This window comes from Chlamydotis macqueenii, chromosome 1, assembly GCF_036417535.1.
Source record: "Chlamydotis macqueenii isolate bChlMac1 chromosome 1, bChlMac1.mat, whole genome shotgun sequence".
Taxonomy (NCBI): Eukaryota; Metazoa; Chordata; class Aves; order Otidiformes; family Otididae; genus Chlamydotis; species Chlamydotis macqueenii.
In genome coordinates, this window is record NC_141556.1 from 12,049,214 (window position 1) to 12,121,302 (window position 72,089).

Consider the following 72,089-nt stretch of genomic DNA (forward strand, 5'->3'; position numbering starts at 1 on the left):
AGGCAGTTGCTTAGGAAAGCAGATATAAAAAAAAAAAATCCAGCTGTCTTTCTCCCCTACCCCTGTGTATCACACCGGAGCCTTGCAAAGATGGTTTGTTGTTCTGTGGCGAGTGGGCTGGTGCATAGTGCTGTGGAGAGGAGGAAGAGGAGCTCCTCCCAGGCACCAGGCACCATCCTTTATTTCCCTGTCTCCTGGGAGGTAGCAGAAGCAGCAAGCCCAGCTCCCACACATTTTCCCACCAACTTCCTCTTCCCACCTTGTAGTGGGAGTTGCTCAGCCCCAGCCAAACTCACCCATTCCCCAGGTCTATTTCTCAGGGTAGCAAAATTCAGTGTTTGTTCCAAGGTTTGACCTGTTTCTGTTGCATGTATTCAAGGTGCAGAATTGCTGTGCCAGGTAAGTCTGGGTTCTAGGAGGTCATTGTGAGACAACCCTAAGGAAAAAATATTTGTGCCTCTAGAATAAAGAAAGATCAATCCTGTGATTTAAGGTTTAATATCAGAGCTCTTCCTATGAAATGCTTTATATAGCATATAAAAGGGAAGATGCAGCACAACGTGAGGTGGGGAACAATGTAACCTGCTTTTCTCTGAAACCTTCCCTAGAGGACTACATTACCCTTGACTCTTTAAGAGTAGCTTCAGACTTTTCATTTAATTCCATATTTCCATTAGAGGACATAGCTCTTCTCTTCATTAGAACACTACTTCTAAAACTCACCTTAACAGAAAACTTTCTTTATAAATGTGTTTAATATAGATGTGTTTGTGTGTCTAACTCTGTTTCAGTACTTTTCCAGACAAGTGAAAGAACTAGGCTTGGGGATTTCAAAACCTCTTCTGTCTGCATACAGAAATTGCTTCCCCATCTCTTTCTTTCTTACTATGAAGTGTATGGTTTTAATTTAACAGTATTTTTATTTTAGAGCAATGATGTATTTCATTTTTCCTTTAAACTTCTAGCTTCATTCAGCTATGTTATAAAATCTAGTGAAATTCAGATTTCAGTGTTAAAAAAATTTTGTTTTGTTTTGTTTTGTTTTCTATCTTATGTCTAAGCAAAAACCTCAGAGGCAAAATGGGGGAAGAAAAACATTTTGTAGCCTCCAGAGAGAGAGAGAAAGACAACTTTCATCAGCTTGAGGCTGAGAGGTATGGTGGTGGGGGTTATGGCTTGAGGTATGGACATACATACTCTTCATATTCTTCAAACAAACTCTGGAAGGTCTTAGGAGGACCTGCACAGTGTATTGTCCCAAGAATTTAGTCATATATAACCTTTGTCCTCATCATTGTCCCTGACTGGGAGGGCCCCATACTGAGTTCATCTGAACAGGTCACTAAGGAGGATGTGGAGAGCCCATAACCAAGATGACGATAGCAACCCAAATTCTGCTACTGCATTGGAGCTCTCTAGTGCAATACATGCTGCAGAGCAGCATCCTTCTATTTTGACTGCCTAACAAAATACACCAAAATATTGGGCTTGATTGTTATTCTGAGTCCCCGTGGAGATAACTGATGTACAACAAAAGTTGGCATGATGTTCCACAGCATTTTCTTTTTTGATATCTGTTATGACTTTAGCCTAGCTCCCCTCAAGCCCTCAACAGCATAATCTGGCAGACAAGCAAGACGAAAAGGTTTCTGCTGGGATTGAAGGCAGGGCTTCTAGATGGCCAGCACATCATATAATTTAACTTATATTTTTAGAATTTGGTCTAGCTGGCCACAGATATACATCAAATCCAGAGGATCAAACTGAGCTTGATGAAGATTCAGAATTCACTGGTTTTCACATTTTTTTGTTGATTACTTCAATGTTAGCATTATTTGAATGGGCACCACTAATGGTCCAGACAGAAGTGAGATGGGACTGCTGTGGTTTGGGTAACTGAGATAAACAGGAGGTGGTCTGCACTCTCCGTCAGGCACAGAGGGGTACTGTAGGATAAAACTCTTCTATCTTTCCTGCTGCCCCTTCTTCATAATAAGAGCAGCTCAATTAAGTGGGGCTGCTGAGGGAGCCACAGCCCAGAGAGGGTAGACTGACTGATTCTCCATCTTAGTCCCTTTTTCCACTGCTGTTTGGCCACACCAGAGGCTCTAACATAGATCTACCTGCAAAGTAGTAGCAGCAGTCAGTGTTAGCTGGATGTTCATAAATGCCAGGTCTCACATTTCAGATCCACTATCAGTTTAGGGCTTCAGAAAGTTCTTTGTCCAGGTTTAGCTTTGGATCCCTCCACTTCCTGCATGTAATGCCATGAAATTAAGGGACAGAAGCTGAGGAAAAGATATAGGAAAGGAAGTAATACATAAAAAATTGGAACAAAGTGATAAGTGCATTTCTACTGCACCTATACACTTGTGAAAAAACAAGACAGCAAAAGATTCTGATACATGAGACCAGGCTGCGAGGCTGGAGAGATGTACAGCAATATGTTTCATAAGCACTGTCGGTAGAATTTCTGAAAGCTTTTTTTTGGAAGAAAAGCATGTATTTATGTTTTATAATTTCTTGCTAATCAGCTAGTTGCTGTCAATGTAAGGAACCAGCTTCTGCTTTCTGTGAGCTGTTAGTGACCCTGTCATACATCACTAATGATCGTTTTATGCCTCGTGCTACTGTAGCACTTAAATGCACTAAGTGGCTATCACGTCTTTTCTGTTCAGAGCTGAGCAGAAATGCAATACAAACCAGTCCATAATTGACAAAGCTAGTGCCGCACTGTGATTGTCTTTTCTGACTGCATAACATGAGACAAAGGCCTTCCCTGAAATCTTGTTTGAACAGCTCCATTCTTGTAGAACATTCTCTTCAGGCCCTTAGAAATTGTCATAAATTAATGAAACAATTAGAGTTGGGAGGGAAGGAAAATTAGGAGCTATAAAATGAGGACATTGCCATAAATGCAAGGAGGTTTCAGCCCACCACCTGTGTTTCATATTACTACCTAAGCAATGTTCTAGTTTTTTATTAAAGACTCAACAAAAGAAGGAAACAGTCAAAAAATAGCTAAACAATTTCCTTACGTTAATAGCTGGTTTTAAGTCTTAGAGACATCCTTAAAAAGAAAAAACATCTTAGGAATTTCTGAAGTAAAGTTCCATTCATAGGTAATAAGGTAATAAGGCTCACCCAAATTTATTTGCTCCTATTGTGAAAAACACACAGAGTAAGATTCAGGTCACCTGCTTTGGTGCTAGTGATAAACCTGAACAGCAATTAAGCTTGAGATGAATAAAGAGAATCCTAATGTTCACTCTCCAGCATGATGTAACCCTGAACCCCAGGTTCAGATGACATTTATATTTTATGCCATAAGGTCATCCAAATTATCTTCATCAGAGCAGCCATGGAGGTTCCCATCCAAATCTCATCACAATTCAAACCTCAAAAGGTGAGCTTAACTTTTAAAAAAAAAGGGAGAAAACCTTCTGCTGTTTTTACAGTTGTTAAGTGCTGGATAAAAAGGAAAAAAAATAATATATGGTCTTGAGTGCCTATTCACTACTCAGAACCCAACCACTGACTTACAGAGCCACCTTACTTTATGATCTCCTTCTTACCATCTTCCGTTCTGGGTGGAGAAGTCTAAGCTAAGTTTCACACTCAGCACCTCTTTGGAGAGTTCAGCATCTCTCCTGGAGGTGACAGCATCCTACAGTTGACTGTACCACAAACCTTGATGCCCAACTTCAGTGTGCTGACTCACCTCACAGGTCCAGGCAAGCCCTCCTAAGCGCTAGGATGCCTAATTGAGATGGTCAGAGTCTGGATTTTGAATATGGATCAGATCAACAACTGCATACTGTGGTAACTAGGCACTCGGTTATTCTGGATGAATTTCATACACAACTTTCTATGTCTTTGGTATTGTTTTGTTCACTCTGGTCTCCTCTTCGAGTCCTGGAGATCTGTTAAAAGCAGTGTATGATCACATGATTGGAGGCTGTAGGAAAAATCCTCAACTCAAAAAAAGTTTGTGAAATCCTGGTCATTTTCTTTAAAGTAAGTAAAAGCTACATTTTAATCCGGTATACATCACTAAGGCATGTGGTATATTTCAGTGTGACATTCAGGAACGAAAAGGAAACTATTGTGAGGATCTATGCAAGTAGACAGAAAGACTATTTGAGGAGGAAGAGGCCATTGACTAAGCTAAATATGTGCAAAGGCACAATAGGATTCAAATGAACGAGGACAGAAATCATGTTGTTGAAAAAAGATCTTCAATTTTGGCCTAATTCTTATAAAGATATAACAAGTAATGAAATTTAGGAGTACATAGGACATTAAAAGCAGTTTCACTGTGTCTCTCTGAGTTAAATACAACTGGATTCAGTGTGCCATAACAGTCTCTGGTAGAAATTAATTTGTTCCTCTAAAACAAAGGCATTTCCATAACCTTCATATATAGATTGTCCCAGTGCTTAACTAGTAGCACAGTTAGAAGGCTTTCATAAGATCTAATAGAAACATTCTTTGTAAAAAAATTATGACTACCTTTTTCTTTTTCCTGACCTGAACATATGATCTCCATTCTCCACAAAACCCAGGTTTGGTATTTTTAGGCTATCATGATCACTTCCACACTTCATTTCCTTGTTAGTCTATTTTCCGAACTTAAAAAGAAATATATTTTTTTTTCTCTATGACCACTATTTCCATAAGCTCATTTTTTCCTAGTGCTTCATACAACTTATCTTTGCTTTGTTATTTACTTTTAAACACCATAACTCCTTTATATACTCTTTATTAATTAATAATGGAAAAACAGATGTAAGCTGTCAAACCCATTACAAACAAAAGAATTTTCATGGTCGTACTTCCAGATTGCACATATTACATTAGACAAATACATCAGAAAAATTTGGCTGTATATTTCTTGTAAAAATAAGGGCATAGTGGAGGTCTGTTGCCCATTACATTCACCTAGTGTTTACTTACAAGGTGGTAAGGTGAATGTATACAGTGTTTTGGTCCAGAATGTCCCTGACACTTTCAATCAGAAAATGTGTAATAAGGAGAAAGAAGGCTATTTCTAGACTTTTGCTTCTATCATGAGCTTCTGCACTTGGCTCTAAAAGGCTTCTCTAAGGAGATGATGGAACCGAGCACTATCTCTTATGAAACTCCTCTTGTATTTCAGCAGTGTAATGTTATCTCTGGGAAGAACTCTCCTTGACTATGTTGACTTGGATATTGTCAGCTACAGTTCCTTTCAGGTATGGCTGTTATGAAAATCTGCAACTCTAAGATGGGTATCATATTCAGAAGACGTCTGTATATCCACTTTCTTCTTTCCCTTACTATATATGGCGAACTGAGGTTTTCAACATTTTCTTGCCTCTAGAGCTATATCTCAATTTTTTTTTCCATATAATTGCCATGTACACCCACACAGACTCAAAACAATTCAGTACTTGGCCTGTAGTAAAACAGAAGGGTTTTTTTATAGTGGACTATAAGTTTACGTAGTCAGACACATAGTAGTCAATTTTATTTGGCTGTAAACTTCATTTATCTTTCTTTTTCTGCTAGAGAAAACAGTTCTGTATTATTTCTATTGTTTTGGTTTGTTTTTTCTTTCCATTTTGAAGGCTGTGAATTCTGAACAAATGTTTTAATATTCAAACTATAGGCCAATGAAGCAGGTAGGAATTATTCCAGATATGGATTTTGTTCTTAGTTATTAATCAGATATAATCTCTGACACAAAAATGTCCTTTCAAAAGTGAGACTCAGATGGGTGGTTAGGCTATACAATTAATCTACTAAAGTGAAATTAAATATGTTATCTTGCATGCAGAATAGGGAAAAGAAAAAAAACCACAACAAACACCCCCACACAAAAGAGCTCTTGTCAACACAAAGATGTGTGTGGTTATCATCACAGGGACACTCCCTGTCTCCCATTGCTCTTGATCACCATTTCCTCATTTTCTGTTCATAGATCAACCACTGGACTATTTCAAAGAAATATGTGTTTCTGTCAATAAAATTATTTCATCTTGTCACTCCTATGAATGTTTCCTCCTGGAAATTATCACTAGCTTTGGCCATTTTCCAACTTTCTATCAGTTTTCCAAACTTTTTGGTGCCACTCATGAGATTCATGTGGACCTTTTGCCCAGGAGTTTATCAGGATGTCTCCAGAGTGACTGGCACTAACCACTGCAAGGAACATCCAGCAACGGGTCAAACATGTTCATGCACTGAAGTCTGGAAAGGCTCCTAAATTCAACATCTTTACACAGTGTTTTCTTAAAATGATAAATTGAACTTTGACTCTTGGAGTCTCTCTGGACATTGATGACATTGTCATTTGTCCAATGACTTAGAGAAAAACAGCTCATCCCCAGCTTCTGTGGTAAAGAACTCCCACCAGATCCTTGCATGGGAGAGAGACTTGCATTCAGATTCTCCCTGGAGAACTGCTGAATTTGGAGCAGTGAAAAAAAAAGAGGGTTCTGATGCAAATGATACGCTTCTGATGAGAAACATGCTTAGAAGAACCTTTGTGAGAGAAATAGTGAGAGCACTGCAGACGGAGATAAAAAAGATTTTATCGTTCTTACTGAAGATTCTTAGTAGTAAAAGATGAGGTCCCTGTACTACACGCTGCAAGTGTGAAAGAGGAAACAGAGCTCTGCAAATAACTGTTATTTTTCATTGCCTATAAAAAGAAAAGGAGACCAGTCCAGATGTAGACTTGTACATAGTAGGCATCTGCAGAGAGTTGCAACTCGTGTCAACAGATATGTTTCAACACTATAACAGCAGTGTTATAGTCATGACAGAATGTAACTTTATATGTAACAACAGACAGAATGTAGCTTTATTAAGCATTCATGATTCTAATAATTATCAATAAAGAACACACAACATAGAAGTGAACAATAAATTATTATTTTTATATACTCATATTTATTTTTGTTGCCTCTATGCAAATGTGAACTTTAAAAAGAACATGATATAATGCACAAACATAGTTTTGTTTTCATAGATACAAACTTGTGCAAACAGGACACTCAAAATGGCATCTCGGGCTATCAACTGGTGATAAAGTAAGAGGATCTTTCAGTTCTTTTTTGCATAGTGTCACATAATCAGAAATGCCCCTGGAGAATGTGATGAGCATTTCCCGAAGTACACACATATCAGAGAAATATCTTCTGGTTTTGGTTATGTCTCTTGGGAATTTTTTAATAGTTACATCTCTTCCTCCTACTCTTACAGTTCTCACACAACTCATGACATTTTTCCCTTTGGCTACTGTTGCATTTCTGATACACCAAAAAAAAAAGAGAGGAGAAGGACAGTATTGTCCACACCATAGGTCTCTATTCACAATGATTTATCATCTATTTTCCTTTGTTATTTGCTGTTCTTTTCCCAAAAACTCTCTTACTTTCTGAATATTTTGAAGTGGTAAGACATTTTCACAATTTACCCTTATTATATAGGATCATGTGTTCCAAGAGGATGATATGGGGAGGATGTTGAGCAGGTGGTCGATCAGCACCTTGACCAGAAAATGCTAGTTGTGGATACTGATGCAATCACAGACCAGAGTAATTTCAACAGAGTAGCAGGGAGCTCACCATTGCTTGCTCACTTCTGGAGGCAGCACTTTTCCAAATGTTAACCTCAAGCATTCCCCACAGATCAGAGAAGGATATTACGAAAAAAACTGGTGGGCAAACCAAGAAAATAGGCTGCTCCGTTTGTCGCTTCATAGCGCTTTGGGTTGCGACAGGAGTGGAAGGGAGCTGCAAGATGCCTGGGCAGCACTGAAAGGACCACTTTGCTAAATAGTCTTTGTGTTCCTATGGGACACAGGTATTGGCTTCTTCACGCACAGGGATCAGCATAGATTGTTCTGTAAAATAAGTAGAATACTGCAGCCACCTGAAGAGAAGTGCATTCTTGAAAGTATTTGTCTGACATTTATGGACTAATTTGCTTTAACAGTTGAAGATATTAATGAAGCCACAAGACAAATAATGCTTCTACTGACCTTTTGTTTTCTGAGTCTATTACTATGCTAAAGGTACTCTTAATTCAAGGGATTTCAGCAGATGAGGAGAAAGAAGAGACGGCTTTAATAAAGGTTAAAACATCCAGGAAGCTAAAGCATCTTGGCAGCCAGCATTCTGACAAAAAAAAAAAAAACACTGAACTAAGTAATACAATATTATGTTAGTATCACATAACATGCTGAAAAGACTTCTGCTAAAGTTTGGATCGTACATGTGATCTAACAGGTTCCTCAGCTCTAAGTGAAACTCCTATCTCTGATGTTACAGATTTGTGCATTCTGTGGGCATAGAAACCACCTCAGCCTGTTCTCATGCTCTAATGCTAACTTAGGAAGCACAGGAAAGTGTAAAGCCGAATAAGGCTTGTGAGTCAAGAACTAGAAAGGCTGATCATGAGATAGCTTGCAAACACTTTGTCCTTTGCATCATGTCAGCTTCAGAGTATATGGCTTACACCTACCATAACCAAGAACAATTATCACAGTCCACCTCAAGTCTGTATTAATAAATTGTCTGAGCCTTCAAACCAAAAAGGTTGTAAGTAATCTGCCTTTAGTTATGTTAATTTTCTCTGGCAAGTCAAGTCTATGAATTGTCCAGGGGATGTCATAAACACACCAAATTCTTCATTGGGACTGTCCTAACAATTTACAAGCACAGACAGTCCAGTTCCAGGATAATTGCCAGGCATTCTTGAATTTACTGTTATAGCTGCTGCCTATAAATTCAACAGATAACTGAGTGTAGGGGGCAAATAGTGAGGAGACATTTCCTTCTGTCACATGCCACAAGACAATCCAGGAGATTTGGTCATCTGGAAAAGTAACCTGCATTGCTAACCTACATGTATAGGGAATGATTTAACCATGAAATGAAAATCTGAACAGAATATGGGGTTGAATGTATAGAAGGAGTTTGATCACAACTGCTTGGAGTCCAGCCCTGCAGTGTTTGCAGTTCGGAGGGACTTAAAAACTGGGTAGGTGCAAATGAAATCTAAGACCCAAGCAGAGCACCACAGTGAAGCACGAGGCGTGACTGCTCAGGCAGCAGGACCGTGACAGGTATGTGACTCCCCACTCCATGAAGCTGGAATCACACAGGGCAATGCATGGCGTCCGGCCAACACTTCAACCCAGAGATGACTTTCCATCAGGGTGACCCTGGGGCAGCAGTGGGCATGCAGATAAATAAAGAGCCTGACAGTGTTGTGTGAAATATCCGTAACAGCTTGCCAGCTGCGCAACAGGCTAAAATAAGGGATGGGCACTACAATGACTTCTGCAGGAAATTTCACCCTGCACCCCACAAAAGTACTGTCACAACTGAATTAATAACAAATATGAAATACATTAAATAATAAATATGAAAACACAAAACCAATTCCCAGAACAAACAAAACATTTGGGACACAGGACACAGATAACATGGGATAACCCAAATATCTTAAATAGTTGCAGCCCTACCTTGCAGAATCTTTAATGAGAAAAATACTCAAGTGAGCAAATGGGAAAACACAGTCACTTCAGTTAGTGACAGACTCAGATAAAGCCAGCTTTGAGACATGGTAAGTGCTGGGAAAGGAATAAATTAAGGAGAGAGACATTTGCACAAAGTGTCTGTAGACACCAAGAGAACAAGACCTCAGGAGACTAGAACGTAATTCTACTTAAAGTTACTACTTTCAGAATAAAACTGGAAGGAAAATATTTAGTTCTGGAAATGTGGTTTTGAGTACCAAAAACATCACTCTTGAAGTCACAATCTAATGTGCTGCCTGAAGGTACAGAGGCATTCCCCATCTCAACATGTTCTTCTGTAATTACCAAATGAGGTTCACACTTCCTTTTAGGTAGTAGAATTTGGACACCATTGAAGACGGAGACCCACCCCCAGCTGTGACCTGTTATGGAATAACACTTAAGATACTACTAGCATTCACAAATGTTTGGCTAGTCTTGTAGGCCCTTCCATTTCCTTTGCACCCAAGTCCTAACCTCATTTCTTACGAGACTTGAGGTTTACTTTTTTCCCCATCGACTTATTGTATGTGGGTGGAGTTCTTAACATATGTGCTTAGAATCTCCTTTCCCAGATACCCTGGGGAGTCTGATCTGTGCTCATTCAATTCAGGACAGTGGTAAAAACAATTTGTTTTTGTTTTTCCTTCCCTCTCTAAGAACAGAACATTTTTTGGGCGGAGGTTGGCCCAGCTCAGGAAGAAATGCTCAACTTTAAGTTCCTTTTTAAGGGGAGTGGGAGCTTAGAAGAATGAGATAATTTCCATTTTCCCTTGAATTCTTCCCAGGACAATACATATTTTTCTAGGGGAAGTGTCAGCTAGAGTTGTATTAATTAGAACACTGCTTAATAAGCAGAATGGAAGAATAGTGAAGACATCATTAATTCTTAAAATCCCCAATGAGTGAAAAATCCCTGCACTTCCTCCACATGTTGCTATCTCACAGTGTTTCAGGATACCATCAAGACAGAAATTACTTTAGGCATCTTGGTTGAAGACATTTGAAGGTTAAGCAGGTCTGACCACAGAAGACGACAATGTATAGGGCTCAGTTGGAGCCTAAATAGTTACAAGCTACAAAGAAAATGAAAGACAACTTTTCACCTCTGGAGAAATAACATTCCTTACAGAAGTTATAATGAGCAGGAGACAGAGTTTTCCCAGGATTATATGAGAATATATCTCTCTCTCTTTTGCCTTACCACATTTTACTGCTGTGCTTCATTTTTTGAATTAATCAGATCTAACACAGAGTTACAGTGAAATGCACCTTTAAAAAATTTAACACCACCATCCTCTCTAAAAAGCTACTGAAATAAGGATCTTATTTAGTTTTTATTATAGCCTGGAGTGTGAATGAAAAAACAAATATCATAGAATCATAGAATAGTTTGACTTAGAAGGGACCTTTAAAGGCCATCTAGTCCAACCCCCCTGCAGTGAGCAGGGACATCTCCAGAGCCTCATCCAACCTGGCCTTGAATGTTTCCAGGGATGGGGCATCCACCACCTCTCTGGGCAACTTGTTCCAGTGTTTCACCACCCTCATTGTAAAAATTTTTTCCCTTACATCTACACTAAATCTACCTTCCTTTAGTTTAAAATTATTACCCCTTGTCCTATCACTACAGACCCTGCTAAAAAGTTTGTCCTCATCTTTCCTATAAGTCCCCTTTAGGTATTGGAAGGCTGCTATAAGGTCTCCCCCGAGCCTTCTCTTCTCCAGGCTGAACAGCCTCAACTCTTTCAGCCTGTCCTCACAGGAGAGATGCTCAGGAGAGTTGCACCAGCCCTCTGATAATCTTCATGACCCTCCTCTGGACTCTTTCCAACAGATCCAGGTCTTTCTTGTGCTGAGGGCTCCAGAACTAGAGGCAGTACTCCAGGCAGGGTCTCGTGAAAGCAGAATAGAGAAGGAGAATCACCTCCCTCGACCTGCTGGCCATGCTCCTTTTGATGCAGCCCAGGATGCAGTTGGTTTTCTGGTCTGTGATTACACATTGCCAGCTCACATCCAGGTTATCATCCACCAGTACCCTCAAGTCCTTCTCAGCAGGGCTGCACTCAACCCCTTCATCCCCCAGCCTGTATTGATACCAGGACCTTGCACTGGGTCTTACTGAACCTCACAGTGTTCGCATGGGCACACTTCTCAAGCTTGTCCAGGTCCCTCTGGATGAATCAGGCAGCAGATGTTAGCCAGCTTCCACAAGTATGTAGTATAAGAATCCAGGTAGAATAAAAGAGATCTCTTCAGATGCAGTGCATTATCTGAGCAGCAGATCAATCTCTCCTACAATCTTTTCTATAAGGATTATTACAACACGGCAACAGCTCTTATGGAAAATAATTTTTTTGGACACACTCTTCACGTAGCATAGTTCAATTCAGCTGACATCCTGGAAATCATTCCAAGCTCTGAAGCTACCTACTTATGTTCACTTCGGCATTCAGAAACCAAATTTTTTTCCAGCCACTACACAGCGATGTTACAGTACAGAGCTGCTCGTGTTCTGATGGAGGGACTGCAGTCACAGGTTGGCTTAGCTGGAACAAATCTGCCAGATAAAATGGAAGGAATGTTAGTCTGCTGGGAAAAATGTCTTTTCATCTTTTCCATATTTTCCCCCGCATATTAGTTTGACACCAAAAGGAAAGGTTAAAATGTTAGTTATTCAAGGAGTTCTACAAGTCAAATCAGAATTGCATTTGCTTTTACTCTTTGTTCATTTCTGGCTGTGCAAGGCACTGTGGGACTTGGCAGGTCTTAATATATGAGTCTACTATGAGTCTCCTGGGAATTTTAAATGTTCAGAGTGGGATGTTGACAAAATATTCCCCATTGTTTTCAGCTTTTTTTGTAACGTACTATGTTGATTGTTCACCTTGTACTAGAAACTAAATCCTTTTAGCAGAGATATAGCAGGCATCATCCATTTTCCTGATAAAATTACCTTTTGCTTTTTTTTTCTTCCTCCTCGTCCTCCAAAAAAAAAAAATAATATATATATATATATATATGAGATGCATTCCTTGCGGAAGTGAGCTGGAGTGAGTGTCAGACACTCCAGTGGGAAATACACATGAACCAGTTCAAAGACCTCAAATCGTTTATTCATTATAATGCATTACATTCTGACTGTTCCTTTTAATTTTCTCGAGTGGATCACCAATAAGCCAGGAGAAAATTTAAACTCACCATAGCAGAAAGATCATTTGTTCAGGAGAGACTGAAAGGGTTTGGACTTCTTTTACAGCTTTACACTGAATGTTTCTTTTTCACTGGTGAGCCAAATCTATATGTCGAATTTCAAACTTTTGGAACAATCAGTTCCTGAACTGAAGGTAGTAGCTCAGCCACACATCTGCTGTCACAAAATTAGCATAAGCTAATGGAGAACACAGCCTGTGTTCAGCTGAAGTATTTGTAAACATGCCAAAATTATGTGAGTCTTATCTGGACCAGTAGTCAGCCAGCAAGCCCCCACCCACTGCTCAATAATCTTTGCTCACATAATGTCACATATTCCATTGCATCAGCATGTGTTGCAAATATAGAACTGAGGATAATGGGTGTACTGAAGCTAGTACAGTTCAGGTATCTCATAGAGAGCCTGACATTGTCACAAAAAGGGAAAAGAGTTATTGGATATGTCAGTATTTTGGGAAAAAAAAATCAGTTTGACAGGGTTGAAAATGTAACAACTCTATTATTTTAAAAATACTTTCTCTTGACATTTGTAATGTTTTTTCTTTCCTTCTAGTTCCTTTTTTTTTCACCTCTGTAAGCAGTGAAAATGAGCTGCTACACCATTTCTTTTCCCTTCCCTGTATAACTAAACGGCTTTGTGAATGTTACAGTGTCATTACTGTGATACTACTATAGAGCTAAGGGGCAAGATTTTCTTTTTTCTTCTGCTATTTGGTAAAGTTTCCTAGATAGAAGATGATAAACTGGACACCAGGGGGGACACCAGAAAATTTAGACTGAATTAACTTATTTTATCCAGTGCAGAAAAAAAAAAAAAAAGAATCTGAAAGCTCAGGCAGGAGTACAGGAAATAAAAGAATACAAATTTTATTTTATTTAATATTTTGAGAAAAAAAAGGCAAAATTTTCAGCTGAAGTAAGCTACAGATGTATTTTTTACATTTCAAAGTTTTTCATAGAAATAATATTTTCTTCCCCATGAAAAACGTGGAGGTTTTTTTTTTTTATTTCAGTTGCAAAATTTCAGGGACCTGCAGCTTAAGAATAGTGCCTATAAAGGAAGTCACAGAGTTGAAGACCTGGCAATCACATCTTTTTTCCACATGAATACAGTTAACATGGACATTAAATCCGCAAAATATTCTTCCTTTGTCAAAATGCGGAGATATTATGAAAAAAAAAAGAGCACAAAAATTTGAAGTATTGATGAATACGCATATCACTGTCTCAGTTTATATTAACCACATCATTTTTTTTCTTACCAGTTATCAGGATATTAGTTATTCTTACTTTAACAAGGATTTTTTCCATACCATGGAAAATACAGACAATAGCTCACAACACAAACATCCAGGCTGATATCTAGAGTGGTAAGTTTAATTATGTGACCCTACTGAAAAATCTATGCTAGAGTTATTTTAGTTTCTGAAAAATCATGAAGAGAGCTATGTAGATGTTTTTTTTTTTTTTAATTGAAGCAAGAGGATAAACAGCAGGATTCATCCATAAATGGAATCTGAAGTAAACATGGATGATTAGAGGCACCAGGACTACAGGAGGCTTACTTTTTATATAATATAGTACTTAAATCACTGTGGAATCACATGGTGCATACAGAAAAAGCTTTACAAGGGGTACATAATAGAAACAATATTAAGGAATTGCTAGACCATATACTTGAGCTGCTCTGAGTTTAATACTTGTCTGTTTTTACGAGGAAATACTTTCAATTGTGCTTGAAAAGACTCAAGTAACTTGTTAACTTTTTCTAGAAACAAATAGTGCTGCTGCCCAAACACTGCATTTCAAGTGTGCTTGCATCCTGCTCCGGGTTAACCTACTTAGCATGAACTTTGGACAGTGCTTACTAGTGGTTGGGGTGCTACAGGGCAGGGCTGCCATTCAGACAGACCTCAGTAAGCTAGAGCAATGGGCCAACATGAACCTGACGGAGCACAAGGGCAAATGCAAACTCCTGCATCTGGAGCAGAATAACTCCATGAAACATTATGAGCTGGGAACTGATTAGAAAGAAAGTGAATTTGCAGAAAGGACCTGAATGGTGAACAGTAAGTTGAGTACGAAAAGCAACATGTCCTTCAGCCAGGCCAGCCACATGCTGGTCTGCCTTAAGAATATAGCTATCAAGTCAAGGGGATTCCTCCACTGGGATCTCTTGAAGGCACATCCAGATAAATGTTTCTAGAAGAATTCCCCACACCAAAATCAAAATAATATCATCATAACACCAAACAAAAGTGGACAATTTACACACAATCCACACCTCGTCCCTTCACCACAATTAGAACAACATAAATTCCCCACAATCATTTAATACTCTAGCTGAGTTCAGTTCGTGTTTTGCCTGTTGCTGCTCCCAAGTAATATCCTGATCTCAAATTCCTCAAGCCACACATTGGGCGTCAAAATAACTGTTGTAGTTTAGCCCGGCTCAGGACCAAGCTACGCAGTCTTGCTCTCACTCCCCTCACCCTCTAAGGGAACAGGGAGAGCTAATATAAGAAAAAAGGCTCAAGGTTTGAGATAAGGACAGGGAGAGATCCTTAAAATTACTGTTATGGGCAAAACAGACTCAACTCGGGGAAGACTATTTATTTATTATTATTAAAATCAAAGCAGAATAATGAGAAAGAGAATAAAGTAACTTGCCCCCACCCCTCCCTCTTTTTATGTTCAATTTTTTCTACCTCCTTCCTCCCCGAGCAGCACACAGGGAGGGTCTTTTTCCATGAGGTGCAGTCCCTCAGGAACCAGCTGCCCCAGCATCGGGTCCTCCACGGGCTGCAGGGGAATCTCTGCTCCTCCATGGACCTCCATGGGCTGCAGGGGCACAGCCGGCCTCACCATGGGCTGCACCAGGGCTGCAGGGGAATCTCTGTCAGGAGCAGCATTACTCCTCCCCTTGCTTCTTCACTGACCTTCGTGTCTGCAGCTGTTCTTCTCACAAAAAAAAAAAATTCTTCACAATCAGCTCAGGCAGACACCTCTCAGGTTCTCCTCACATCTCATCTCCTCTCCACCTTTTGCAGCCAGGCCGGGCCAAGTCAGGCCCAGACGGCTGCCCGGCAGGAGGCCAGAGGGTGAGGGCTGCAAGGCCCACAAGGCTCGTGCCTCCCCCTCTCTGCCTCCACTTCAGCTTCTTTGCATCTTCTCCTTTTTTTTTTTTTATTTTTTCCCCCTTTTAAAATACATTATCACAGAGGTGTTATCAGGGAACATTCCATCACCAATTGGTTCGGCCCTGGCCAGTGTTGGGTGTGCCCTAGGCCCGGTCCAGTCCACCGGCCAAAGGGGAAACTTCTAGCAGCTTCTTACAGAAGCTGCCACCATAGCCCCCCCTCATTAAATAAAACCAACACAGGACCACTAATAAAAAAAGAAAGAGATTGCCGTGAGCCAATGAAGATGACTAGCACATGGCTAAGGCTGAAGCACATGGGGAATAGGGTGCTGGGTTTGTTCAGCCTGGCTAAGGAGAGGATCTGATCTAGCTGTAGTCTTCCTTTAAGAAGGAGGGGAGCTGACAGAGCCAAACTCTCCTGAGACAAAAAAAGCAACAGTCATGTGCTACAGCAAAGGAAATTCCAACCAGAGAAATGGAAAAAATTCTTCACATTGAGTGTTTAACTGCTGGAACAGGCTACCTGGAGAGGCTGTGAAATTTTTGTCTTTGGATACTTCATAATTTAACAATGCAACGCCCTTTGAAACTTCAACTTTGAACTTACCTTCAAAGCTTTGAGCTGAGGGTTGGACCAGAGACCCCTGGAGGTCCCTTCCAACATAAACTGTTCTATTATTTTATTAGAGAAATCTCAGCTGGTTTTACCTTAACTTATGAAGCTGCTCTATGAGTTCCTAAGGCCTCAAGGAGTTTGGCACAACACTCTGCAATGCTTCTTTCTTAAGGAACTTCTATGATTTAATATAAAATAATTTCCATACAAGACCACTTACCTGTGTGTCTGGAGAAGGGGGGGTTAGGAAATGATGAGCCATCCTCGCTGGTGACTGATATATCTCAGGTATCACCTGACTTTCATGTCAGTGTTTTCTGTTTTGATTCCACCAGCACAGGTATCTAAAGTATAAACAGACCATAACAAATGGACCATAATCAATCCCATAACATCTCAACCTTCTCTGTCAATAAATTCACTGTATAACACTTTACAATGTTGCAACTTCACAAACAGAACTGCTGTTCCTCCATAAAGGAACACAGGAGATCAACCTGTGAACTTGATCTGCAACCATGAATTCCCTCTGCTGAGAGGACAGACGGTCCAGAGTGGGTTTTCAGATTAAGTCACCTTATCTTACAGAGGGCAGTAGCATGGTAAGATCTAAATGCTCATCTCTCCATCGGATCTTGTGGCCAAATTCTTAAAGGTGTGTGCCCAAAGGTGTGTGTATGGACTCCCCAGGAGGAAATGGAGGAATTCTGAGCTCTGACTACCCTTGAGTCAACAAGATGGATCATGTCACATATATGCAGTGGCAGAACAACTGGCAGTAATGCTGCAGGGAAAACCAGAGAACCTGGAGAACCTACTGCCAGTGACACTGGAAGGTCTCCTTCCATCATGGAGATAGAATCATGACTAACAAAAGTAAATCAGTCTCCTACTGTAATTCCTATAAACATTTACAGTAGTATGAAGGTGGCTGGTAAGACCAGTTTGATGATTGTCACATTTGCTTGCTCTGTGTCAGGTATCTCAGTGCCATAGTACAGTTGGTGTTGCGATTGATACATTTTCCCTTTGGCTTGAGATGTATAGATACGATTGTTAAGAGGAGCTAGACTTCTCTGGACAATTTTTTGTGGGCTTCAGGTCACACTCAAGCTTCAACAGTTTCAGTTTATGACTGAGTCACAATATCTTGCAAGAGGATCAGAGTGGCAAGAGGAGACAGCTTGAGAAGACCTCCATGTCCAATCTACCACACAAAGATTCTCCAGCCGTTACACTTTACTGCTGGGCTAGACAGTCAGTTCTGAAGTCAACCCCAGCAGCTTCTTCCAGGTCCATCTTACATTCTTGCAAGTCTGAGAGACAAAAAGCTTACGGAAGGATTAACATCCATCTGGTATATCACATACAGCAGTCAAGCAACACAGGTATACCTACACAGTACAAGGCAGATGACAATCAAACTGTAAACATCACATAGTGAAATACAGCCCTGTGTGGAGATAGTACCTCAGATCCACGGCCGTTTCAGCCCCATGACTGTGTCCAAGTGCCAGAGGTGATAAACCTTAACAGGCTTCAAAAGCTCTGGCTTTGTGCCATGTTAGTGCAGCTTGCCATGGATCCAAGCTAATACCAGTGCTGGCTGGGAGCATATAAGGAGTCTCTGTACCCGCTGCGTTACGTCTCTAGAATATCTGTCATTCAGCAGATATCTCTGCACTTCAGTAGTTACAAAAGTCTAGATGGGCTTTTCAAAGTCCAGGGTGTAAGGAGAACTTTTTCTTCCACTAAAATGTTGCCAATGCACAACAGAGTAATTTGGAGCTCATCAACCCGTGAACTTGATCTGCAACCATGAATTCCCTCTGCTGAGAGGACAGACAGTCCAGAGTGGGTTTTCAGATTAAGTCACCTTATCTTATACATATAAGATAACTGAACAGAGGGCAATAGCATGGTAAGATCTGAACAGTTTGTAAATGCAAAGACTTAGAAAGAAGAGAGAAAATTTTAGAAGGTGTGAATTTCCTAAGCTATCTCTCTTTCTTTGATTGGGAAGAGTATAGTACTTTCAGAAGAAACTGAAAATAAAAACCTAAATTAATTTAAATACTCTGTTAACAGAACAGTCTATATTATTTGCTAAACAAAAATCCCAAACCAGTACACCTTTAATGTAAGTTTCAAAATAAAAATTTGGCATGGCAATCCAGAATCACAAGTCCATGAATTCTGAGCATACGGATTGAAAGAGCCTTTCAGAAAGTTTCTTATAACACTTACTAGCTACAGAATGCCTTTAGTGTACACTATATTATCAGCACCACCTACAGCGCATCACTAGAAACAACTCCAAAAACAGTAAGTTAATATTATTTAGAAAGTGTGACTGTACTCCAGAGGAACATTTTCCAAACTTACTGTCTTTCAAAGACTTGCATATCAAATATACATGGCTGACACAATAGAACAGAGGCAGGGAGAAGCAATATTTTTATTATTACCCCTAGAAAAGGTGGAGAAAAAGATACTAAAAAACATTTTAGATTCAATTGAACCCTGTAAGTGTCTATTGCATCTGGATTGATCATTATCAGTAAGTTCCTCGGTCAGAATAGAGTTAGCGATGATTATGATGACGAAGATGTCCGAAGCAGAACAGAATCCTGTTCATTGTCTTAAATTTGCTTTGGCTCTGCAGAGAAATAGAAACAGATTGTTGTTTTTTTCAGTAAGCTATTTAGTTAAGAGCTTGAAGGCAGAAGTGAGCAAATCAAATGGATAAGGTGTTATAGATGTTGCATGTCTATGAAGTAATTGTTTGTATCTTTATTTCTTTATTCTGTTTACAGCCTGCTTGTATCAGACATCAACTTATTTAAAACCAATTCCTGTATGTATTCGTAACAGCAACAGAGGATGTTAGGAAACCTATGCTATGGGATGCACACTTGAGTTTTCATTGCTCTCCATCTAGAAAAAAACTATGTAAAGCTTTCCATCTTGATTAATTTACATTCATTTTCTTCTGGTATAACTGAATAGAACGTAGTTTACCATTACACTATTCCAGTTCGATACTGTAAAAATAAATATGAGTAGACTTATACTAGTATATGCCTGGAACATCTCAGTAGTGAAATGAACCCTTAATCTGGAGAGGATATTCTTCTCCATGATTTGTGACTGCATCAGTTAATTTGTAAATTCAGTTAGTGTTCATAAATGCTCAAACAGACTTACTTTTCAAACCCACTGCAATCCATAGGAGCACTATACTTGCCTACAGTTCTGATAAACAGCCACCTGACACCGATATCACTCTTCTGAAGCTGCTTATTTTCATTTTTTAAACAAACTAGTTGTTACTATGGCTGCATAAAGATCTTATTACAGCCTATTTTCAATAATAAACAAAGTAAGAATATATGCGTAACAAAACAGAGTATTTTCTTGCATTGTAAATGTATATGCAAAAATTCAGCTGTTAGCAAGTACTGACTATTCATTTCTGGCAAAGCAGCGCAAGGACACTGAAAAAAAGGGCTTCCTGCTCCAGTGACTGAGCAGTATATACCGAAAAAGTACACCTTCAGATCTGTATTGCAGTATGCGGTCTTAATTTTAAGTCTGAGAAGACACTCGCATTGTGTGGGATGAGCACAGCAAAGGACCTGTCTGCTCCTTGCAAGAGGGTTGGACTAGATGACCTTTAAAGGTCCCTTCCAACCCAAACTACTCTGTAATTCTATCCTTATAGTGTTGCACCCTAATAAAATTTATTTTACTGAAATTCTTAACCTGAAGAGAAGGGTCCAAAAAGAAAGTAGTTTGGATATTTTAGTCCTGGCAGTAATTCTACTCTTACCCACTACCACAATATTATAGTAGAGTATTTTTTCTCAATACACTGCTGACACCACATGCTAAGTAATATTTCCACAGTATTGCATAGAATATTTCTATATTACTACTGCACTATGAAGAACCTAAGATGAAATTATTAAATCGGTGGAGAGAATCTGACCTGTATCCTTTCTTACACAAAAAAAAAGTTCTGGTGCTTTAGCCAAAACTGATAACTGCTGATGATATCATAGACAAATGGAAAAGACTATGACATTCATCAAGGAATGGCTGCACAAAAGTATCCCAAAGGTGTTACAAATTGCAGTACATTACACATTACCATTAGAAGAAAATAAATACATTTGCCATAATATGAAAATGCAGTAAACATTCTTCATGTTAAATAATAATTCAAAATGAAATGTCTTAACTGTATAAATACAAATTCTGACATTTTTAAAGAATACATCTATTTACAGCAATGACCACTGAGAAAGATGAAAAGTAAATTATGCAAATACTTCAAAGGCGTACAAACCTGCTTTTTTAGGGTACTAACTTTGATTCACAAGCTGAGTTATTCCCAATTTTATTGTTTCAAGATATTCTAGACTTTTCTTTGAAGCATATGAAGCTGGAACCTGTCCAAAGAAGGACAGAGATGTATCTGGACCTTGGTTTTGCTCTTGAACGGATCATTTTAATACTATGACATCACAACAGTACGTTTTTATGTCCCTATTTAAATCCCTGACTGTAGCATCTCCAGATCATGTGACAAGTGAAAAAGGACTATTTGATTTGAAAGCTGAACACAGAGGTTGAATGGGACTTTTAAATTTTCTTGAAGCACAGGCTGTTTTCCTTCTTCTGACTAAAAAACCAACTATTCTGATAAGAAGCAAATCAACTGGACAGAGGATTTTTAACACCTCAAGATGGGCAGTGGAGCCAGCTCTGAGAGCAAGGAGTCGGCCAAGAGATCCAGAGAACTGGAAAAGAAACTCCAGGCAGATGCAGAGAGGGAAGCCAGGACAGTCAAACTACTACTGTTGGGTAAATAGAATAAAAATTGTTTATAATGTTTTTCCATTGAGGAGTTATTTTGCTCTTGAATTACATTTCAGTACAGTGAATTTCCTACCTCTCACTATTTTATTTGAAGAAGACACTCCTGTAATACATGCACAAAATGTTTTCTAGTTGTGAACACTCATGAAGTAACCAATTAAGTCGGAAGGAACAGGCTGGAAATGGCCATGTCACTGCATGTATTCAATTTTAAATATTATAAATCCTTGACTTTGAAAAGATGTGAGAAATGAGTACCGACTGTTAGAATAAATGTTATGATGCTTACTTACACAGAATGTAGCACAGAAATAATTTTATTTTACTGGCTGTATATGCATTCATGTGCAGGATTAAGTGAGATAAGTGCTTACATAGAAAATCCACAGGTGTCACAAGGTATTGATATTGTCTATCAAACCGTTGCACTTCATTTTTTACAGAAGAAGCAAGTGACTTAGAAGGGCTTTTTTCAACATATAAAATGATATCATGGACAGTGGAATGGAAGGTAATGCAATGAAATGAATACAGGTGAATATTCTCACAGACTACTACTTCCAATACACACTATGATCAATTTATTAACAGCCAGTGGGTGTAATGGCAAAAGAAAAATTATTTTTTTTCTTGATGAAGCTTTATTCTTCTCTCTTTTTTTCCATGGTACTGCGTAGCCTACAAGAAATATCTAAGAGCACAATAACACTGCCACCATCTTAATATTTTTCGTCTAACAGTATGATGCCCGCTATGACAGTTTACACTGGCTTCACTAAATGAATAGAAAAAACAGCCTTTGATCATTGAAATGTTTCTATTTTTTCTTTATTGTAACCATAATGCTTATAAATGCTTTTAAACTGACATATATTCAGACTTAGCTAGATCTGTTCGATAAAGTAAATCAACTTAACTCTGTTGTTTTGTATCTTATGCAAATAGTGTACTTATACCTGCTGAGAATCTAACTGTTATTATTAATAAAGAAATAAGAGAAAACCACAGCCATGCAGGTTTTTGAAATAATAATAGGAAAGTAGCAGTTTGATAGACTTTATGTACCATCAGTATTCAGATTGTGGTTTACAAAGCTTTTATGTCCAGTGGAGAATATGAAGATTTTCTGTGCCACATTAATATAAAATATTGCCTCTGCTGAGAGAAGCTTGAGTTGCTCAAAAACCAGAACAATATTTTCATTTAAACTTTCATAAAGTTTCAATACTTTCTATATACACTTATAAAAAGTGTAGAGTTAGAACCAGGATCCATCTACTCCAGTGTCCTGTCTTTGGCCTTATCCAACACTGAGACATGACAAAGATGTAATAAATCCTTTAAGACGAATTTATAAGATAGAGGAATTTATAAGATAAGCAGTTTCATTATATATTTTGATCTTCCAGCCTTCATGTCTTGGCAATAGTACTGGAGGCTGTCTTACACTAGAATACAAACTAAATTACCCCTCCCAGAACACATGTATGTATTAAGAACTTTAGTTTTTAATGTTTCCCAATGAAAATATGTCTTTTTTGGATACTATTAATTTCACATTCTCAAAATAACTTTAGTAAAATACTTTAAGATTAATTGTAAGGTATGTGAAAAAGACTTCTAGTTCATTCATTTCAAATCTGAACTTATTTCAGTTTCATCAACTATACAAGCACTCTTTTCATGAGATAAGATGATCATCAGAATGTGAAATAATTTTGCTGAAGTCTTCTTTACAATATATATTTCTATAATATCTTCCTTTATTCATGTCACACATGATAAAGATTCAAATTTGTCAAGAGGTAATGTTCTGGAATAATTTTTCTCCTGAGAACTGTTATGACAAATCATAAGGAATCAAGGCCTTGGTAAAAAAAAAACATGGGGGAGGAGGAAGATTAGACACTTAACAGCTTGAATTTTCTTGTTTTTAAAAAAGCCAGCAGTGAATAAAATGTGAGTCTGTTTCGAGCCTATTGCACAGCTAGAGTGAAAGTGTCTCTTGAACACTTAGAATCACAGCTGCTGAAGCAACATGTACAAGGGGCAGCACATATCCTGTTCCATAGTCAATCAGTGAAATGGCCAGACAGGAGAGGATTAAATTTACTATGTTCAGATCTGGGCCTGTTATCTTTCCATACCACTGAGGTGATCTCAGAAATTATTCACATTTTACACTTAATAAATCAAGGGTTGCTTCACTCAAGACAATCAGCCCAGTTCTATCCTAGTTTTAGGTTTCTGTTCAGATTCAGAGCTGATGTTACGTCTATATTACAGACCAGATATCACCACTATTTCTTTTGCAGTAGGCAGATAGTAGGTAGCAAATACTCAGAAAAAAAAAAATTGGGTATGTATATCAAGTTTTCCAGTGTGATCATTATGCTCTTACCCTTAAAATGTAAAAAAAAAAAAAAAAAAAAAAAGTATTCTGACCATTTCCTGAGAGGATTACTTAATATCTGCTCTAGTCTCTCTGCATCCTCCAATAGGTGTCTTTACAAAAATTAAATTATATCCAGAAACCAAAGACACCACATTTGTTTATGTTAAATTCCATGATCTGGGCAAACACATGATCTGTGCTGAGGTGATAATGTACAGTTCATATGACATGCACATAAAAACTGCACATATAAACTGGGGGAGGTGGAAAATCATGCCACTTTCTGCCATTCTTCACAAGTTGTCCAGGAGCCAGGAGGGTTAAGTCCTCTGTGCCATGTGTTCCTATGTTGACAAGGCCATCCCATCCCCCCACCTTGTCCACAAACCCAGCCTCTACATATTTATACTTCCAAAAAATCATATTGTTTTATGAGTCTGGAACAAACTCCAAGGTGAAAATTTTATTTCCTTTGTATCAGGGCCATATCGTGCCTACCACATCACATGCAGTTTGTATACTTTGCCGTAGGCCAGCTCGCACTTTATTTGTGTGCAAAGTACAGCGCACATTTGAAACATGACCAAAACGGCTGATGCTCACAGTGACGCTGCACAGAAAGAAGAGCTTAGCTTCAGTCTGAGTAATCATTAAACTTTGAACTTATTTATTTTCAAAGTATTACTCCATGGTCTCATCGTCTACCGCTTTCAGTGGCAGGACAAAACTTACTATCATTTGAGCTGGTCAGCCTCAGCTCACTTTACTGAGAAATATTCACTTTTAGGGCACAACTCACCCAATTTAATTTAAACATCTGCTTCAGAGTGTCAAAATTTGCAGCTGTTTGTTTGTTTTACTTTTAGTAGCAAATACTTTTCTCCACTGACTATAAGACATCTCTGATGAGTAGTCTGAAGGTAGAAGTTTACAGTATAGACATTTAAAACCAGTTAAATCAATCACTGTTGTACTGAAGTCAGGTTTAAATTCCTGTTATTAACACCTGCACTGCAAGTAAAGACTTTGAGCACAAAGACAGCCCAATAATCCTATTGACAGGAATACACTGATTTTCTTTTTTGGGGAGCTGGGCAGCATTTAGGGACCTTATTCCCTCAGGAGGGTTAGATCTTAGATCTTTCCTCCTTTCTCCCCACAGAGAAAGTTTGTTCAGTTTGGTAAAGGACCAGAAAAATAGAATTTCCACTCTAGTTTGTATTTTCCAGAGGTCTGAATTGCACAAGCAAGGCTCAGGCAGAGGTGTGAAACCTTTTAATGTGAAGATTTTCTTTTCCTGCTTTTTGCTGTTTTATGTCATTGTCAGTGCCTTTTGTGACAGGTTTCAAACAAATATTCAGGCAGTAGGTTTTTAAAATTTTCTTACCTTTGCTTCTGGAAACTTTCCTAAACCAAACCTTTACTTCTGCGTAAATAATAACTGTAAAGAGAAAATAGCTCTTGCCTTGAGATACAAAAGCAGCTTAATATATAAAAAGAACCTTCTTCCACAGCTCAGCAGATGCTAACCTTGAAAGGGGCTTGTACTCTCCCCAGTTTCTATAACTATTCAAACATTTTGCATGACAGTAATGTCATGTTACAGCTGAGGTCCTGCGTTCTATTCTCCTTTGAATTTGAGAGATTCTCACCAGCTTTCAAGCCGCCTCCAGTTTTCTCTCTATTTCTGCTCTGTCTATGTACCTTGGTGGCCAGCAGGGAAGAGGTCAGCCAGTCCCAGAGCGGTGGGGCAGTTCATGTCAAGCTGCTGGGGGATGGCTCCTAAGCGGCTTGGTGCCTGCAGCCATGCCACACAGCACTTCTTCTTGAGTCTCCTCTGCAGCCCCAGCGTGCCCAGAAACACAGTGGGCTTGGGACGTGGGTGGGTGCAGTTGGAAATATCCAAAACAAGAAGAGAGGCAGGTTACAGTCTGCCAGACTGCTGTGTGTAGAGCAGCAGGCTGAAGGCTGATGTGGCGTGGCCCAGGGCATGGTGGAAGTGATCTCTAGGAAGAAGTACGCAAGCAAACTTCCATTGACTTTACTGGCAGTGAGGACATCTTTCAGCTCCCGGGAGCAGGGCCAGAGTTTCAGGCACTGACTGGAATTTCCATGCCTTTATTTTCTGTGCCTTTATCCATCTCAAGGAAACTTGGCATCCAAACAGAGAAATCAGAGGTAAATTTGAAAGAGCTAGATCTTAGGTATGTGAAATGCAAAATACAGGCTATGACATATTATTGCTGGTCCCTATCAGGCTGAGCTATAAATCTTCACAGTGACAGAGAGTTTTTCAAAAGGCAATTAAACTTTCCAAGCTTCAGGACAGGACTAAGTTTGGCCTAAGGTCACAGTTTTTATTCAGAAAGTCTAAGCCCGGTTATAACTGCCCTTTTCACTGCCTCCTAAAGAGAAGCTGCCTCCAGCTCCCCATGTAGTCACATAAGGGCTATTATGATGCTCTCTTGCTGCTGTAGAAGGGTATCGTGGTGGGTGGAAACACAGCCCTACCCCTGCTCTCCCATCCCGGGGCCATAGCCAGAGGAGCAGGCTGCACAAGGAGGGGGAAGGAAGAAAGGAAGCAGGTGCAAAGTAAATGTTTCTGACCCATTTCCTGGGGTTCAACTGCTGCTACGACTAACATAGTACTCCGGAGTGAAGCCAAAGTCTGAGAGTCATCTGTTGTTTAGATAAAGGCATTACTGGACCATAAATTAAAGACGAGCAGAGGTAGAAAAGTGCACCCAAAAGATATAAATTATGCCTCCCACTCTGTTTTAAGTTTGTCTTTCAGATCTGGAAGAGAGGTTCATTTATATATTATGCTTCCTGGCATCTTTCCGTGAGGTGAATGTATGAATCTCAGCACAGTTTGCTCTCTTCCCTGGAAAAAGTGTAGCAAACACCACCTTGCTGACAGGGCTTTACCAAGTTCTTCAGAAGGGCATTGAAGGAATAATAGCTGATGTATGGCAAATTTGCATTTTTTCCAAACTGTGGCAGATGGCAGCATCAGCCTATTTTGCATAGGCTCGTTTTTCTCTTGCACTTTCTGCTGTTCACATTATAGGTTTTAGAAAATGCTTTGCATATGGTTTACTGTCTGTTGTGATTCATTTGAGTAAATTAATCCCTGTCATTTAAATGTTATTAGCTTTACAAAATCTGTTTGGAAAGTCTGTATTCAGTTTGTTTCGTTCACTAAGAAATCCTCAGTTAAAATAGCCATGCCCCAGATTTCTTCTTTTGTCAAAGGTATTCAACATTGTCCAGTGAGGTAAAAGATAAACTGTGAAAAGAAAAGCAGTGATGAATTCTGTCCCATGGATCCACAGTCAAAATGAAACCCTTTCTTCAGGTGCTTTCAAAATCTGGCTCTTGTTTGGCAGTTCTTGCCAAGCCTCGCCACTGAGGATAATCACCCACACTGATTTCCAGTGAAGAAGGTTTGCATTGTGATCACTGATGTCGCATGAGATAAGAAGAGCAAATTAATCATACATAATCTCACCAAATCTGTACCCTAGTTCCGCAACTGGCTGTGCAAGTAATTGCCTGTACCTCCCTGCCAGCTACTGGGATTTCCTGCAGAATTGTTCCCAAGCTGGATCTGTTGCGCAGCTCTGCTTGTTTCCCACTTCCACCCACTTTACTTCATAGCCGACCACGGGGCAGAGGAGCTAGCAAAACACCAGTGTTAGGACTTCTGCTCATGTGCTGCCTCTGCATCATGAGCTAGACCACATGCAAGTCTCCACACTCTGTTTTTCCAGTTGCTCAGAGAGGCTGGTTGAAGAGCCTGGAACTGGATGGTTTGGTCTACAAAAGGTCATGATATACATTAAACGAGCAGCAACAAATCATGTGATGAAAGGACTCCGTCAGAAGCCGTACTATGTTCACGTCTTTCTGCCCATCTGCTGGGGATGAAATCAAAATGTGAACAATATATTATTTTCTTTATAATTGAAGAGTCTTTGTTTTTCTCTTAATGGACTGAATGTTCCTTATTTTTTAAATGTCCCTTTCGTTTTCAGAATTAGTACTCTTACCAATATTTCATTCTTTTTAAGTCTGAATGGACACTAAGGTGGGTTATAGATAGTACAATGGTGATCTAAAACATCTGTATGGCTCTTCATAGATACAAAATTCCCTAATGCAGAGTTATTTTTAATACTTGCTACTTAATTAATCTATCAATCATATCTTCTCAACTTTCCCCTTCTGCAGGTGCTGGAGAGTCGGGAAAGAGCACTATTGTAAAGCAAATGAAGTAAGTATATTAATATTCATACCAGTTGTTGAGTCTGGTATTTGTAGTATAAGCTATCTAGCTGATGTCTTAGTACAATATTTATGCTTATTTGAATAAAATGCAAAGAAATATAATTCAAATCAGCTTCTCATTCAGCCACATAAAGAAAAATACAAAGTGACTAAGACACACAGCTGGATTGGTAACCAAATCTGCCAGATCAAGTCATGCCCTGGTCCAACTCCTCAGTGAAGACCAGAGAAGCTTCTTCATCGGCTTTGGTAGGAGTTACAGTACTGTAGTGAGAACATGAATGTTTAAGACACCAGCCACAGCAGATCTGCCTAATGTAGTACCCTGTCTCCTGCAGTAACTAATGAAGGATGTTTCCAGGAGATCATAAAACCAGACAAGCAAACACACAATCACACTTGTGCTGGATACCCTGATAGTATCTGGTGACCTGCAAGTCAGGCACCATCCTGAACCAGAGAGAGCATCACTGTGTTTAACAGCCCTCAGTTAATTCATGCCTAGTTATGAATCTTTTTTGAATCAATGCAAACTAATAACATCCACAATATTCTACAGTGAGTTGTTCCACAGTTTAATTATGTATGATGTGAATCACCTCCCTTTGTTCGATTTTAATTTGGTCCCTTCTGCGCTTCTGACTAGATAATTTCCACTGTGTGGTCTAACTTTTTAAAAATCAAGCTGAGTATTTCTGTGCTATGCTCTAAGTTAGCGGTACAAACCTACTATAAATAATTCAGCAAGTGAAAAGCAGGAAACAAAATATTTGGTAACTCATCATGCCTGTTGAGATTGAATCAAGTCCACCTATCTGGTGAGCAGCTGTCTTTCCATGAAAAAAAAAACCAAGAGACTAACTTTTTTCCTCCAATAGAAACATAATTCAGATATTATGACTGGTAGCCTGACACCTCATGCCTTCAGCATCCTGCATTTATTTTTTAAAGATTGTTTATTTTTTCAAGGAGGATCGGGGAACAAAATTTTCCATTTGCTAAAATGTTCCTTCTGGCCATACAAGATGTCAGCCTGTTTTACAATCCTTCCTTAAGAATGATAGATCTTTAATAAAAGCAGCAAAATTCACTACTGATTTTACAGGCTGGCTAACATACCTTCTGCCAGAGGACATAAATATGTATTTAAAAAAAAAAAAGAAAAAGAAAAAAAAAAAGTCATGAAAAGCCACAAACAAAACTAAGTTTTATTTCTGTAATTACAGAATCTTATATTTTCTTCCTTCCTTTGTTCTTCAAAGGGAAAGCATGAAAATATAAAATAGCCATTTGTGGACTATGTTAGGGCCTTTCTCTCATCTCAAATTTTTGCAGCCACCAGCAAAACACCCATCTTCCGCAGAAATCCTGTTATGGCCACCGCTGTGAGAAACCAAGTTCATGAACCTCATGGGGTTTGAGTGTCTACATATTCCATTATTTATAGAAAAGCTGCTGCTTTCACAGGTAGTGAGAGTGAGGAGAATATGCTGAAGGACCAATGCAAGGTTCAACATTGATGGAAGCAGAAATTATTTCTTGTTAAAAGTGATGTCAGCCGTTAAGGGAGGCCACCTACACCAGTGAGGAGCTCTGTGCTTTGCGGTGCTTCATATCCAGGACGTTGCTCAGTGTCGTGTATTGCCCAAACAGCAATCCAGACTATTCAGCACACTATCATGGAGCTGCACTAGACTCCTCCAAGTGAACAAGCCTCTCCTCTCAACAGTTTTTATCACTTCATTCAAATCACTGTGTTGACACAAGGATACATGGATATTTCAGAGGATGGCAAAGAAAAAAACAGTTCAACAGTATACCAGACTGCGTAACACAGCTCCCCTTTATCTTACTCCCAAGTTCAAGAGCATTCCTTTGAATCTTGCAGATCGATTTGAGTTCATGGTCAAAAAAACAAAAGCCTGGTTTATAGATTTGCCTGGTCTAGAAGTAATTGGGGAAACATTGAGAGATACATTTTTTTCCTGCAGATGCTATTCCTACAGACACAAGAAGGCAACTTCTGAATTTTCTGACATCCATAAGTCATAGAGATGTTAAGATTCCCGCACATTCAATTGTGCTCTGGGTTCTGTGTGTGTGAGAAAGTGAATTATTTTCTGAATGGGAAAGTCTCTCCAGGACACACACCTCCACTCATTCTGCGCTAACCTTTCACATCACCCCTTTCTGCTTGTACAGCTCTGTTAAGACTGTATCTCTGCAAGAGAGAGTGGGGCGGGGGAAGCCAAAACTCCGAAATTATTTACTTAATAACCTGGTGAACAACTCTGAACAACTGAGGTGAGGAAGAACAGAGTCTGTAGAATTATATTTACAATATTTTTCCTATTCTAGGTACGATTCAAGTTAACAATGAGAATGACTAAACAAGCAATGTGAGAGCCCAGGACTATTTGGGATCTAAGTCCAGCTACGCAACTTGCCCTGCATCCACAGGAATGGGCCTGGGTCTTGTTCTGGATTCACACATTATCTTACATTGATCCACAAGGCAAAAAAACAGTGCCTATTCCCTCAGACTGGGGAGCCACAACCTAGCCTCATAAATTTAACCTCATATAGCTGCAGAAACTGCTGTTAACCGGTTCCAGCAGAATAGGCACACTGAGCATTGATAAATGCTTCTCCAAGATGGATTCAGTTCTTTCTCACATTGACCACAAAAGCATCTGATCCAACTTCTCACAATTTTTTTTTCTTTTAATGCATCCCATAAACCTTTTGTTTTCTATTTTTGCACCAGGATCATCCATAAAGATGGTTTCACCTACCAGGAACGCATGGAGTTCAGACCTGTCATTTACAGCAACGCAGTGCAGTCTATCCTCTCTATCGTGAAAGCAATGCCGAAGTTAGGAATCAGTTACGAAAACCCAGCTAGAACTGTGAGTATGGGGCCCTTTCTCTTGAAATAGGCATTAGAATACAACTTTTTGTAATATAGTAGTAAAGACAAGTAGAACAAAAAGAGTTCCGTATTTGCTTTATGATTGTGGAAACTAAGTACTGCTTGAGTTATATGCATGACAAGACATCCTTACTTATTTTCATTTTCTCAAAACTGATGCCTGAGATCTAATTTTTGCATAAACTTCCATTTAATTTGTTACAAAAGAAATATTCAACTTGCAAAGACATAAGAAAGGAGAAAAAAAAAAAAAGAACCTCTTCTTAGCTGCTTAGTCACTTATTTATTACTACTGGGAAATGTAATAAATATTTCCCTTTTATGAACAAATCTTGGGGTTGAGCCATGTCAGGAAGGGTCATCTAGACATGTTGGGAATATTTGAATTTAGCATTGCTCCCGGAGTAGGGTCTTCCCCATTGTGTGGATGCAGCACAGGCGCACTGGCACAGCAGAGGAGTGGAGTCTGCCCTTCCTGACACGGTTAGCAATCCTACACACAAGTGCAGAGACGAAGAACCACAGTAAGAAGATCTGCCATCTTCTGGCAATCACACTGAATTTCCAGGGACAGAAGTAAAGGAAAAACACATACGTTACTTCTCAATGCAAAAATTTAGCCTATTGCCTGTAATTCAGTCCTTGCTGAGAATTTCTCAAAGGCCTGTCCGAATATCATCTGGTTCCAGTTTTGGCAAATTCTACCTATTCCCTAGAGGTTTATCTTAGAGGGAACTACATCTGCTTACCCAAAAGAGCTTTTCTTGTTCCAGAAATCTACATGTCGTTACAATGACATGTGGTACTTTGACCTAAAAAATGATAACCAAATGCTTCAGAGGTTACTGAAGCTCATACAGTCATTTGACAAAACAGAAACTAAACATTTACTTCCTGCATTCTTTTAAGGGTCCATGAATGCCAGTCATACAAACAAACTTAACGGTGCCCAAAAACAGCACACAGAAAATAGGCCCATGTGAATGTGCGGCAACTTGGCCCGCTCTCCTCAATTGTGATAGACACATGTACTGCATAAGGACCCATCTACCAGTCTACAGGGCCCAAGACATCTGAACCTTGCAGCACCTCACCACAGGTCCTGGCTCAGCCTGTAGTATCCACTACGTGGTCCAGACTCTGTTTGCCATCTGTAACTGAGATGTGTTCTGCCTGTGCCCCCGTACTTCAGCCTCTTTTCTCAGCCCTGCCAAACTTTCTGAGAGGTTTATACACGTTCACTCATCACCTATCATCTATGCCAGTTTCATAGACATTCTTTTCAAGGGATTTCACAGCCTGGGGAACTGGGAATTGAAAATTTTTGTTAAATAGCCCAGTTCTTTTCTTGGGATTATATATAACCAAATGCAGAAAATACAGCTATTTTAAGTTCATCATTTATAGCACAGTAAGCCCACTCTTACTGTCATTGGCACAATAGGCCTCTAGGAACACAGTTGAATACAGCTGTATGAAATATTTGCAATGTCTGCAGTGTCTGTGGTTCTGCCTCAGAACCAAATAAAAGCAATCTGGATATGAGTTTTATTGAAAAAAAAAATTGAAATTTTAGTCACATTTATTTGAATCACCATTAAACATTGACCTTTCCTCCAAAAACAAACTTAGCTTACATTTTCTGTAAAATCATAAGCCATCTATATGCTTGACTTGTTTTGATATAAGCTTTGATTTCAGCTGGACTTTATTCTTGCAGTGTTCTGGTCCAGATTTAGCTGTTTAAAGTCATTTAGCCCAAAGATTGGGCTTATGCTGGGCCTGAAAGCAATGGCTTTATCTGTGTTCCAGGACTGCCTGAAAATGCCTTTTAGTGATGCTGAAAGTGCATCAGCACATAATTTTGAACATCTGTTCTGGGGAGAGAGGTATTTTTTTCTTCCTAAAATGCCATTGCAATCTATTTTTAATAAGAAAATCATCTGAAGTTTGTTTAAATGTCAACAAGAAACAAAACATTATATAAATCAGGGTTATGATAAACTCAATCTCCCACTATCATCCTTTTTTACATAAGCATCAAAATCCACAGTTGCCACCTTTTGCATAATAGTCAGTGAATATTCACCATACACCTAGATGCACTGAGCTCAAGGTTTCTTGTTGTAGGTTATTCAACCAACAAATCCAACACTGTAGGAGGACAACTATAATCATTAAATGATAGGTGATATCTTGAAGGAGAGAACATTCCAGCTCTTATCTTGAAGCTGAACAAGTGTGCGCCCTGGAGAGCAGCCCTGGAGACAAATGAGGGGCACACAGGAGAAAGCGTGACTCAGCTCTGCTGATCCCAGCATTGAGCGAGAGGACGGGGGTGCAGAATGGTGCTGATGTTGTTTAATGTAGAAGGGCAATTGTACCACTGTCCTCCTTCCTCTTTCAAATGAAGACAATTCTCTAGTGTTTTTTCCCCTCTTTTTTTCTTTTTCTCCATGCTAACTCAATTTCTCCAATACTTTAAAAAACCTGCAGTGTTTTATTTTTTAATCAGTTTCTGACTTCTACAAAGTTTCCATAAACTGCAATTTCTATTGAAACATAAAGATACAGTACATTCCTGAAATAATTTTGTGGCCAGTTATTGTGAAGATGTTTTCTGTTTTTGAATAAAACATACAACGTCTGTCAGAATCCATTTCTACTTTTGCAACTATTGACTGCAAGTCGCTTCAGTTGTCTACTTATACAGCTAGAAAGGAATTACGTTCTATAATTATCCACTGCTGTGACAGTGTATCAAATGACTCTATTTTAATCATGCTTTTTATTTACAGTACATTCCTAAGCTGTTAACCACTGAAAACAAATATTTTTAATGTATTACTTCAAGTCTTTTTGGACTGACTGCAAAAGGAAAAAAAATACAGAACAATAGATTTAAAATATCTGGGATTTTATTCAGTTACAGGTTTCTTCTTCCCCAAAGAAATGCATTCACTACCTATATTCACTTCACCTCATTTCTCACTGTGGCCTAAAGCTAGATTTTTTTTTTCTTCCAAACACATTCAAAAATATATTTAGCTATATATTTCTGCTTTGATGTAGCCATAATATAATTAAGCTTTAAATATCCTTTTAAATTTAGTTTTTGATAACCCACTACTCTCTCTTAAAATAAAACCCTGCCTTCCAAGTTGAACCTTTAGTGAACACCTACGGTAAAATGAAACTAAGCCCTTGTATGAACAAAACAAAACAATAAAAAGAGGAAAACTCTGTCTATCAGGATTGGATTTAAGTCCAACCATGGCACTAACTAAAAGGAAGTGAGCTTCTAAAAGGATGCTTACATGCACAGATGAGTACAGCTACCTGGAAAAATCAGTGAAAATGAGAAATTTTGCCCCTGCAACTCATTGCAAACCAAGCACATCTTCAAGGAAGCGGAGGGGCACAGTACGCTTGCACAATATTTACTGGACTTTCTCTTCAGGAAGACGAAAGGAAACTGTGTGCCATGGCAACAACTCTGGAAGACGGTGACATGTCTTCTGAATTGGCTGAACTCATCAAACAACTGTGGAGGGACGGCGGGACACAGGCCTGCTTCGCAAGGGCAGCGGAGTACGAGCTCAACGATTCAGCAGCCTAGTAGGTGACACCAGCTGCAGGTGCTGAACAGCTGGCTATTACTGTAACGGACAACGTAAGACAGCTTGCAACAAGAACCCTTCCTCATGTGCAGAATAGCCTATGAAAATTATTGCTCATTAACCTGAAAAAGAATGGGGTTTTTTGCTAATGTTTTTAATATATTAGAAATGTTTAACTGAAGGAAACACATGAAAACAAGGAACATTTGTTTCTGTGAGACTGTTTAAACTGTTAAAAAAAAAAAAAAAAAGAAAAAAGGTCTTTTCTCTCTCTAGGTAATTCTAAGATTGACAAAATGAGGGAAAAGTAAACTGAAATAGCTTAGGTTTTACCTAGAGTTGTGCTTTGAATGTATACATTTCAAGCTGCTAAACAGAAGACTGGATAAAACTATAAAATCTGGCCACATAGACAGCTGTTCCCTGGGCCGCTACCGTCTCAGCATCCAGCTGGTCTGTCAGTGGTGCTGCAGCCACTCTCCAATCTGATGGCCCCAGTTCCCTTTCTGTGGCCTGGGAGGTGGCAGGGGACTAGAGCTGCTCAGCTCCGACTCCACAATGGGTCAGCATTCAGCTGGAGCACATCTCCTAGTTTAGATGTAGTCAGGAAGCTTAGACTTTTCAGGAGTCCCTGGTTTGGTTGCTTCTACAGCTGTTCTGGCAGGTCCTGCTCTGCCGTTTTCTCCCTAGGGCCACACAAGACCCAGATGGGAGGTGTTACCTGGGCTGGAGTTTTCCTAGAATGTGTAAGTCTGACTCTAGGCCTGCGGCAGAGGGCTATTCCAGCTGAGGTCCATCTTCCAAGATCTGCAACTGGAGGTTTCTCTGCTCCTGTAGCTCCTCCTACAGGCTGAGGGCACCTCCAGAGGGAAACCTCACAAGGTGCTGGGTGTCCCTTCTACTCAGCAGGCAAACGCACAGCCCAAGTCTGGGCCAGGAGCCAGGCGCCAGGCAAACTGAAGGCAGCAATAGCTCACTAATTGTAGATAGCAGAAGGGATACACCACAAAAATATGAGAATTCTTCATCCCTTTATAACTTCAAAACAAGAATTGAGACCTTTCTGCAGGATACTCAAACAGCGAGTTTGAGTTGTTTAAGTTGATTTGTGCCTGACTCGGCAGTATTTTACGGCAGCCTTGTATTTCTATAGGAATAGTACAGAGCAATCTTTGTTTCCTAACATATCCTTTCTGACAGGCCACGGTGCAGTTCCCAGCACTAAAACCCTGTAATACGTCAGTCATTACAATGAAAAGGAAAAACAGTTCTTGAAATTAAAAACAAAGAAAAGGCAGAAAAAAAAATATTTACCTGTTTATTAGCCTGTTTACACTATGCCTGGCAGATTACAGGGGTTTTTTTTGCCTGAAAAGAAGATAAGATAGTCTGAAGTAATTCCCTATCAGCGTTATGTGCTGTGTCATGTTTTAACCTGCAACAGGTTTCTGTATTTAAGGGAGCTAGTGCAGATTGTAAAGGAGCCAATAAGTACTTATTGCCACAGTTACATAAAAAACAACACAGTGATATGTTTTGTATCTTCCTGAACATTTCTGAAAAATCCCACTGATCCTTTGTCTTCATCTTTCAGTACCTGATGCTTCCGAAAATCTAGCCTTTGGCTCTTAATCATTAAAATGAACTTAACTTTGGCCCTTGTTGCCGGGCTTCTATGACCAGTTCTAAACCAGCCAGAGTCAATCAACCATTTAATGCTACATTTCAATTTATTTTAAAACCAAAAGCCCATTTCTCAGCTCCTGTGAACAACCTTCTACACAGAGTATTGATTTATACTATGTAAACTCTGACTTTCTAAGGTCAACTTCTCTTAGTCTTTTCATTATTAATTCATGCTAATGAAGTTTGATTACTGCCTTTCCTCTATGTGTTTTAATTTTTTAAAAAAAAAAATGAGATCTCCTGAAGAAAAGAAAATCCTTTATATGTTAAATTTGGCTGGAATTTCTTCCTTAGACTCACCTGGAATTAATCCTGTTTTAAGATGGAGTGATGGGTAAGGAAGGGGCAAAATCAGGATTATAAATCGTGACCTTAAATGTCACTGCATAGCTACCAGCAGCACATGGTGCTTCTTGCTTACTCAGTCACCTGCCTCTCAGGGCAGGGTTCATGTCACCTAACTCAAGCCAAGGAAAGATCAGACATTTAGACTAACTTACTAGTTTGTGTTCCCTTTTCTGCCAGTGGAGAGCTGGCCTGCAGTCTGTCCCCTTGGAGCTGCCTACAGCTTTAGGAAGAATCCAAAGATGCCTCTCTTGCTCCATTAACTAGATAATGAACTTGGTCTATTTTTTTATGCAATTATAATTGGCTATGTTGAACTTAATTTAGATATTTGTGACTAAGAGCAATCAGATCTTTAAAATAAATTTTATATAGAAGAGTTTATTTTAGTGCTTACATGCTTTATAAATTGCAAAATGTCTTTTGTTTCCACCCTCCACAGAGGTGAGCTGCAATGAGTTTGCCTCAGGCCCTACTCAGAAACCCAGAGCTATATTGCATTTTTTAAAAAAACAGATTGTTTCCTGGACTCAAATAATGAGCAAACATTGAATTACTCAGATCATCTTCAGCACTCCTTGCTGAGTGGACTCAGTCTATTCAACTTAAAATAAGAAAATCTCATTTCCAAGCATTACTTATAAATCTCCATATGGAAGATTCTAACTTTTATAAAATTTATTTTATTTTATTTTTTTACTTTGAGATGCATTAAATATTGCAGACAAGGATGATGAGCTGTGAGGATTGCTTTGGTAGATGTCTGGTTAAACTGAACAGCAAAACTCCATGCTGGGCAGACTTTGTGTCAGAGAAGAAAAAAAAAGGCATGAAGCCTAATAAACATTAGGAAGACTGGGTTGGTTTGTCAGAGGCAAGAGGCTACAAATGGAAAGGTGCCAACTGGGACACCGAAAGCTTGAACATGCTTAACTATTGTATGTGGTTTCTTGCTTTTGACTTTGTTCTTTATTTGAATATTAGTAGTTAAAAGGTAGAAAGCTACCCAGACATCACCTCTTCTCCATTTGTCAATTTATAACCACTTTACACAAATTCCTAGACTAGCCAGAGGATTAATAGGGTCTCTTCAGATATTCTGAGAAAGCTGAATGCCACTGGAAGAGACAGGAGAAGGGCTGGTGGAAGGACAAGAATGGGCTTCCAAGATCTGGTCTGGCTTCCTGTTTCATGCAGATTTTAACTCTGCATGCCAGACATAAAACCAGATAACCCTTTTCTTTCCAGGGGTTTGTAAGAATACTAACCGAGGGGGTACTCGGCTTCACTGAAGCTTCTAGTTTTGATAACAAAATATAGTTTTTAAAAAGTATCATGTACCTTCCTCTTGTAAACTGATAGGTCTGCAAGGAAAACAGCCCCTAAATGTGAACTCCTTCAAAATATTATACCCTCCCATTCGCTTAGGAAGGAAGTTACTGCTACCACAGGTCTGATAGGCTGGGACTTCTAGTCAAGCTGCTTCTAAGAGATGCTTGCGGTTCTTCCCCTGTGGCAGCAATTTCCACTTGCTGAAAGCAGACGGACAAAACTAATTTCCTGACAAGATGGGTTTTTTAGCATCCCTGAGGAAAATGAGGATTTTCCTTAACTGAAATTCTCAGAAATATTTTTATTATATACAACTAAATTATACTTCTGTATATAAGAAAAAAAAAAAAGGCTGTAGATTGTGGGTCTAGGTTGTATAAAAAAATAGTAGTGTATTTAAATGTGTAATTTACATAAAATATTTAGAAGCGGCTCAATATTAAGTGATTATATGGAACGCTAATTTCAGCTTTTGAATTCACCAATCGCCATTTCTTTTTACTCTCCTTAGTTACCTCAATGATTTGGACAGGTTAGTAATGCCGGACTATGTGCCCAGTGAGCAAGATGTTTTGCACTCCCGAGTGAAAACAACTGGGATTATAGAGACTCAGTTTTCTTTCAAGGATTTGAACTTCAGGTACAAAAGCTGCATTTGACAGTTTTCTGTGGTTTTATCTTTAAGTATTTTCTTTTCAAATGTATTGATCTATTATAATATTGCTAATCACATTGTGATATCCTCAAATTCACTTTTACTTAATATTTTGAAATGGCCAAAAAAAGCAAGATATTTTAGTACCAATACTCCAATTAATGGACTGTTATTAAGAGATCTCAGATTATCAGGTTCTAAAAGAACATTTTTACATATGTAAGTGTCTAAAAAGCATTATTTGTATCCTGCTATTTGAATAATTGTTTGTGACATTTATGAAATTTGCCTACCTAAATGTCCTTAACAGCATGCAAAACATTTGATGACTACTAATTTGCATGCACTCTCAACCTTTCACTGTCTTCTTCTGAGAACAGAAATAACTGCTCTTAACACTGGAACGCATTACAGTTGGCAAAAAATAATAATTTCTGTCCCATGGGAAATTTCAGTATTAGCATGCATGCCTTCATGCTCATTTAAGATGAAAAGCAAAGTGTTAAGAAAAAAAAATATTGAAAATAATGTCTCTGAGAAATTTGACTGAAAATAGAATCATAGAATGATAGAATGGTTAGGGTTGGAAGGGACCTTTAAAGGTCTTCTAGTCCAACCCCCCTGCAAGGAGCAGGGACATCCCCGACTAGATCAGGTTGCTCAGAGCCTCATCCAACCTGGCTTTGAATGTTTCCAGGGATGGGGCATCCACCACCTCTCTGGGCAACCTCTTATAATAATAACTGACACTTTTAGCTACTCAAGGTTTTGTTATGTTTGGTGCACCAATTAAAAACATGTAATTCCACATGAAAATGTATTTGAATGAATTATGATAGTTTCAGTGTTCTATAATGCTTTTCTCTAGGGGCTGGATTCCATTTAATTCTTAATTTAAAGGCTGGAGTGCATAGTGAGGAATGTGACCTAGACAAGAACCTGTCTGTAGAGACAGACAAATGTACAAAGCATCAGGATTATAACTTCTACATTTTTCATTGGGCTTCTTTTTTTCTGCTCATGTGGCAATTAAACGTCCCCCAAGCCACCTATGCTACCACACAGATGCCTTGACACAAGAAAGATTACATATACAAAGTAAGATTCTGATGGCCTACAAATAAATTATTATCACCTATTAATACACTGATCACTCGTGAAAATTCAACACTTACTGACAATCGCTACGGTGCAATGTCATGGTCATCATCTTTTTCTCGGATTTACCTATTTCCAGACAGCTTTGCACACAGGAAATCTGAGCACCTTCAGTTACAACCATAGTTTGTGTAAGAAATAAAACCAAAACCAGGATGGAGAAAGAAATCATCAGAATGTAAACCCTCTTTGACACGAATGCTACCAGTCCTGATATTAGAATATCAGAATTGGTGTCTAGGTCCAACTAAAATGCAACACAACTGAGAATTAAGTTATCTGAGTGTCTGTAAAAAAGAGGAAGGCTCCTAATGCCACCACAAATACAAAAAATGCTGTGTTTGGCCTCTCTGCTATGCATCACAGTAGTGTTACATGAGTAAATTAATTGGTGGTTTTAGGCACTTAAGTCATAAGAGGTAAAAACTCTACAAAACAGCCTGAGGGTTTTAAGCTGTTGTAGGGATGCAGAGCAGCTATAAATCCATCTTAACCAGCCAGTTACTGCTACTTTGCATTACCAGAGCAATGCAAAACAGCTGGGGGATCCTCATGACTCTGCACTTAGTTTGATAAGTATCATAGAAATATCTATAAAGAGAGGAACACTTCCACATTTAGAGTGAGTTTTGTTTGATTTACTTCAATGAGGCTTGGGGTCTCAAGCCATACATGGATAACAAGAAAACATGAACAGATGCCTCATCCAGTAAACACTTGTCCCTCTTCTGAACTGAATGAGGCAGAAAACATTTTGTATCCATGCAGTAAAAGTCTAAATCCCACTATTGCTCCAGGGAACTGAATTACAGTTGCACAGACAACATCTCCTGTTATTTGCTATTGTCTTAGCGATTACTTTGCTGGTTTAGTGTAATTTACATTTCTTATGCTCTTCAATTTATTTCACCAATGTTGACTTTGATTTCCAGAGTTGAGAACATGCTTAAACATTTTTAAAAGGAGGTCTGATATTCATAGGTCCTCTCCTGCTGTAGTTTCCATTGATGTGCTAGGAAGAGTCTAACCGCAATGATCAAGCTTTATTTTAGTCTTCAGGTCTCACTATATGTAACACTAGGACAAATGAAAATACAGCTAGTCCCATATCTGTGGCTAGGTTTTCCAAGAATAGTGCTGGCAAAAAAATAGATCTTTCAAGACTAACTTTGACTGTGTCAGTAAAAGAAAAAGATAATCTCAGAAATACATTCTATACCACTCACAGAGGGAGTTCAGTTTTACATGTACATATGTTAAATTCTGGCCTGACATGAGAAGAGCTAAGCAAGCTAATGCTAGTACAACAAAAACTGCCCCCAGGCATTGCCTCTGGCCTTGATCTTGTCCTATTTTAACTGACTTCTCATGAATATTCACAGGGCCATATGCTAAAAGCCTGCAGCAAGTGAATACAGATTCATATGATTATGTATGCTTGTGAAACTTTAGTGAGACTAAATTTTGAAGATCCCCTACCCCAATCCTGATTTCAGAGCTACCTACCACACACCTGTAACAGCTGGTGTTTTGGGGGCACTATTCACAGCTAAAAGTCAAGATGCTTTATTCATACTGACGTCACTCTTCACTAGGCATACTGAACTCAGTGAAGATACGCTTGGAAGAATGCCATTATCAAAATCTTGCTCCACAACAGCTTCCTGATTTCCTAATAATCCACATTTATAGACACCCAATGATCAGAGAAAGATGAAACGTACTAGAAAAAAAAAAAATGAAATCTGTAATTACTCCTCAGCTGCAGAAATAGTCCAGCACTAGCACTGAGAAGGGTTTAATTTCTTCTAAGGAGGACAAAAAATGATGAGCAATAACTTTTGTTTCCATCAGCTGCATTGCTGGTGGTGAAGAAAACAGAGGATCAATACGGTGCGAAAAATGGTGTTTCAGTAACAAATTATTCTTGCTCTGTTTATTACTGACATGATTTTTTTCATACTGAATCCCAATATTTTCATTGCTATGAAAACTGAGTTGTATTTAATTTTCAGATGTTGCAGGAGATACATGCAGAGAGTAAGATTTAATGCATTTTCTCGAAGGAAGGGATAATGCAACAGGGGATTAGGTTTTACAGTTTTAAGTTCAACAACAGGCAGCACAGGAAAAAGTCATAATGCACATAAGGAAATAAAAAAAAGTAAGGGTAAATTTGATTTTTTACACATTTTTTCTCCTTTCTAATGCACTTGAAAAATGTTCAAGCTTGGCACCTTTTATGTCAGAAAAACAGGAAAAAGAAAGCCCTACTCCTTATATCTGAAGAACTGCAAATGTGAGTGGGAATTCTGAAAGCTAGTGCTACGCCAAACAGTGGTAGCTTTGATGACAGCTCCATCTCAGTTGGGCCATAACTAGGTCCCAGCTAGGTGTGCTCAGTTGGCTTTGGACCCCACAAAAGAGTCCATGAAAAGTTCATATGACTCTACCCAAAGGTAGTAATTTCTGGCAAAGACTGAAGATAATTAACATAGAGAACGACAGCCCTACATTTTCCTCCCTATAAATGAAGGGATTCCTGCTCCCCATGAACTAACTGCTGCTTAAACAGCAACTAATGAGGTTGATAGGACAGAGACCCCCCACGCAAACACAGGCTGCAGGTTATATAGCTAGCTAAGTGACCACACCAGGGCAATAAGTAAACGACCAAATACAGATCTACACCTGCCAATTAAACATAACCCGTGGGTCAGCCCACGATTGGTTTCCAGTCATACGCCCTATTGATCAATGTGTCAGTTCACTACAAGAAAGATTATGAAGTACCAAATGATTGTGGTTTTGAGGGTCTTTTGTCAATGTTTCACATATGAACTCTGTCTTGAAAAATGCTTGTCTTCAGGGCTTAGTGCTGCACTGAGCTCTTATGCAGAGCCTCACTTCTTCAACTCGGAGTGCCACCTAAAAGTACTGAATGTATTTCCTATATGCAGATATTTAAGCATTTACATTGCATTTTATGCCCACTACAAAGCTGTAAACAATATGTAGTACTCCTTGACCTGCTGGATAGAAACAGACCAATATTTGGAAAAGCTAGGTATTTGATTGTCATTCATCTCCAGTTGCACTCTGCACATTAACAGCATGACCATGTCCTTATTAGTACTTTACATTGCACATATGTTATTTTTTTCTGCAAAGGATGTTTGATGTGGGTGGACAGCGATCAGAGAGAAAAAAGTGGATTCATTGCTTTGAGGGAGTTACTTGCATCATATTCTGTGCTGCACTCAGTGCCTATGACATGGTTCTGGTGGAAGATAAAGAAGTGGTGAGTCAGAAGAGACAAAAAACCCTTTTTGCTGCTAAGTTTTAATGTACTCTCTGATGGCATATCAGAACTATTCCTCTTCCCTGATAACCATTTAAGGGCTATTATGCTGTATTGGTTCTTGCCAGTAAAGAACATTACAGTAAAAATGACATATGGGGATGAGATTTGTCAGTCTCTCATGTTCACCTTTTGCATCTCAACAGAACAGAATGCATGAAAGCCTACAACTGTTCAACAGCATCTGCAACCACAAGTGCTTTGCAGCTACTTCCATCGTGCTGTTTCTAAACAAAAAAGACCTCTTTCAAGAGAAAATAACAAAAGTTCATCTGAATATCTGCTTTCCTGAGTACAAGGGTAAGTTTGGGGTTTTCAGAAGAAGATACATTCATATGATTAATGCAGGCCATGCATTAAAGACTGAGATTTCAACTCAGGTCACCTATATATAACCATTTAAATACTAAGCATCTTATCGAAGCATCTAGCCTTTCTCTCAAAAGAATGGTAGGGGACAGACATTGCCGAATCCAATTCACCTCACCTACTCATTATGCTTATTCTAGGGTGGGATCATGTCTCTCTGGAGATGCTTGCTTCTTTCCATTGGCAGAAGAGAGTCTCTTCATTTTCATACTTCCCATCAATTTTGTCTGATATGTAGATTATGCCCTTTATGCTCCTTCCTTTTTTCTTCTGTTTCTCTCACTTCCTGCTGTTTCTCTAAGGTCCTTAACTGTTTCACACTCACTTACTCAGGAGCATTTGAATTTGTGCTGGAAACAATGTTGATAATACAGGGATATTTTAGTTATTGCTGAGCAGTGTTTACACACAGCTAACACCTTTTCTGCTTCTCACACCACTCCACCAATGAGTAGGCTGGAAGTGCACGAGAAAATACATCCCTGTATATAAACAACATTGTTTCCAGCACAAATCCAAAACATAGCCCTGTATTAGCTACTATGAAGAAAACTAACTCTATCCCAGCTAAAGCTAACACACTAATGCATGCAGTTAACTTCCTCTAGGAAAAAAAAAAAAAAGAAAGAAAAAAAAATTCTTGTTTCTTAACAGCTGTGAGGAAGTACCAGTTGAAATGTGTCTTCTCTTTCTTTTACTGTTCTCTCCACTAGGACTAAATACATTTGAAGATGCTGGAAATTACATCAAGAAACAATTCCTAGACTTGAACATAAGGAAAGAAGATAAAGAGATATATTCTCACCTGACATGTGCCACAGATACCCAGAATGTCAAGTTTGTATTTGATGCAGTCACAGACATAATAATCAAAGAAAACCTGAAAGACTGTGGGCTTTTCTAGCCATTCCGTTTCCTTGCTCATAGCCTAACTTGATCTTTGTCCACTTTCCTCTCTTCATCCTATGTGCTGACTGAAATAACAAACGCTAGGGAAGAACTAATATCAATTAGGCTTTCATTAGCTGTCAGTTGAAGACTTGGATATAGTCTGAACATTGCAGACCAACACTGACTTTCTGTATGTCGTAAGAACATTGAAAAAATGCTCCCGCTCCACAGAGATGCCAGTCACTGATAAATCCTACTGGAATCAAAGAGAAATTCCTATTTTAATCCACACGATTTGAAAGTAATCAGCACCTCTCAGGAAACTGAGGACACCTCCGTATCCTGTGTTTTCCAGTCATGGGAGAAAAAAACATAATATATAACAGATAACTGACTTTTATTTATAGTCAAGCTTTAGGAAAGCTGTAGCATTAAACAGTATCAATAGGTAATTCCCATTCAGTACTCTTGTTTACATAAACAACTAAAATGACATACTATTAATTCAACAAAGGCAACCCCTCCAGACTTACCTGATGTATGACAAAGAGCAGTGCAAATCTGAATGCTTAATTATACTGTTTTCTTAGAAGAGCTGGAGAACAGGTATATAAAAGCTGCACATGTATAAAATTCATAAATGCTGCTATCCACTTTGGAAAAATAAAACATAGAAAGATGGAGGCAAGTTTTTTGAACCTCTAAGGGAGAAAAAAATATTATAGTAACTGTCAGTTCCTGCATAGGCCACAAAGGCAACTTGAAACTTTTTTTTTTTAACAATTGAAGATGTGACTTTTTAAAAAATAATAATTAATAGTCCTGGACAGCTTCACCAGTGTCGTGTGACTGCAGCAGTCATTTCCACCAGTGCAAAGCAGCTGTAAATCCACCAGCCCTTGTGGCAAAAGCACATCTTGGGACTTTGGCAGAGAGATCCATTCCCTATGCGAAGAACTTGCTAATGAAGAACTGCTCTCCTTTAACTCCTCTTGATTCACTGTGACTATAACTGCAGAAAATATTTAACTGTGTTAAACAGAATGGGATTTCTAAAAATATTAAACAGAATTTTTAAATTTGGTCTTGAAACAACACTCACTTTTTATATCTGATCACTGACAAAATGTTTCCTTCTGGCTTTTTCATTTTTTTTAATAGATTCCAATCTAATTTTTACCATACACTCACTGTGTTCTGATTATTCTAATTATTGAAAACTAGAGTAGGCAACTTGGTCACTGAACAACAGAGTCCTGCAAGCTGTGGCCATAAGCTGTCGCTCATCAGTCTGTGCAGGTCTCCCAGCAGAAGCAGGGTGTAGGGAGCTAAAATACATTTCGCACTGTCTGGATTTCTATTGCTGCCTGATTTGTAATGCTTCACTTGATTAACTTTGTGGCTTATAGTCAAAATAATGGATTTCCAGTGGTATGATTTCTGTATTCATTTCCAGCAATAAATCTAATTTAAAATGAAAAATTTAAAATATGGTGGCATTAACATTCATTTCTGAATACCTTGATGGCACAGTAAAAGCCAAGATCTTTAAGAAATAAATCCATGAACAAACAAGCCTCTCAAGAACACTCTTTAAACAAATGCCTAAGAAATCGGACGGACCTTACACCGCCGCGTCAGGGTTTATAGAGTTTATGTAAGACTGTACAGACTGGGGTTCCTACTCATGCTTTAAGCAGTCAGGCAGGCCTAAGTTTGCCCGAGTTTCTAGCAAACCCGTGACAGGACTGAGCGGCAGGCTTAGCGATCCCCCCGGAGCAGGCCTGCGACTGTGCGGGCGGGAGGGCAGGGAGCGCGGGGAGCTCCCTCAGCCCACCGGGCAGCTCCGGCTCCCTCTGGAACCCGCGCCCAGGGGAGCAGGCAGGCGTGCTGCGCCGATCTGCTTGGGACTGGCCGGTCAATACCGGAGCCTGGATCCCAAACAATCCCGACCAGCCCTTCCCTGGGGCCGCCCGCCGCCTCCCGCCTCGCTTGCGCCCGTGAGCGGCGCCAGGCGCGGCCGCCAGGGGCCGCAGTGGCACCGCAGCGCCTGGCGGCCGCCGCCGGCTGCAGGACCGGGGTGCGGTCCCGGGCGGGGCCAGGCCGCGGCCGGGCCGGCACAACGGGGCGGGACGCGCCGAGGGGTCGGGCCTCGGCACCCGTTCTGGTTCCTTCCTATGAAAACACATACAGAGCTGGGCTGGCTGCGGGAGGCGGGGAGCGGGAATCCGCAGTCCTGCTGACGAAGTGTTCATCCTTAATTTCATTTTTTTCAGGAAACCCAGCATGTTCCTCCTACTACACGGGGTGTAATCCAGGTCACCTATATCCCGCTTGGGCTGGCTTACCCCAGACAGTGAGCTGGATTACTCTCTCCTCCAGGCTGGCTAATCCTTTAAATTCATTAAATATCTCCGAATTTGCCTCGCAGAATCACTGAGCGTCCCAGTTCAGGCACCAGCCCGTGGTGGGCCATGCCAGGCCTACACCGACACGCACCTCGCGCTGAAGCCTGACCCTGCCATGGGCCTGCAGCCACCCAAACAGTGCCTGCCTGCCCAGGGAGGGCCAAAAGTGAGGCGTGAGGCTGGACGGGAGGCAAGGAGGAAGAGGGAAGACCATGGTATCTGCCATGTAGTTTTCATACGTGATAGACTTTTTATACTTTTCTCTCCATGTACGTACTGAAAAACCATCTTCCCATTTCTGTTGAAAACAGGTTATTATTCACAAGGGAAAGAAATCTTTGAGACCAGATGGAAACATGAAACATGACTTCCAGAGAAAAGATAGCCAGAGGTTTCAAAAAAATCTTCCCAGGAATATGTCTGTGCTTTCCATAGAAAAGGAACTAAATAATAGAAAACAACTTTCCCAGTCCCTAACCCCACCTGCCATTTTTGCCTTAGCTAGAAATGAATTTGGTCCCCTGAGCAGCAAATGATGAAGAAAAGGTGTCTTCAGCAGTTTGAAACCTATTCTATACACTCGAAGACCTCTAAGTTGCAGCAGGAACCCGGGCTCATGAGCCTGCTTTCCAAAACACTAGCTGTAACTCTGATCTCTGTCCTATCTTGTTTCAAAGATAGGCATGAGACAGGAGCCAACAAGGGGTTAAGGAAATATAGTTTTAAGGAAAATGGCATGATTCTTCTTCCCAGCTCCAGAAGACCTCCAAGATGCAGCAGGAACCTGGGCTCCTCAGCCAGGGCATTCTCAAATTCTAGCCTTACTCCCTAGTTTTAAATCTACCCCAGGCTAGAAATTGAGAAGTGAATGACAGAAGGTAAAGTAGCACTTTAAAGCAAGATGAGCCCTTTTCTTTTTTCTCAGTGTTCTCAATGATGCATCGAGATTTAAGTTTATCAAAACTGTTCTTATCCAAATCCTAACCCTATCATCAGCTGTCACCCTAACTTTCAGTCCAAGTACTGTACTTTTCGACATGTAAAATTAATCATTAAATAGTGAAAAAAAGACTGCATCTGTTGGACTCTCTTACTGGATCCCTTCGAATCTCTTTTCCTTCTTTGTTAAGAATGCCCTGTGTAGCCCCATGCGTTAGTAAATACAGTGTTGCTGTTGCCGGTAACAAGCCACAGGCTTTGTGTTAATTTAACACAAGCCTGAGAGCTTGTCAGGTTTTGTCTGGACTAGTCTCAACTAGCTTGGAGCTTTGTTCCAGCTTGTTTATCTGTGTCTGGATTGTCTAATGAGCAGGTGGCTCTTACCTTTTTTGTTTTAGTTTTTTGCTTAGCTTTGTGTAATCAGTGTAATATCTGTTGACACCAAGCTGTGTGGTGCCGTCGACACACTGGAAGGGAGGGATGCCATCCAGAGGGACTTTGACAAGCTGGAGAGGTGGGCCTGTGCCAACCTCATGAAGTTCAACCAGGCCAAGTGCAAGGTCCTGCACCTGGATCATGGCAATCCCAAGCACAAATACAGGCTGGGTGGGGAATGGATCAAGACCAGCCCTGAGGAGAAGGACTTGGGAGTGCTGGTGGACGAGAAGCTCAACATGAGCCAGCAATGTGCCCTTGCGGCCCAGAAGGCCAACCGCATCCTGGGCTGCATAAAGAGGAGCGTGGCCAGCAGGTCGAGGGAGGTGATTCTGCCCCTCTACTCTGCCCTGGTGAGACCCCACCTGCAGTACTGTGTCCAGTTCTGGAGTCCCCAACATAAGAAGGACATGGACCAGTTGGAGAAGGTCCAGAGGAGGGCCACGAAGCTGATAAGAGGGCTGGAGCACCTTTCCTATGAGGACAGGCTGAGAGAGTTGGGGCTGTTCAGCCTGCAGAAGAGGAGGCTCCAGGGAGACCTGATAGCGGTCTTCCATTACCTCAAGGGGGCTTACAAGAAAGATGGGGAGAGGCTGTTCTGTAGGGCCTGTTGTGATAGGACAAGGGGTAATGGTTTTACAATAGAGGGGGGTAGATTCAGATTGGATATTAGGAAAAAAATTTTTACAATGTGGAACACTGGAACAGGTTGCCCAGAGAGGTGGTGGATGTCCCATCCCTGGAAACATTCAAGGCCAGGCTGGATGAGGCTCTGAGCAACCTGATCTAGTCAGGGATGTCCCTGCTCCTTGCAGGGGGGTTGGACTAGATGACCTTTGAAGGTCCCTTCCAACTCTAACCATTCTATGATTCTATGATCTGTTGCTGAAAGTTTTATATAAGTAGGAATAACAAGCAATTCAGCTGTGTTGAATGAGCTAGCTGTGACCCTAGACTAATGATGAAGTATAAAGAAGTAGAGTTATGGTGCGATAGTGGTGGCTGTAAAGGTTTGAGCACGGGATAATACCAGAGGCCCCAGGGCTATCAGTAACTCATCAGTGAGGGCACTGCAAACCTAGGAGCCAAGTAAAACCAGTTGTAGGCATAACAAAAAAGAGAAATGTCTTAGGTGTATAAGCCCTTTGACAAATAGTAAACTTAGGTGTAACGTAAGAATTGTGGACCAACAAAGAAAAATCAGTATAGAGTATGTCCACAAACATAAAAATGGGCCCAAATGGCCCTTAAAGCAAGGAGGATGCAGCCATCACCATGAACATCATGCTCCTCCTAGCAAAGTGGAGAAAAAACTACTTAGCATGAACATCATATTCCTCTCAGCAAATATCTCAGGAGGACAACTTGCAGTCACACCTCTTCCCTCAGACAAAACCCATCCACATTAGCAGCGAGAAGAGCAGTGAAGAGGTAAATGTAGCACCACAGAAATAGATTAGATACTAGGAGGAATTTTTTAATTGCAACTTTTATCTATAATATTGTTTATGAGATAGGTTTTCTTAATCTGGAAAACTTAAACTGCGTTTAAACTAACTAACATTAACTGTTTTCTGTGTTTTGGTTATACAGTCAAATCTTTAAATTAGATTAACAATAAAATTTTGGCTTCCTGTGCAAGACGTGGTCCTTCCTTTCCCCACAAAAAGATGCTTCAGCACAGCATATGTGGCATATACAGATACTCTGGGGTAGCAGTGGTATCAAACCGGTAATCTCACCCCTGCCCTTGTATTTTATATGATCTCCAGGAATGCATGCACTCCAACGGGATAAGATGACAAAAGGTTTGCTGCCTTTGACATCACATCTCTTTGTAATTCTCTCTGAGCTTCTCATTTCACGAACTGCAGTTCTGGTTCTGTATATTCCATTTCCTAAGTTTTTAGGCATTTATTATGGGTATAGACTCTTCCAGGAAGAAAAAGAGAAAAGAATGGATTTGTTACAAAGAAGATTATTGCTCTTGCTTACATTGCAAACGCTTCAACAGGCAGCATTAACTTACGAAAGGAATGCTGAAAAGCTGCCAGCTTTCAGTGCATTGTCATTAAGTTGATTTTAGTTTGTACCATCATTACAATGTTGTACGTGTGGCTTTGATAGTCCATGAATGTTTGCATGATCCATCTTTAATTTGAAACTGGCATCCAAAACCTCACAGAGCGGTTTTGCTTTTTGTAGCGCTGCAAATCCAGCTCACTTGGCTATGTGAGATCATTTTGTTCATGCATTGACCTTGTGCTGATGCTGTGTCCCTCTGTTACATAAAGAGCATGAAGCACTGTGCATCAACCTTAAGCACTGCTAAGAGGGATTCTGTATAGACAAGAACACTAGGGTTTTATTGTTTATGTCTGATTGATTACTAATATTATTATCCCTACAATTTCAAGAAATACATTAGACCTTGACTACTTTCACCTTTTCTGAAATTCGCAAGTTACAAGTGAAACATCTATGAGGTTTTATCTGGGATGTGGATCACTTCAGCAACTAGATATATCTACGTGCATTCTAGATTTGCCTTTCCTAGGTTTCTGTCAGTTTGCTTCCTCTTTTCTCTTTTAACTAAATGTTTCCTTTTATGGCATCCCCATTCATTCTTCTGTTTTCCTGAATCTAATCCTAGGAAGCATTCAGAGGCATTAGGGATCACAGAATTATAGAATGGTTTGGGTTGGAAGGGACCGCTAAAGATCAGCTAGTTCAACGTGCCCCTTGCCATGGGCAGGGACATCTTTCACTAGACCAGGTTACTCAAAGCCCCATCCAACCTGGCGTTGAACACTTCCAGGAATGGGCCATCCACAACTTCTCTGAGCAACCTGCTCCAATGCTTGATTCCTTTTATCGTAAAAGAGGAAAAAATGTCTTAACTCTTCCCTTGAGAACTAGCAATAAGCAAAGTCTTAGAGAGGCAAACAAATCATCCTGTGATGTACTTACTTTTGCACTGCTTTATCTTTGAAGGTGCAACACTTCCCAAGGCCCTGATTTAGCAAGAACATCAGTCACTGAGAATGTGAAAATAACTGTTTAAGCAAATGAAACTGCTGTACTGTAGAGTTGCTGTAACTGGGGCCAAAGTGGCCAGAAAGGCCACTCAGGAAACACCCATAGAATATTTTTCTCCCTGGGGGTTAGGAGGATTTTTTCTACATTGTCCCTAGGAGCAAACGACTGATGTTGAAAGGTCATGGTCCTTCTCAACTCTGAGTCACCCACTCGTTCTAATAAATTGAATTAAAGACTCTGCAGTCCATTCTTTTGTCCACTGAGACATGTAAATCTTATTAGTGTCAATGGAGGTTGCAAGACACTCAGAAAAGATAATATACCTTCCTTATAATGTGTATCTATAAGATACATTACATTACAGTCCTAAAATCACTTTCGATAACATTGCAGAAAACCTGCTATAAATACAGCCCTTTTCCATAACATTTTAAAAGCATAGGAATGGCATATAAATCACAGGACAGTGAGACTCAGAGGATGAGCATTGTGCAAGCTTCTTATCCTTGGTACAGTCCATTAAAAACAAATCATAAATTCTGAAGAAGCACATAGGAGGATCATCTGAGACCTAAGTTCCAAGGGCACTTACATGCTGAACATGCATTGATCAAAACCGCTGTGTTTACCCGTGAGTGCAAATCCTGTCCTCATAGAAGCGAGAAGCTGTAAAATGATATTATACAGCCAGGAGATACATTCTTGTGGGATCTTACTCCAAAGACACAAAACTACAATTTGCTACCTAGCAGCACAGTTCAGTGTCTGGTTTTGTGATAGCAGGATGTGTAGAGAGGAGTGAGATGGGCTGATACGCTACTCGGTTTATGAGGTACATAGTACCTCATAACATAGTAGAACACAGCAGAGCTGAGGATGTTTTTACAAGTTGTGTGCACTGATTGAAGCTGTGCTACAGAGCTGCAGCTTAAAGGGACATCATGTTCATTCCTATTGCGAATAGAGATTTGTAAAAAGGAAACCTTAATGTCTCTCTGAAGTGTATTTTTTTCTCTGCAAAACAGATGGTTAGCTGGTTTGTGAGCTACGCTTGCTGTAGTTTTAGGTGGACTACATCATGCCATTGAGTTTTGAGCTCACCATGAATTAAAAGTTGAGTGGGTTGTTCTGCTTAACACCAGTATGGTGACATACTATAGGGGATATTTTTTCCTCGTGCTTTGTTTGATGGGATAACTTTTTTCTCCCATACTGTGCTATTATTGGAAAGCCAATACAAACCTTGTTTAGGAGTTCCCCTTAAAATTGATGTTCACTATATATTGTGTTAGTAATAGAACAGCAATTAGTAGTTAGTTTGGCTAACTACTATTGGCTCTTTGGGAATTTCCACTGAATTTTTACATATATGTGTGTGTCAATGTTTAAGTTTATTTTCTTCTCTCTTTTCTTGGTTTTATGTTACATGGGATCAGTAATGACCCTGATGAATAATGTATCTTGTTTAATCTAATGTGCTTCAATTCAGTGCTTAGAATAGAGAACAGTTAGAAAAAAAAAAAAAAACTGAGTTTCTTCCACTGAAAAAAATAAGCCATTAGTTAAATAGAGCCTGTCAGTAGAACTTACACGAAAGTAAAATGACAGCTAGATCTTAATAAAATACATATAGCTCTTCTTTCGAATAAACAAACTTCAGAACTCATTTACAGCCAGTGTTTTTCATCCTATAACTAATCTGAAATTCTAAATAAGTCTCTCGTTGAAAAGCCACATGAGGCAGAGGAAACACTTGTACACCACTTCTGGAGCTTCAGAGAACAGGAACTAGAGAAACAAGGTGAAAGTGGCGAGGCTCAAAGGAAAGGGAATTAAATGAAGGTCAGGTACATTTTCAGACTAACATCCACTTTCTCCCTTTTGAAAGTTTTTATTTTTTTAAATTTTGCATATTATAACTGAAAAGTTTCAAAGCTCAGACAAAACTGTTTTGTTGAAATAAAATATTTTTATAGATTCCAAATATTTCCCTTTTCACGTGTGAAGAACTACCAGCATCTGTTAAAAACAGAAACAAAGGCAAATGTTGAAAATCTCAGAATTTTGCCTGATGGGGAATGCCCGCTCTCTGCATACGTAGCTCTGGGCAGCAGCGGTCATTTTCTCAGAGTTGGTTTGCATTCCGCAGTGTTCTGCTCAGTCTGCCTTTGCACCAGCAGAGAGCAGCAGTGCCCCCATCACTGAGGCCCAGAGCCTGCAAGATCAAAGTGATTTTTGATTTGGGGACACAGTGGGGCCTATGGGCACTAACTTACGGGTGGCATCCAGAAAGCTCTCCCGAAATCAGGTGTGCTTGCTGTGCCTTAGTCCTCCCAGCTCAGGGTCTGCACAGGTGATAGTGCTCGGTATTTTGCTGTTCTCATAGATGTTTTTCTTTGGGTTGACTGGAACAGTGAGGAATTCTGCCCACAATATTTGCTTAAACTTCTCATCCATGAGCGCACAAATATGAAGGACCTTCTGCTTTCCCCTTTCAATATTTCATATGGAGTTGCTTTTAACTTCTGTTTACTGACTTTAGGTTTATTAAATTTTCTTCCATAAAACAATGTTTATATACATATACCTTAGTGTTTATCTTATAACAAGATTTCTGCCTTTTAAAAAGACTGCTCATACAAACAGAAACGATCTGGTTCCACCAGCCCCCAGTAAATGCCTGTTTACATTATCTCTGTGATCTGTAGCAACCGAGCACCCAACTGAGCCTCTGCAGATTTACAAGTGCAATGAATCCTTGAGGTTAAGGTATCAAACATCCACTTGCTAATTGTGACATTAATCTCACACTGTCTGCTGCTGAGATGTTAATGCTGTACTAGTGCCACGTTGCCATTTAAAGTCATTTCATCCTGTAGTGCAAGTCATGTGGCTCTGACTGCTGGTACAGATCCAACAGACGGATTGTGAAGGAGCAGGAGGCAGAAAGCAAAATGCAAACAGACTCACTGATTTTTAAGTACAGCGTAGTCAAAGATTGTCTTTGCTTTTAGATTTCTCACTTCTTAGGCACTCAAAATAAGGTGGCAACTCATTGCAGCATGATCAGGTAGCTGGGACAGACGTCCAGACCTGGGTGCTGGGAAATGCTTCTGTCCTGCAGTTTACTCAGGGCAAAGGGATTTAGACACAGACAAGCAGCTCCTGAAGCAGAATTCACTCCCCTGAGTACAGAGGTGAAGTTCCCTACAAAGTGAGAGGGAAGAGTTCAGCGAGTGAGGTAGCAAGAGCCAGCGTGCTGGAGGAGCTCAGTGCGGTCAATAGGAAATCCTCTAGAGAAGATTTTACTGCAGAGAGACTGACTTTTCTCACAGAGGTGGGAATCCAGACACCTCTTTGAAGGAGAATCTAATACCAAAAAAGACCTTGCTACCTAGGTCTCTCTGTGAAGGGACTTGAGCACTTTGCTGGAAATACTCGGCACTTGATAGGACTGGGCCCTGAAATGGTACTTGCTCCGTAAATGGTTTCTGCAACAAGAACAGTGTATAGAATTTGTGAAAATAAGAAAAACAACAATAGAATCAAAATAAGTTTAAAATCAACACACTGAGTATTTACAAAGAGAATACTGGGGGGGGGTGTGGGGGGGAAGGTATTGCAGAGAACACATTTCTGAGGCAATGGAACATGTGGTAGCTTTAAAGATATTTTCATAACCAAAAAAAAAAAAAAAGGCTTGCATATGCTTTTTAGTGGAAGTTTGTATATCAAATTCTGACAGACATGAGGCCAAGAGAGACAAGTCAGGAAAGCTGCAGCCCGTTCTAGGGAAGCAGCTGCTTTCAGCTGGAGTTGACTGAGAGCTGTCATGATTGAAAAAATGTTAGCCAAGGAAAAACTTGCACTTAGCATCTTGTAAAAGGTTCAGCCTGTTCTCTCTCTCTTTCTCCCTCTCTCTGAATGGTTTGTCAGAAAGTGAATCTTTCCTGCTCAAGTTGCAGCAGCTACAGGTCAGATTTTTTTTTACCTTGTGCTGTAATGGATTCCTCTTGTTAGCCTCACTGTTTAGCTTCTGTCTCCTCAAGGTTTTAGTGTTATGTAGGATTGTACAATGCAAAAGAGTAATGTTAATATAATCAGTGCTGTGACATGAGATTAATGATGGCTGTTCAATCTGGCAGGCTGAAACGGAGGGTTCCTCATGAACAGGAGAGATCCTGTATTGCTAACACTCAGGTTTCCTCTCCCAGGTTCATTAGCTCTGCTTTCTTCCTCTGAAGAAAGCGATTTGCAGTGAAACATTCTGCACTTTAGCAATTCTGCTTGATGAGAGGAAAAACATGCCATGCAACAAGGGCAGATCTTGCCTTCAGTTTCTCCCAGACAGCCTTCAGCGGCACTGCATCCCATCTCCATTTCGTGTTTTCAAAGCGCTGTACAAACATTTGCCAGGTAACGCTTTGTGCTGTCTGAGGAAAGGTCCAGGTCAGCAACACCAGCTGACCACCAGCAACAGGAAACTCAAGCAGAGCATTAGGATAGTGTTTTCCCCCACACCTTCTGACAAGCAATCCAAAGGCTGTTGAACCTTCTGGAAAGGATTTTTTTTTTTTCCTTCTTCCATTTTCCAGATTTCCTAGGGGCAAGATGACCTGGATAATTTTGCTGAAGGTGACTCTACCCCTTGGCACTGATTATACGGAGAGTGTCTGGAAACTATACTTTAACTTTGAACTCTCAGCAAGCAAGCTGAATAGAAGTGAGGTGAAGATGTTAGGCCAGCTCAGTCTGGAAAAGAAATGGCTAGAGCAAACTTGGCCCACAAGATGAAACACTGTCACTGGACATAAGTCAGAACAAAGCAGTGTGCCAAAATGTGCATGTGTGCATATATACAAGCATCTTTATATGAGAATATGAAAAGTTTATGAGTTGCTTTCGATATATTTCATTTCACAGAGCCCTCCTGGGGGTAAAAAATCCCAGCCATCTGTGTGCAATAGATACTTTCTCCCAAACAGTTCTGAACTGCAACATGCCATTTTCTGCAGCTCCAAAAATTACAGCACAGTTAGGAAGCTGCTAACCCAGCAGCACAAACAACATGAAGCTTTAAACTCACAGTAATTTGAAGGCTTTTCTTAGCTGTCGCAAAGTGTTTCTTGTGCTTCTAGTAACCTGTAATAAAAAGTCAAACTGTGTCCCCCAAAATGGTGGGGCAGGCATTCAAAGAGACAAAGCCATCATTTGCTGTAGGACTTTCTATTTCAGGCTCTGCTCTTCAGCATTTGCAAAGAACAAGGCAGATTCATGTTTATCCTCCAGCTCCCTGAAGACTAGGATTTTGATGAACTTGGGCTATTATGAGAGGTATTGTCTAGCTGCCATTATAAATACAGGCCTGCCTTTGTGTTGATCTGATCTTTATGTAAAGACTCTGAAGAATGTGGGGTTCTCCTTCACAGAGCAATCCAGCCCAGGGTTTTGTAGTAGATGGGTCTGGGGAGATGGGATCTGATGGCTGGGAGGATGTGGAAGGGGTAAGAGTGATCTTTATTCCTGGAAACCAACAGCCTTTTGAGACATGAAGACAACACAGCTCTCCCTCCTTCATCCCTTCCAGGCCAGAGGTTCCCTGTCATTACATTGGCTGCCCGCGGAAACTTTCACCGTGATACACACTTCATGGCTGAACAGAGATCATCTGGTAAATCCAGCATCCTTTTGGCTACGAAGAAGCAGCACACCGCACAGGAGCATGGGACCATTGTAAAGGTGGTAGCTCCATTCAAAAGAAAGGGCAAAAAGCTAAGAAAGACATTTCTCCTTCCTCCTCTATTCTCCTGAGTGCACACAGCTGCTGTAACGAGACAGTGGAAGCAGCCCAACACCTCAGGGCTGGTGTTACACATCATCTCTTGCAATCTCCATCAGAGAATGGGTGCTGGGGCTGGGAACTGAGCCTGTGGGGGACATGGCAGCCATCTGAGGATGGCCACTCTTGGGAGACTCTGGGTTGCAGAGCAGTCCCTTCACAGTCTGCCAGAGGAGAAGGCTTCCCACGGAATGGCTCCTCCAGCTCAGCCTCTGGTTGCTAATTTTAAATAACTGATTCAGTTACATTTATTCTGATCAGGGTCACATATAACAACAGTAGTAGCAGAATGTCTTCACCAGGGCTCTCGTCAGGTCTAGCACTAGGATAAGGTTAGCCATGCTGGGAAATCCTTGGAAACATGTCCTTGATGTAGAGTAGACTGCTGATACAAGAGAGAGAGTCCTCTCCTGCTCACTCTCCTATTTCAATGAAGCACAGTAACCGTTACCGTTGCTACTTTAAAGAATAGAAGTATGTCTGTATGTTCACAGAGCTCTCTTTCTTTTAGTGATTGCTTTTTAGCCTTCAATGCTAGACTCAATGCCTCTCACTGATACAGGATTTTATTTTAGACTTCAGGAACTGCATGAGTGTGATTTCTTGGGTGACCTCTGTGCAGCCAGTTGGTGTGATCCCTTATCACAGAGCACTGCCCAGAGCCTGTCCTCATGCTGCAGTGCCCACTGCTGCTGAATTTGATCTTTTAAATCCAACCAGAAATAAGAATTCACAGGTGGTTTTCTAGGAAGTCCAGCGCCTTTCATCTTCCTTGACAGTTGCTTCCAAAAAAGATTTGGTGTTATGTGTATGGGTCCAAACGAACAAGAATTGCAGCAGTACATCAATAGCACCACTCTGTAGCTCTGCGGAGCTGAGAGAAAAGTATTTTTATTTCAAAACACTGGTGTATCATTTGTCCAAAGGCAAGATGAAGGAATGACTTGTTTTCACTGGAGCCTCGGGGGTTTAGGATGAAGTGAGACAGGTTTTAAAAATGGACACCGATCCTGCATGCTCATGCAAGGATGATGATGAACATCTCCTCCCAAAAACCAGTTTCCCTGAACCTACTTAGAACTCCCTTAACATCAGCCTCAGATAGGAGAAAGCAGTGAAAATCCAGGTTAGTACACGCTCTAGTAACCACAAACCCTGGTACAAATCCCAGGAATTCCTTAGCACTACATATAACATTAAGGGTATAGAAGCTGGCTTTAAATGATAGACAGACAGTCTGAGCTGGAAATGCTTTTGACTGATACCAGTAATCAGTGCTATTCCTGTCAGTGATTATACCCACTGCTGCCATTACCAAAAGCAGCATCTATCAAAAATGTTTTTAAATTCCTGATTTAGACTGTTGCAGCTGGAAACATTTTAAGCAACCAATGCACTTCCCTCTACAGATGAACTGTGAGAATGGAAGTTGCATTTCAAAAGAATTTCAGGATTTCAGTGTTTGACTTGATTCTGATAGGAATCAGTGTTCAGGTTTTTCCTTGAAGATAAGTCTCAAAAGCAGACAAACAAAAAAAAAGCTGGAGTCATTCTCAATGTTTACTTTTGGCAAAATTGAAATATTTTCACACTGACTTTTTAGGATATGATATTTGGGTAGTTAAAAAAAAAAAAAAAGCCTCAGGAACTAAACAAATCAAAATGTCTTGGTCTGAATCTGTCCAAATAAAATATCGAAACATTACTGGAATCTTTTTTCATTGGAGAAACTCTGGAGAGATCAGTCTGATTTACAATGTGTTTTAGATCCAGTTGAAAGCATATTCAAATGCAAAATCAAAATTGCTCTCAGCGGTTCTACTTGGGATACAAAAGTTCATCTAATTGGCATCCACCAGGATGCTTATTTGCTCATTCAGGATGAGAGACCAATTTACAAAGCAAAATTACATCCTCTGAGTAGAATAGGAACCCTGACATGAGACTCAGCTTTTCAATAAGTATTTTCAATGCAAATACAGTTTCAAAGGACTGTTCTGAGAAGAAAAAAAAAATGCACAAAGAAGTGAACGAGCTTCTTCCTCTCTCATTCTTGAAGTATACTGTATGACGACTTGAATTACTAATATGAAGAACGAAAATAAAAGAAATGTTCTTAAAATTATAAGGACCTTTATACATTATCTCTCTGTCACTCCCTCTATTCAGTGAAAATGCAAACAAAGTGTTTTCAGTAGGTTCATTCATTTGGAAATGTGAATGGAGGTGAGAGGGCTCTACTCCCCTGGTCAGCAGCCCAACAGGGGCTGTCTGAGTCGAAGCTTTAATTAAAGCCCTGTCAAGACTGCACAATTTACTGTGAGCATCTTTTTATGAGTTCTACATCGTGTAAACCACAACTAAAGCACCTAAACTTGTAAACACAAGTTACACAGTGACTTGTGATTACTTTGTGGCTTATGGTAGATCTCTTGTCTTCTGCAGGGTCTGTGTATGACACAACCATATAGAAGACAGACCCAGTACGGTGACCAGTATTGCCAAGTATCTCACATTTAAGTGCCCTTTGCAATATAAATAAAGCAGATGATGCTCTTCTGGGGGGAGTTACCCAGTTTATGGAAAGCCCTTCTTGAGTTGCTACATCACACTTAACCGATACTTAAAGAACTACTAATTGTATAAATACCCTATTAATGACACAGTCATCAGCTTGTTCTCCTTGTCTCAGAGAGACCCAACGCAATACATCAACAGAACAGAAAACAGCCTGGAGAATGAGGTGAATCGATGAAAAATCTCCATGCTCTCCTTCTCGGCACAATGACATTTTTTAGAAGACTCCATGCTAGCTGAGATAAAGTGCATATTTTGCTGATGGGGGGAAAAAAGATCTTCTTGCTTGGTAGGCATTCAGATGTTGTGCCAGCAGGCATAATAGAAATGCCCACATAGATTAGACCGAGAGAAAGAGAGAAAGACTGCAGAGCCAGAGCTCTGCAGATAATCATAGCATAATAGGAATATTAGATCACTGCACATTTTTCTCTCTGTTACTGTCTGCTGGACTCTTTCTCAGGGTAGTTTTTAGGATGTCATCCTATTTTTCCTCTCCTCAATCATAAGAATGTAAATTTATACTCTGAATCACTAGGAGAGTGCTCTGGACAGCTAGCCACCCATCCTACCTTGGGGATCTTGTTTGTATTACACGAACTACATCGCCTTTGGGGAGTATTCTGGGCATGGTGACATGTACAGCTATAAAGTCTGAGCTGGTTGCTGATGTCATTTTACAACCAGACTGTAGAAAGAAGAATGTGAATCCGAACTTGCATCAAAATATTTCAAGTCCATTCATGGTTTTGTTTTCATGCAGTTTAGCAGGGGATTTTGCTGCTATGGTATTTTCCTTAAGTGGAAGATATTGAGTGCACAGTCTGCTGCCTTTTCTCATCAGGAGCAGGCCCCAGAGCTGTGCTGGCGGCACAGATCGGATCCAGGGGACCTGCTACCCAGCCAGCTGCCCATGGTTGCTCCTGTCTTCTCCCCATGCTCTTTGCAGCACTGCACGTGGGCTCCTCCTGCCATGGGCATTAGTGAAGCGCTGCCATTCCCTGTACACTCTGGTGTAAATCCCAGGTGATTCCAGTGGATTTAGGAGATTTACTTGGGACTGAAACTGAATAGTGTGGTGCTCTCCTGAGCCTCTAATAGAAAAAAAAAAAAAAAAAGTGGTAAATCAAATAGATTTATGAAGAAGGTTCAAACTGGTGACAAACTTTATGCATCCAGGAACTTTCCCATTCATTTTCATGGAACGACCCACATGTACAAACATGGATCAATATATATGCATTTTCAGGCATAGTCTCTGCATAATCTCTGATGTGTTAGTGACCTAGTAGCACAGAGGTTAAACCACATAACTTCATGTTTGCAAGATAGAAAGCAGCTGACATTATAATTGCAAATCACTCAAATCAAATATGATAAAAGACTGTGTAAATTGAGAAAATACTTTATATGAAATTCCTTAAAATCCTTTCAAATTATTTTTATATAGTAAATTTTAAAATGTATTACTTCCTAGCAGCTCAATTCCTTCCAAGCTTCTGCAGATCTCAAGGTCTGACTACTGTCTTTCCATTTCATTTATCAGAATTTCAGCCATCTGAAGTCCCAAAGGCCTCTATGTTTTGGTAGGCATCAAGGACTTTCTATAAATGATTTCCTGCTCTCCTCAAGAAATTCAAAAGCTTTTTAGTGAGTGAAGGTATTTTTTGTGTCTTTGTTTTGTTTAAATCTGTTTGAAACTTGAGAAAATAACAATGGAAACAGAAAAAGTTTCTTTTTTAGTTCAGTGCACCAAAAAGGAAAAACCCTCTGTTAGGTGATTGTTGTTATCCTTACACAGAAAAGTGTCATAATTCTGTGTCAGAATTCTGGGAAAGTATTCTTTCCAGAATGACTTGTCTATAAAGAGTGGGATATTGCCTACCAAAGGAACACAATGAATAACAGAAAGTACATCATAATAGGTTTTTTCCACATTCGTATTTTCCATGACCTCCAAACTGCGCACACAAACACATGCACACAGAAAAGTACAGGTTACAAACAGCAAAGTAAAAACTTCTGCTCTGCCTGTTTTATAAAAAGAGGAAAACAATTAGTCCTCAGAAGCACCCTCAAAAATAGCAAGGGATTATTTGAAAAGAAATGCTGGAACATTCAAATGATGTAAAAGTGAGGACATCGAGGGTGTTTCAGAGATCAGAAGTTGCATAGAAGACATCCCTCTTGTTGGGTGGCGGCAGGCGGAGGGGAGAAATGGGTCACCTGTATTCTGGACTGTCATAATAAACTCCATTCCTCAGCTAGTAAAATTCTTCTTTATCATGGCTAATTAAGTCATACTCTTCAGCAAAAGAACTGTATTCACACGGCTTCCAGATATCAGATTGTCTTTTACTTGTTGTATGGTTGAGGGGAGCACGGTCAACTGCAACTGCATATAAAAATATACCTTAAAAGTCAAAATGCTGATATGGTTTTGTGAAAAACAATATCCTTAGGTATGATTTTTAAAAAAATAGACCAAAACAATCAAAGTCTGAGAGAGGGTCCAATCTGTTAGGTGATCTGCTTCATTAGGGGAGCATTCCACTTCCAAATATGAAAGACTGGAAGAAAGCATTCTGTGGGCCATGTTAATCCTGCTCTTGTCCTCTGTAGCTCTCCTTTGAGCTTATCTCAAGGTTAAAATCACAGTACTGAAGACAAACTTCTAGTTTAGACAGAGGCTGGTCTGACCCAGAATAGCCATTCTGCTTCCCAACGTGAAGCAGCCAATGGAACCGGCCTTGTTAAGTTCAGCCCTTCTCAGAGCAGATACCGCACAGGAATCAGTGGCTCTGCTGTCCTTTCTGTAGGCCAAAAATCAATGAATGAGACTTTGACTGTTAATTTCAGGTTCTAAAAAGTTCCATGCCCGAAGCTCTTCTGCTGTGCTGGTGAAACCTCTGCTGCTTGATGCTGGTGCTGTTCCATCACGTCATTCCCCTGCTTACCAATATGAGACATGATGTTTCCAGACAAGGAATTGATCTAATTGTGAGTCAAAACAGCACTAGGAGCAAAGTGTAATGCAAAGTGATGCCTGACATATTTGTCCAGTTGGTTATGACTATCATGCTTCTCGTTAACTTTTGTATATACACATACACATTGAACATTTTGTATGTTTAAATTTGTATACATTAAACACTAATTACTTTATCTGAGAAGATAGAAAATATATTTTCACATGCAAGTACCTGCTGGTTACATAGTTTTATAAGATAAACAACAGCATTATGGAGTTTGTTTTCTGTTGTGGTGCATTGCCCAGAATCCAATGCTCTTTTTTGACACAATTGTAGAGTACATCATACTGGAAATTTTTCATATACATATTTTCCATGACCTCCAAACTACAAAAATAAAAATAGTAAAAATAAAAAAAAAAAAATAAGAAAGGCTAGTGTGAATATTCAGCTAAGTTCCAAACTGGTTTCTGCTGGTAAAAAAAAAAAAAGAAGAAAAGTTTTCTCTGTTTTATGACCAGTTTCATTTGGAAAGTCTCATTATAACTCTTCACAGAGTGATTAGGAGACTCCAATTGAAAACAATACTACTATTGCACAATAAAATGATAACACAGGACCTCAATTTAAATTTAAATTAGATTTCCAAAGGTGAATTCACTTTGCAGTCTGGTACATTTGGATCTCAGAGTACAAGGGCTTGCACACTTTATTATCATTGACAGAACTGAGGTTTTTAGTTAGTGCTTTTTTCCCTTTGTAGATGAAAAGAAAGGAAAAATGAAACGAAGCACACACTTCACTTGAATATCTACAATGACATGAATGATGCCACAGGAGACAGAGATCATATTCTAGTGATATTTCACTTAGGCTCTACAACTATATTACATTCTTCTACTGAAAAATGACTTTCATGAGTGTGACTTACTGATGTCTTCCTACCAGATGTGTTTTTACCCAATATATTTAACATTTTCTCCAAATCATTGAAGAGCTACTGCCATTGAATAGTTCCTAGTGTGTTATTTTGGCTCTTTGATATATCAGTAGCAGGACCTGTGTGAGAATTTTTATCAAAGGCCTGTTAATACATAGTCTTCGCTCTCTTCCAGAATTTCAAGCTGTGGTATATGCACTAATAGGAGCAAGATATACCAAAACAGTATGTAAAAGGCCATTTGAAGAGCTGAATTCTTCTTTTGGGGCAGGAATACAGCTGCTTTATTATTCTTTAACTGTTTTAGCCAGGGGATAAGATGACATATGATGCTGCTTATTTGATTTTGCTCTAGTCCAGACGCAAAGTGGCCCACTAGAGATAAGGAGAATAGGATTCTCACTCTTCTGTTTCTATTGGCAAGAGCAGGGCTTAAACTGTTTCTTACTTCCCATCCCCCTACAAAGATATGGGGACCTTTTATTCTTATCAGAAGACTAAAATATTAAAAAACAACCAACAAATACTAGAGAAGGGAAAGGCCACAGTCTAAATGTTTTCATTGCCTAAGCAAAATCATATGGAGCAAAGCAAGATGAAATCAGCAGATATCCTGTAACATTTCCTGGATTTTAAAGTTAGCCCATTTCTGCACAATTCCTCATTGGAAAAGGCAAATCTTTTCAGACACAATAGGGTTTTTCACCCTGGCAGGAGGGAGGTTAGTCACAGTTGCAAGGCAGCCATCCTGAAGATCTATGAGCAAAACAAGTGAATTGAGATGGAAGGTAGCAGTGTAATATGTGTCACAGAAGTTTCTTTTTTTTTTTTTTTTTTTTTTTTTGTGCTAGTGGAAACAGAGATCCTTTTATTTTGAATTGAAAAGGATTGGGTCACAGCATACAGATTGGGTCACAGCATACGGATTGTTCATACACGTTCGAGCTGTGCCTGGAAGGGAAGCAGCAGCTTTCCTGAAGGGGGTTAGTGTTCCTGCATGCAGGGTGCAGGCAAGGAAAGAGTTAGGAAGAGGTGGCTGGGAAAACAAGGAGGCTGAGCCTGATGAGGAGGTGAATTACTGCATGCAGACCAAATGAATACATAGTGAGTAGCTCTTCCCTTGGAGCAGCTGATTGAAGAAAGTTGTTTTGCTTTTATTACCTGCATTATCAAGCCAATGCATCTTGAAAGCTATATAGAAATAGATGAAGCACTGATTTTAGAAAATTTGAAATCCCCTTTGATTCTCATTCCATTCTTTTTCTTTCTATGTGAGAACTTGACAGTAGCACAGAGGCAAAATAGACCTTTAAAGAACCTTTGTTTATAGGCCTGCTCATCAGCATGACTCATCCACAAATCCATCCCTCCAGCTAATCTTAATCCTTGATGGTTAACTTGCTTACATTTCAGAGTAGCCTCCCTTTTTAATGGCAAGGGGTAGTGCTTCATTTGTTTCCCGACAATGTTAACAATAGGCATTTCTCCTCAGTCTCCTCTATTATTGCCCTTGATTGCTGCTAGGGCTTCCACTTTCCATTTGAGGAGGAATGTTCACACCGATAGGTCAACATAGACTTGCAGATTTTTTAATTCATCGGGGATGCAATGTTTCACTTCACAGCTTCCCCATGCTCATCTATCTTTCCTCTTTAGTCAGTCAGTTATATACAATTCTTTCTGTGCCATGCTGTATGAAATTACGTATCTGCAGGTAGATCTAGCACAGAACTTGATTTTGTTTTGATTTTTTTTTTTTGTCTATCAGAAAACTAGAGAGGAGTAATCTATTTTCTATCAGTAGCTTAAATGTATCTTATATTTTTCTAGGCACATGCAGAGTTTGTGAGATATTTCAGATTCAGTCTTACTAAATAGAAAGTATCCAATTAATTCAGATTTCTATCAAGCAGTATGTGTGCTCCAAATAAAGCTTTTTCTCCTTTCACCTCCTTTTATGCAATATAGTCAATGTTGTTAAAGTTTTCAGAAAGGAAAAAACATGGCATGAAAGCATCTCTTTGCAAGATCCATTTGTAGTAAGTATATTGTTGATAAAAAGATAGATTTTAATATGATGTTGAGTAGAGCACATGCTCACAGAAGCCTCTCAGCCTTTCAAAGCTCAGAGCTGAAGGATTGTCTGGTTTCACAGAAAGCATAGAAGTAGGTGACAGTGCTAGCCTTCGCTGAGGCACATTTCACATTTCACATCATCTACGTGGACACTGACATCATCTACCTGGACTTGTGCAAAGCTTTTGACACTGTTCCGCACAACATCCTTCTCTCTAAACTAGAGAGACATAGGTTTGACGGACGGACCACTCGGTGGATAAGGAGTTGGCTGGATGGCCGCACTCAGAGAGTGGTGGTCAACGGCTCAATGTCCATGTAGAGACCGGTCACGAGTGGCGTCCCTCAGGGGTCCGTGCTGGGCCCGGCCCTGTTCAACATCTTTGTCGGCGATATGGACAGTGGGATAGAGTGCACCCTCAGCAAGTTCGCCGACGACACCAAGTTGTGTGGTGCCGTCGACATGCTGGAAGGGAGGGATGCCATCCAGAGGGACCTTGACAGGCTGGAGAGGTGGCCCCGTGCCAACCTCATGAAGTTCAACCAGGCCAAGTGCAAGGTCCTGCACCTGGGTCATGGCAATCCCAGGCACAAATACAGGCTGGGCGGGGAATGGATCAAGAGCAGCCCTGAGGAGAAGGACTTGGGAGTGCTGGTGGATGAGAAGCTTAACATGAGCAGGCAATGTGCCCTTGCGGCCCAGAAGGCCAACCGCATCCTGGGCTGCATCAAAAGGAGCGTGGCCAGCAGGTCGAGGGAGGTGATTCTCCCCCTCTACTCTGCCCTGGTGAGACTCCACCTGCAGTACTGTGTCCAATTCTGGAGCCCCCAACACAAGAAGGACATGGACCAGTTGGAGAAGGTCCAGAGGAGGGCCACGAAGATGATAAAAGGGCTGGAGCACCTCTCTTATGAGGACAGGCTGAGAGAGTTGGGGCTGTTCAGCCTGCAGAAGAGGAGGCTCCGGGGAGACCTGATAGCGGTCTTCCAGTACCTCAAGGGGGCCTACAGGAAAGATGGGGAAAGGCTGTTCAGTAGGGCCTGTTGCGATAGGACGAGAGGTAATAGTTTTAAAATAGAGGGGGGGTAGATTTAGATTAGAAATTAGGAAAAAATTTTTTACGATGCGAGTTATAGAACACTGGAACAGGTTGCCCAGAAAGGTGGTGGAGGCCCCATCTCTGGAAACGTTCAAGGCCAGGCTGGATGAGGCTCTGAGCAACCTGATCTAGTTGGGGATGTCCCTGCTCCTTGCAGGGGGGTTGGACTAGATGACCTTTGAAGGTCCCTTCCAACCCTAACCATTCTATGATTCTATGATTCAGGTCTCCAGAGTTAAGGAGATAAACCTCTGTGTTTCAGTTCACTCACTGCTGGTATTGAACAGTCTGGTTGGTAGCTGCTTTGCATTACAGGGGAGGGCACATAAAGCTTTCTCTCCCTGTTACCCACAGAATCAGGCTTCTAATTATTTATATTACAAAGTCATTAATGTATCTAAATCAGTAAAATACACTATAAAAAGGCCTGCAGTCTCTTACCCTAAAGAACTTACAAGAAAGCCAGTAATACACAGTTTCATTTGTGCTTATAACAGGTTAAGCTAATTTTTACCCTTCCCTTCTATCTCCTGTAATAGAAGGGTCGCTGTCAGGCACAAGGAGGGGCAGAGAGGAAATGTGGTTAGAAAATTGTGCACTTAGCTAACCCACAGCTCTAAATTTTCCATGGGGGACTCTGGCCAGCAGATGCACTCACGAGCAGTGTCTAGGGTGCCCTAACCAGCTCACACACCAGCGTTGGGCAAAGGACCAGAAGCCACAACTTGCTGCTTACAGCTCCCGCTGATGAAGTTGAAATTTGGCCCATTATATTAAAAAATGAGCTGTGTATATTTTCAGTATCATTATTTATTGGCAAAGTTACTGATGAAGCATGTTTAATTCAATTAAAGATGTCTTGAATAGCATCCTCCATCTCATTTATTTCTGCTGTTTCCCTTTGGGTTTTTTCTATGAAATATTCTCTTAATTGCTAACAGTTTTTTTCCTGAATTAATACTAGTAACTTACTTATGTGCTTATCTAAGGTACACGCCCTTTCCCATAGTTCAGAAAGACAAGAAAAAAATATGGTAAGGTTGATTACAGGCTTTCCAGTGCACCCTAACGTTTGCATAGCTGCTATATTGGGTACTGGATTCGCACACTCCTCACACCTTCCCGCATACACAGAGATGATGGCAAATGATGGTCGAGTGAAATCTTCTTCCTTCATGTTGCCCTCCTAGGTTGGAGCTTACAGCTGGGTTAAGGTGACGTTTTGGGTTTCCTTTGCACTTTGGGCAAACAAAGTGTGTCGTGACCTGGTCCTTTGATTAAAGGCAGCATTTACACAGCTAGGAGCAGTGATGTACTCACCTTACTTTCACAAAATGGTATTCTAAATATAGCTCTCAAGGGCTTGGACTGTGCAGAATCATTCCATTAACATGTAGAATACATCTTCATACTGTTTTGAAAGCTTTTTCATTGTGCCAGTGGCATCTTTAGAGGCTATTTTGGGCTTGCCAGAGACACTAATGGTAGTTTTTGTTGGTAGTGTTTGTTTTAGATATCTGGCTTTCTTCCAGTTAATTATGACTCTTTATGATTCATTTTGTTTGGAAGTCTCTGATAGAGATTATATGAACATGACAGAAGGTCTTCAGACAGAACTTAGCAATTATAAATTGCCAAACGCTATTAGAATGAATTGTCAGCATCCTTGCTACAAACAGATAAGGTCTTTTAAAGGCACCTCAGCATGGCAACAGTCTGGTAATAGTCCACCTAATGTGATCTTAGTCTTAGTGAGAAAGAATTAGGATTTTAAATTAATGTAATAGGAAATACTGTAATTCTTACTGGTATCTGATTCAGGCATCACTGAGTGGATTGTTCACGACAGATGTTTTCCACGTGTAAACAGTAGTTGCCGTAGGAACTGTTCATTTGGATTTTGGCACTCTGTTATAACCTGAAGCATTTTCAAATCTACAGATAGTTTGGGGAATCAGTTCAAATCCCTTGAGGAGCATATTCCATATTAGTGGATATTTGAGCAAGAAGAATGAAGGTTATTTGTTCACAGTGTGAATGTTACTGCTAGGTAAAAACAGAGAGGAAATTAATAGGTCTTTCATGTCAGAAGCGTGGTATTCATGAACTGCAAAGAAATACAAATTGTGATAAATCTCAACTGCAGGTTGTATGACACTCTTTTTTTATTTGTCTTGTACATCACTTCATACAGGCCAGCAATATCTACTTTTCTATCCATTTTGAAATTTAGGGTCCAAAAATATCAGAAACTCAGAAAGAATTATCATTACCATCACTAAATTTGACTTATTTTGGTGAGAAAAATTAGACAAAAAATATAATAAAATTTATGAAAAAGCTTAAAGCAAGGCTTTTTTGATATGTTACAAAGGGCATATTGGGAAGAAGACTGGCAAAACAGCTGAGTATGCAGGCAGCTAAGCTTACTAGATGCTCCCCAGCTTACCCCAAATTGCACTGGAATTGGTGGGTTTGAGAGATATCTGCTACCTGGAGGACACTGCTGTGATTCCAGGCTGGGTACAGAAAAGTTGGATACAGGACAGCTACCTAACCTGCACCTCCATTTCCCTTCAACTGAGTAGCTATTGCTTTGGCCACTGTTAGCTTTGCGTGGCAGGCAGGGACGGCTGTGAATAGTTTTGCATGCCAGCCTCCTCGTTAGGGCGCTGCTGTAACAGGGGGCAAGTGCAGGTCCAAGCCCCCTCGAATACAGAAATGGCAGCAGGGTACAGGCAAAATTTTTTAAAGCCAACTTTCCCAATTACACACCTGCTTTCAGAGGTATGCTGACTGGATATCGCACCTAACATTTCATATTGATTCACTACACCCTCAGTGAAATGGGTGCATAATTTAGGTGAACCAGGTCTCCCTCTGGACATCTGCTGAGGAACAAACTTCTTAAGGAAAATGCAAGTGGAGATTTACCTGAAATTACAACATCCCTTTTAAACTTACATGTACAGCTACGAAAGTAATCTCTACAGATCTTTTAATTCAATATATTAAGTCCCTTATTAGTCACTTGATTTCACTGAACAAAGCACTAGGATTAGCACTCCTGTGTCCTAAGGCACAACACAGACAGCGACTCTCTTCCACTAAAAGCCTAATCCAAATACCAGACGAGTCAATCAAAACATTACCATCAGTTTTAGTGGCTTTATTTTCAGCCACCAGTGCCTGCCAAGTCCCACATCATCTCACTTTGCTCTTCTGGTTTGGGGAAGCTCATCTTGCCAGTTCCTTGAGGACTGTACAAGACTTCAGCTGAACGTGGAGAGGTTTTATTCCCCTCTGGTGCATCAGAGAAGCTGAAGAACCAGAGCCAAACAACTTCTCTAAGTGGAGGACTACCTCTGAGATTCAGAGATTCCAGCTGTTTTATCACGACTGTCTACCTATGGCTGATCTACACACAGAATTACTTGAAAATAACTGTCTTGCTTCAAGTTGTGTTTTTCTGTGATCAATAGAAGTAGACACCATTGCAGTTAGATTTCACTTTTAATGGTCTGGTTCATCTGATCTGAGAAACATTTTGATTTGGGTAGCTGATCCTGCCTGTCTCCACCACTGAGCACACCTTGGATTTGAGTGTCTGAACTCCCTCATCACTCCTTTAGCGAAGCTCTTGCTTGCGCCCTGAGCTGCCCCAGCCCAGAGCGAGAGATGCCACGAGAGCAGGACTCGGCATCTCTGAGTTGGGGCTGGAGGATTCTGCAGTTGCATGCTGAGGGAGTCAGAAGTAACAAAATACAACCACTTCCTTTTTTAGTTGTTTCTCCTTGAATATTTATTCCTACTTTGGTAAAAGGCCAAGAATTCCTACATGTGAAACAGAACAATAACCCTGCTATCACTAATTTACTGTCACAACTTGTATTAAATTAAGCTCTGTGCTTCTAGTCTTGGCACGGGGGTGTTCAATCCACAGACTGAGTTGTCCATGCTGTCTGCCCTGTATCAGCACTGTTGTTTGCATAAAAGAGATGCACTGCACCGATGTTCAAATATGGCATCCAATTTACTGTCTGTAGGCAATTAAAGCAAGTATAAGATGGAGGACAAATTTAAACTAGATCATTTTAATGTGACTAACATTTGAAGGTTCATCCATCCGATTTACCTCCTGGGAACTTTCACAGTGTTTAAGAATTCCCTGAAGAATCTGTCTGGATGAATTAACCTGGGAAAAAGCTATCTTCAGGCTATCAATCAATCAGCCAGTCATGTATTTCTCCATCAAGTTAGGTTTTGGCTGCAATTTCCAGGACACTAAAAGGAAAGGTCGTTGCAAAATGTCATCTTTTTCAAGCTGTTACTTCACCTTCTTATTTTTTGAATCCCTCATTTGAAATCCAGGAGGCATTCTCCACTGCATGAAAAATACACTTCAGCCACAATGGCCCATTAGTGGACCCAGAATGTGAGGCTGGTTGAAAAATTTTTTGAAAAAAAATTCACTGAAAATTGGAATTTTATTTAAAAATACTGTTTTCAGTATGCTAAGGGCATTCCCTTTGGCTGTGGCAACCTAGGGTCAGAGTCTGCTGGGAATCAAGAGCATTAGCCTTAGGGTCTTGTCCCTCAAGTAAACTATGGGAGTGATTCTTTCCTAATCTCCCATGAGAAATACTCCACTTAATAATAATTATTAAATATTAATTAGGTAATGGAGCTGTACTCTGCAGTCTCTAGGGCACTTTTTACACTGGGCAAAACAAAACCTAGAAGTACTTTTTAGCAGGTCACTTAAACCCCAGGAAGATCCCTGACTATAAGGAGGTGGCCGGGTCTCTCATATCTGACTTGCAAAACAAATTGCAAAGCCTCCCACAAAAAGCCATGGATGGGCTGTGCCCAGCCTGGCCGTAGTGATTCACATGCAGCTGGAACCCAACTTGTGAGCTGCATAACAAAAACTCGAGGAAACTTTTTTTTTCCGATGTTTCTTACAGTCAGAAGCTGGTTTTTGTTGATGAGTAACTAGCCAATATGAGAGAAAACCTAGTGAGAAACAGTACGCTTTGGCACTTCAGAGAACAGCATCAGCTCTAGATAAGAACAGGCAACAACAGGTATCTTAGCTCTGGAACCCATGTTTCTGACAAATTCTCGTAGCCATTCAGTTTATTTTCCTGCAGCATTTTAAATTTTCTATGCTTTTGGACTTTTCTGCATGTGTGGTTTTCTGGTGAGCACAGGAGAAGGTGAGAGATGTCAGACTGATGCTGACAGGGAGGCAAATCCTTTGTTTATCCATAACTGGCTGACTTTTCCCTTTCCCTACCCATC

At 40.1% G+C, this 72,089-nt stretch overlaps 1 protein-coding gene across 2 annotated transcripts; it reads left to right on the forward strand.

The window, feature by feature from the left end:
* Positions 1-16,576: 16,576 nt before the first annotated feature.
* On the forward strand, positions 16,577-45,882 carry LOC104476868 (guanine nucleotide-binding protein G(t) subunit alpha-3). 2 transcript variants are annotated; one of them, XM_086739953.1, is made up of 8 exons: positions 16,577-16,812; positions 28,055-28,097; positions 30,879-31,020; positions 34,504-34,661; positions 38,538-38,666; positions 43,011-43,140; positions 43,347-43,500; positions 44,283-45,882. In XM_086739953.1, exons 2-8 carry the CDS (start codon positions 28,093-28,095, stop codon positions 44,471-44,473), a joined length of 909 nt encoding a protein of 302 aa, XP_086596079.1. In that variant the 5' UTR covers positions 16,577-16,812; positions 28,055-28,092; the 3' UTR covers positions 44,474-45,882. The 2 variants fall into 2 exon arrangements, with proteins under 2 accessions (XP_086596079.1, XP_086596078.1); XM_086739952.1 differs by lacking the exon at positions 16,577-16,812 and adding an exon at positions 21,915-21,937.
* Positions 45,883-72,089: the final 26,207 nt, after the last annotated feature.

Excerpts from the sequence above, each read along its gene's own strand:
- LOC104476868 (XM_086739952.1), top strand. Across the intron at positions 31,021-34,503 it reads ACGAAAACCCAGCTAGAACT|GAAGACGAAAGGAAACTGTG; the intron begins GTGAGTATGGGG and ends CTTTCTCTTCAG. Across the intron at positions 43,141-43,346 it reads TGGTGGAAGATAAAGAAGTG|AACAGAATGCATGAAAGCCT; the intron begins GTGAGTCAGAAG and ends GCATCTCAACAG.